Raw genomic sequence first — 60363 nt, forward strand, 5'->3', positions numbered from 1 at the left:
CTCTCTCTGCTTGTGTCCACACTATCTGTTTCTTCTCCGGCTACCCAGGTGGTCTCAAGTCGTGAGGAGAGGACTCGGTGTATTCAGGCAGAGAGCAGGTAACCTAAACCTTCACACCCCCTGCCTGCAGCTGCCTGATCTCCTCCCTCAGGAAACTGGGCTTCTTTAACATGCTCTGCGCTTTGTTCCCCACCCTGCAGAACATTAGCACTACAATGACCTCCGCAGGGAAACCTGAGTCCATAAGAACCTAATGGAACAGGACGAGGGAGGCACCGGCAGGCTGCAAGAAAAGGGGCAGCTGATCAAAAGTTTATATTCCGCTAAATTCTTGAAAAATGGGTGTTGATAGCGCTCGGTCGGACTGCGCGGGGGGTTTTGTTTTTGAGTAGTGACTGTGGCTTTTTCAATATGGGCTCGAGCATTTTTCAAAAGTATCCCCCTATCAGTGGCGAGGCAGGGGGAGAGCGGAGGGGACAGAAATGGCATGTAATAATGGCCTGTCATTTTTCATCAACATTCCCGACAATGCATGACCCAGACTGGAGCCAGAACACACACTTGCAGAGAAATACATCACTTGGGTCAGAGGGTCGAGCAGCGTCATGATTACTGGGACCAGGAGAGCCTCTGTGTGTGTGTGTGTGTGTGTGTGTGTGTGTGTGTGTGTGTGTGGAGTGGGGGGTATACTCCTAAACATTACGGCTGGGACTTTTAAATGGGGGACTCCTCTGTAGTTTGTAGGAAAAAGAACAGAGAGAGGACGTTGGTTGTCTCCCATTCATCTCCATTTCTGCATGTTCTTCTGCCACTTTGATTTGTTCCATCAGGATGTATTTCTTGAGAGAAAGTCAAGCACACAAGCCCTTGAGCTGAGAGCCCTCTGGGAGAGGATGGCTGCGCCACACAGGCCCCCACACCCCCGAACCCCACTCTTAGCCCCCTTCTCAAATTAGATCCCAGGTCTAATCAGAGACAGCTTGGCGTTGTGGGTGGAAACTAGCCACAAACCTCATCTTCAAATGACTCTTGGTTGCTGCGAGAGGCCCCCCTGTTCTGTTGACTGGGCAGGATGGAGCACTGTACGAGGCGCTCTCAATTCTCTTGACCACACAATGGAAAATGGGAGAGAGACCACACAACAATGAATGATTTCCAACACAGCGGCTGACCTAAACCCAGTTTCAAAGTAAAACCTTACCATAATAATACCCCGACAAGAACAATATCCAATACTGTACAGTGTAACATCTTTCTCTCCCTTGGATGGCAGGTCAAACAGCAAGGCTGGAGGAAAAAGTTGAGCCAGTAGATAGATAGATAGATAGATAGATAGATAGATAGATAGATAGATAGATAGATAGATAGATAGATAGATAGATAGATAGATAGATAGATAGATAGATAGATAGATAGATAGATAGATAGATAGATAGATAGATAGATAGATAGATCTTCTTGTCTTCTTGTGCCACCAAGTACGTATAAGCCACGCAACTTCCTCTTTTCCATGAATAGCTACAAAGAGGACAGGCCAGATAAACACACGAGGCAAAACTCAAGGGCACCGTTGACAGAGAGGGAGAGAATAGATAGATGGTTACAACAGGTAATTAAGTGCAAAAATAAAAGGAGCCGTCGGAAAACAAAACAAGTGTCTTGAATCTTACATTAAAAACTGCAAATATAGTAGCAGCCATTTGACCTTGGAAGACTCAGCAGTCGTCGACGTCAGCGCTGAATTAGACAGCAATCAGCCAGCTATGAGCCCTCCTAACCCACTGGGATAAAACACAGAAAAACAAAGCAGTAGTGGATTTCTGGCAGCGTTTCTTTTGGCAAGCCTTCATGATTATCACTTTGTGTGGAAGCATTCATTTTGCTCTCAATTGTAAGACAGAAAAAAGTCAGCTCCCCTTATTACACGGGTAATGATAGATTGCTCTGGCTGAGAGCACATGTCCGGCCAGCAAGCCTGCTGCGTTGTTACCTACACCACTGATGCCAAAGCAAATGGGTCCTTATTTAAATCTTGTCAAGGGTAAAATTGGGGCCGTAGCTAGTCATTACAAAGTGGCGCATAAAGTCTAATTTGGGGTAATGCTGTGGTAGCTCAAAACGGTGCGAGTAGTTTTTACTGCTCCCTATGTGTCTTTGTGAAAATGAAATAAATGTGCTTATTTCCATCAGTGACAAATGGAAATTTGTAATGGCAAGCACTCTCTCCCTAAGGATGTTTTTCTGTTCTCTGACCAATAAACATTAAGAAACGGAGAACTCCCACCAGCCAGATGACTCCTGCTGAATGTGGATATTTTCATAACAGCGAATGAATTCTGTGAACAATAGCTCCATGTAGACGTGACGCTCCACATTCAGCCGAGCATCCTGGAGATCCCCCATAAAAGAGGCATCTTCTGGGGTGTAAATTCAGGTGTAAGACATTTTGCCACAAAGAACAAGACAGAGAATCAACTGTACAAATATTACCATCTCAATTATTTTTCCATTAATGAAGACTCCATCTCCAGCCAATCTTCCTCTCTCCATGGTGAAGTTATTAATGTTGAGTGCTCATTACAGCTGTTTAAACACTGGATGGCCAAATGACCCATGCTCTAGGAAAACACCGCAATCTACTCTGGCAGCATGTGCTAAAATAATGTGAAAGGGAGCATAATAACGTTTGTCATAACTCATAGGACACGGAGGACCTGCCGAGGGGAGGCCTTCAAATCCAAACACAGTGTGCATGAATGTTTGTGTGTTTGACACAAACCAAAACAGGCAGCTGTTCACACCAGACCAGCAAACAGAGCAGTGGGTCCAGGGACTGAGGCCCTCCTCAAAGTGCGCGTTTCATCTGTTGAGGAGGTCCAGAGATCAGAAGGACTTAGAGGGGTAGGCACAGAAGGGAAAGTCTCTTATGGGGCCGATGTCAGGGGCCAAAAATAGCGGAGAGCGCCACTCTCTCGGTGTCTCTCCCTCTGTGACTCATTGGGGAGTGCGGTAATTAACGAGAGACGGTTCGCCACCATCGTGGCTGGAACCACACAGTGCACGGTGGTGACAAGGCCCAAAACAAACGCTCCTTAAAGAGGGACAGGGTGGCAGGGGATGGGGTGGGGTGGGGGGGTTAAAGAAGGGGAGGGTCGGAGAGTGGGGGCGCTGGGATATGTCACACTTGGAATTGGAATCGGTATTACCAAATTCTTCCAAGGAGCAGGAGGAAGCGAAGAAGGAGGGAGGAGGAAACCAGAACGACAAGAGGTCAGACAGAGAAAAAGAGGAGACGAACAAGAGCTGTCTCATTGCCTGGATGTTCACCCCTCTAGCCTTTTTCCCTCCCCTGAATTTTCCAGTTATAACTGAAATTACTTAAAAAGTGGAATTGCCTAATTTTTCCCTTACCTTTGGTGCACTTTCTCTCCATGACACGCAGTAATGGAGATCTGTTCAGGAGTCAACCAACAAGAAATCCCTAGTTGACTATAATAGGCTCAACAGGCCCCTGGACATTAAATTACACTGCCTGCACATCAATTAACTCACCTCCATTTTCTCTGCAAACATAATGGTCCATTCACATATCATCACAGACCATGCTGAGCAAATAAATGCCTTCATCATCTCTGTATGTTTTCGGTCAATGTTTTCTTTGCATTTTGAGTCATATTGATTTATGTCTAGACCTGGTAGCATGTGTGTGTGTGTGTGTGTGTGTGTGTGTGTGTACGTGTGTGTGATGGAAAAAAAAAAGAGATACAGAAAGAAGAGGGAGACAGGCAGACAGGGACATGTGTATGCGTGTCTGTGTACATTTGTGTGTTTACTGTAGACCTTTGAGATGCTACTGGAAATAAGCCATTAAACCTTACATAGCTCACCATATAAAAACCACATAATATGTTTTGTGGGAGGGATTGTTGGGGATCAAAGACAGAGCAGCAGATATGAGTTTCTGTTCCTGGCTAGTCAAGGAGGGGGGTTGTCATACCAGACATGGTGAGCACATACATTTCCTCGGGCCCTGGGCGTGTGCTGAGGTTCTGCTGGGTGGACTCATTACTCACTGTGAGCCCTGAGCCTGAGGTTGACGGAGAAGCCTGTGTCACACCCACTATGCACTGACCGTTGTGTAATCCCTCCTGGGGTTGTGGAATGAGCTTGTAATGATGACTGGTTTGATACGGTTTCACCCTCCGACACACATGCAGAGACGCTTGCGAGGCATTCATGCAAACGCAGGCTAAAAACCTGCTGCTGACGTAAATGATGCTACAACTACTCCTCAAGGGCTTCTGTCCAAAAACAGCGCGCGCTAGGGAAAAAAACAGACATTTTGGGGCTAAATCAATTATTTTCAATGGAAGAAAGTGATCAGTGAAATCAATCTGTGTGAAGGTTCAACTTTGGTGAACCATTGACAAGAGAACCAGTGGGAGGTCAGAGAGCCACAGAGTCCAAAATGGATGAAGCTAGCTAGCTACTTTCATTTAACCTCCTCTATCATTTAGCCTACACTGTCTTGTGAAAATGAATTGTGTGATAGCGACCAAGTTATTTTAGTGATGAGAAAAGTGTGACATTTATCACCTGACTCTTCACTTCAGCATCTTTGCAGCTACATCTTTTGGCTCATTGTCATGGATTTACTGCTCACATTGTCAAGCTCTGGCATTGTCCATACAGCAGTAGCTACATCTCTCTGGTCTGTCCAAAATGAATTTCTCCCAAGGGAGACAATAAAGACTAATCTTATCTTACATGGAAAAGGTTGGTGACTAGCTGATGTAGAAGGTCAACACCTAGCAGGTAAATAACCTCATACATTTCGCAGGAGTTAAATGTCTAAAGGTGAATATCATTTCTCCTATCAAAATCTCATTGAACCAAACTGATAACTTACTTACTAGAACACAGGATTTCACATCTTAATATTTCAAAGTTACGAACGATCATTCAACTTAAAAAAGAAAACATCATCAGTTATTATGAATCTTTGAATTACACTGGGAGCCTGAAGTATTCGGTAAGCCATGACTGTGTGTGACAGTGAGCCAACACGGCCAACGCCAAGTCCATGAAACAGAAGCAGCTCGATGGAGTGCAGCTATTATTAAATATATTATCATATCATATCATTTACACATTTGCTTTGCCTAGTGTGACTTGTGTAAATGTAATCTGTGTAAAAGCCCTATCAACAGTTCATGCATTCATAAATTCCTCATGAAGCACTTCACACGATCGGTTTCCCGAGAATGTTCCCGTTTCCAGAATGAGACATTCATAATCTTTAAAAAATGTGAGAATAAAAAATAATTTTGCAACATCAAGATGAACCAAGCCATCCCAAGTCAGAGAGAGAGAGAGAGAGAGAAGGAGAGAAGGAGAGAGAGAGGAGTGGTTTAGCTCTCTGACCTGTTCACACTCGGCCAGCATAATTAGGCTCGTCCCCATGATTTTGTCTCTTTATCAAGAATGTTCACAAATCCCTGTGAATGACATCATCTTGTTCTGGGGAGTTGTAGCCAAACAGACACAGAGAGAGAAGCAGCACCGAGCGTAGCATCCAGATCCAAGCCCTCAGCAGTCACTCTCTTGAGCCAGCAGACCTGGACACCAGCAGAGAAAAATATGCCAAATACGCCCCCCCTCCTCCTCCCCAACCACCACCCCACTCCAACCTTGCATCCCCCCCCCCCCCCACACACACACACACTTCTCCCGCCCCTATTATTTCTGCCCCTCTCCCTGTTCTTGAAAGCTTGGTTACATCATCCTCAGTGTCCACATTTCAATAATGCCTCTGAAATCTCCCACTGGCTATAAGACTCAGAGGTGGGGGGGGGGGGGCTGGAATGGAGAAAGAAAAATAACAGAATGTGTGTGATAAAGAATAACAACACGCACACACAGGAATCACTGAGCATTTGTTGAAAGACGGGAGTTTAAAACATTTGGAACATGCCAATCGGATGTAGCTTTCTGTCCGTCTTCTTCTTCCCTCGTAATCCCTCCCAGTAGATGTGTAGTGGTAAGCGTTTGAATTGACTCAGGCCGGTCAGCCGAGCTGTCTTTTCAAGCCCCCCACCCCCCCCCCCCACCCCACCCTCCAACTCCTCTCCTTCCCTCCCCACCATTCAGCCAGTGGGGGGGCTCTGAGCTCCATGCAGGGCCCAGCCATAGCAGACATTTTTGTGGTGAAATCATTAAACCCACGTGCAGCTCTCTCTCTGTGGTCACTGGGGGTCGTGCTCCTCTGCCTTTAGCTGAATAAATCATAAAGTTTGCCGGGGGACCACACAAGAAGCCAGCCCAGTGCAGCCAGCCCATCCAGCCTATGCAGCCAGCGCAAAACACATGCACACGCACAGCCCCAGACCTTGTTATTTTTCAGAAAAACACCAGCAGTGAGACAGAGACAGAGGGAACGAGAAAGAGAGAGAGAGGCAAAGGAGGCAAAACTGCAAAGGCACAAAAATACAAGAGAAAGATCATTGCATAGAAATTAATGTTAAAAGTGATTGTAACATAAATGAAACTTAAAAGTCTGCTTCTCAAACAGAAGAAGACATACAGGGACAGTGTGGTGGAAATAAACAGACAGAAAGGGAAAGACTGAAGCAGAGTACAGTGAAGGAAAAAGTGAAGCACAAAAAAAACATGCTGAGAATCTGAAAAAGATGTCAACAACATTTGCTAGTAACATCAGATCGGATGGGACTGAAAAAACAACATTTTTCAGACCAGGCTCAGGAGCATCATAAAGGAGAGAGATCCTCTCTCCCTCTCTGTCTGGATGACCTCGCCAGACTGATCCTTCAGACAAGACCTGACGACTAGAGGAAGCACTGTCCTGTCTGAGGATCACATACCGTCTGGGGAACACTTAAACAGGGCCGGCTGAGAATGTGTGTGTGTGTTTGTGTCAGTGTGTGTGTGTCTGAGTCCATTTTTGTGGGATCCACCAATTAATACCATAAATTACTGGAACAGATCGCTACTAAAACTGTCACTGAGAGTTTAGAGAGGGAAAAGCTTCTGTTTGTGGACACTTTGGAGTCACGTTTTCATTTTAATTTGTACTCCAGAAAACAGCACTGGATGTTGTTGAGGTGGGAGAAATAAACAGATATTTTACTTAAAGTTGCTCCAATCAATGACTTTATATATTTTTTAAAAAGTTGAGCAACAAAAGTGAGCTATAGCAGCAAATTGTGATATTTTCCTCAGCAACTGGTGGAGACCAAAACAGAGTTTAAAGGAGAGTAGGATTGGATTGGATTTATAGTACAATCACAAGCTTAAAAAAAAAACTCAACTTAAAATGAATGATAATGCTACTTAGAGTCTGTTGGATGTGAAAACAGGCAACAGTTTGATAACACATGGCCCTCAAGTGGTCAGATCAATTATTACAGGTTTAAGTAAACGTGGTACCCCAATACTAAAAATATTGAGATTTAAGTACATTTGTAAAAGTAGACATAGTACATATAATTCATGATGTGCATGATATCATTCATGATACACTAACATGTAGGAAGAATATGTGTGATATATGTAATTCCTTGATCTGCAAAGTAACAGGTAACGATAGATGTTATATCCAGTGACAGAGTAACTAATATAGACCTGTGTTTTTTTTTTTCCAAAAATATTGTTAAAGATATAAAACAGCATAAAGCAGAGGCTCTCAAAGTGGGGTCCTGAGAGCCCACAGGAAAAAAAGGAATTACATAATTTCATCCATTAGAAATCCGATGACAGAGTACATGTGACCAACACTTTCTGTAAAAGCAAGAATCTAAGAATGCAATCGAATGGAGCTCCTTGGTCTAATTAGGAGTTAAAAGTTTGCCACCGTCTTAACCATAAATATCTGAATCATTGCACTGAAATTCCACCACTGATTTGCTCCAAATGGGAACACAGTACAAAAGGTGTACCGTCATTTCCTTCCCCCGCTGCACCATCACCTTCTCCAAATCAGATCCAACTCATCAACAACAAATCTAAACCACTGAACCATTGCTATCTGATCCCGTTTTTTTGTTGTTGTTTTTTTTTTATCATCCCTGCTACCCTGCTCTGCTCTTTCTTCCCCTCCGTCGAGCCTCCGTCACCTGACTGAAAGGTGGGGGTCGTCACGCGTGTCATGGTGAGAGATGTAAGTGGCAGAGCAGCCTGGAGAAAGAGGAGAGGGTGAGGGTGGAGGTTGAAACTCTACCCTCACCGTTAACGGAGGCCATTGCACCTCTCGACCCCGGGCCACACATTTCTGAGTGAACTTTGGCCCTGTGACCACACCAGTGGTGCTGGATACCTCCTTGATTCAGACATGCACACACATACACACACACACACACACAATATATCCTCAGACACCCTCTGGCTTGCAGGCATGCAGCCATTACCTGGAGATTGTATCAGTGTCAGTTTGTGGGGGATTCTTGCTCCCTGGGGTAAAGCACAGAGGGCAGGCGCCTGATCTCTCTGTGAAATGTTAATGTGGAACAAAACAGGCTGAACTCTGAGTGTAGCAATATGTGGAGGCCTGCTCATTGGTTAAGAAACTCTATCCCCTTTAGCATCAATTGGCATGTGACCAAACCTGAAACAAATCAGACAGCTTTGAGTGCTTTGCAAAGCTTTTTAAGCACACATTGATGATTCCACAGTTGGATCAGTGAAGCATGCTTTTACAGTATATCTAGAGTGCTCTGCCATCATTAAACTGAGACAAAAATCTCCTAGTCAAGCTGCAGAGTCTTCATTAGCACTGGTATTTCAATTTTGAAGACAGTAAATTGGCCAAGGAATGCAGCTTGCTCCTTATCAAAGTCTAGAAGCCAGGGATCTGGAAATGCCTTGCTTTGTTGAGCGTTTAGTTTATCTGTCCCGTAATTGCACATTGTAAAACTGTCTCTCTGGGCTTCTTGCTATCCCCAGTGGCCAATGTAACCATCTGGCCCTTGCAAAGATCTGAGCAGGAAGTTATGTGAGACGTCAGAGGATAGGAACTCTGATAATGGATATTTAGCCTCACATGAAGTTTGGCTGATTCCTTGACATTCCCGTCATTGTCTGAAGTGCCTGTCACGGCGTGTTTGGCCATGTTGCCAAAGTCTTCAATCTTGACAATGCTAAAAAAAAAATAAAAAAAATTGGTGTACAGGTGGGATGCACGCAGACCACTATGTTACTCGACCTTGTATAAATGGTTCATTGAATCAGAAATTCTGGCATCTCTTTACATAAGTGCAGGTGGATGGAGCACACAGCCAAGTCTTTGTGCACACTAGCATTGCAGTTTCACTATGGCGAGCACCTGCTGTATTCCTGCACAAATGTGTCTCTATTAGGAGTTTACATGTCAAGCACATGACATGGTGAAAATGGTTTTTTTCTTCATTATTTTACTATTATATCGCTGATATCCTGTCATTTCAGGACTTGTAAGTTTATCAAGACACTGGTTCTGTGTCTATCTTCATCGGTGAGGTCCCAACCATTAACAATAAATCACTCTGTTAACACATATGAGCAGGTGGCTGGCAGCCTCTCATCAAACCAAGTCACACAGTCCAATTGTTTAGGATGAGAGTGTGTGTGTGTGTGTGTGTGTGACTACATCCTGCATCTCGGTCTACCCAGAGGGTCAAAGTATTTCAGAGAGCTAGAGACAGACCCGCTGATATTAAGACAAGGAGGTCTGAGCAGAGTCACCCCTTGCATGGAACCCCCTCTGCACAGATCCCTCTTTATGCTCCTGTTTATTATTCCCAAGTAATCCATGCCTTGTGCACTACACCAGAGCTGCCATATGTCAACATCTTGCTGGTGGTTTGCAGGGTTCCAAACAACAGATAGGGTGCACTGAACCTACCATGTAAACTTTATAAAACACATTCAGCAGAACTATAATTATTTACAAAACCAGAGCATGGGAATATTTTTAGTTGGGGAGGGGTGACTTTTTTTTTTTGACATAACAGGAATTTGTTGCACATGGCATCTGTGGTAAAACTTTATTAGAAATTATATTTTATGAGCAGCTTGTTATGATGGCACATTCAAAGCCATCAAACAGGTTGAAATCAAAGAAGCTCTCATTGGCCGAAATGGCAGAGAAAGCCGTATTGTACATGCGTTTAATTTGCCCAGTTTTTCCCCTTGCATGGCGAACACACAGGTTTGTGTATGTCAACATTTCACTTACAGTGTTTAGTGTCTTAACGGTCTAATGGAGGGTTCTACAAAATTTAGTCTACCTTTCTGTGGAGCAGGCGTGGCAAAAAAAAAAAAAAGCAGAAGAAAAAAAAACGGGTGGGGAGAGGGGTTGTTGGTGAGGAGGAGAGGGGGGTTATTTTTGTGAGCACCCCTACAATGCTCCACCTGTGCCTCAGCCATACCCCAGAGGACCACCCACTTAGGGAGAGAGAGGGCAGGCGAGAATCCCTGTAACCTCTTTGGGTGGGCAATAAGGCCTTGTGCTGAAGTAGAGTGTGTCAGACAACTGAAACACTCAGGAGGAACGACTCTCAGCAAACACTATCACACCACCAGCGAAGAATAGCAAGTGCTAGTGTGAACTGTGAATGTGTAGTAGCACAAATATATCAATATATATATGTGTGTGTTAAGTAAATCTAGAACTTGTGAATGCTCTAGGCCATTATACACTGTTGCCCATAAAGTTTTTTTTTTCTCATGAAATGACTGCGACAATGTGATTTACTCTTGATAGATAAAGTGTAGGCCAATGTCTTCTCAAAACTGGTAACTGGGACACCTTGTGAGGTGATTACTGGTGTGTATAACCAGAAATAAAAAGAGGAATGAGTTTGAAAAACAAAATTATTCCAACTTTATGGGCAACAGTATGATGAGTTTAAAAAAACAGTTAAGTCTGATGTCACTATGCTGCACATAATGCTATAAATAACAAACTTTTGCAAAATCTTTTCCTTTCTTCCTCACACTCATCTCATTGACGCTGTCAGAGTGAATTTCATGCTGATAACCATAAACATTAACAACTGTCAGTTATGATACCAACATGAAACAGCTAACACCAGATGAGTAGCAGGCCTCCACAGAAGACACAGTGAGGTCTTAAAGGTCAAAGACACATTTCACCATTACTGACATATGTAATGCTGAGCAGGTTTGGTGCAAAGGGAATCCGAACACCAGGGACAGATCCAATATTATACAGCCCAGATCGTTACTGTTTTATCCCTGGAGTCTGTTGTGTGCTATTCTGTTTGGTCCGGGTGTCTGCTCTGATTAACCTGTGATGAACAAGAAAAACACATACTATATTGGTGAATAGATTGGGAAGTAGACCTGGCTCTGAGCATGAAGTGTCTGATGTAGGAGACATAACCCTATCTGCAAGTAAAAATCCACAGGTCAGACATTATTAAGGTCTGATTTGACCCCGGGGCTCAGAGGTTCCAGTATACTTAAACAGCAGATATCAGTTAGTTGAGCAGTTTAATTCTTCACACAAATACTTGTGTCACCATTGAGTGCAGAGCTATGAATGCTTTAGTGAAAAAATGTGTGAAAGTTTGCACCATTTTTCCTAGAATGATTATAGCATCTCATCGCATCTCTATGATGGCAGGCTTTTCATGCTACCTTTTAGTGTAGAAACACATTTGCACTTGTTTCAATGTCACATCAGAAGTAATTAATTTTGATATATCCTGGATTTTAGGTTTTAGGGCTCATTCCTGGAAAATCTTGAGGGACTGGACAAAAAAATATACATCGGTCACTTACGAATAACATATACTGTATCAATCAGAGCTTAAGAACAACAGAAGTGGCATGAATAATATACAACATAGTGTAAATTACAACATTTTTCAATGTGGGTGATACTGCTTTAAAGTAAATCCAAATTATATATAATGGTGGAGGTGCAAGGATGAGCGTCTGGTTATGTTTGCTTGTATCTATCTTTGCTTATGTGTATGTACGTGATTGATGGCTGAGGAAAGAGGTGAAGGCCTCCTCCCCGGTGGTCTGACTGGGCTCTTAGCCACTGTGCAATGACCGCTGCTGCTGCTCTCCCTGACCCACATCACCACATCATTGACACTAAACCGACCGCCAATCTTCCGCTGGCCCATTGCCTTTGGCACCGTCTGCACTGGAGCTGTTTGGATTATCACCCGCTTCATAATGAAGACTGAACAATAATGAAGAGGAACACTGTATCCACAAACTACAAGATAAAGTTTGTTTGTCTATCATTATTATCAGACTGAATAATATTTTCCTCTTTTTTTTCTTTTTCTTTTTTGAAACGTGGTGCTCGGTGCTGTACAGGCCAATGCTGCGGTGCACGTGTTAAGTGGCAAACACAAGAAGGATAAAACAGCTCAGGAACACTATCCCATGTTCAAATAAACAGAGGTGTGTGGGGTCTGAAGAACAAACATACATTCATTAGGTGTCTCGGTGCCTCCGGACCCGTAGTGTTTGAGCAGTGATGCACACACACACACGCACACACGCACACAGGCAAACACACATCCTTGCTTACTATATTTGTGGGGACCTATCGTTGACTGGCCCCGTATCCCCTCATCCTAACCCTGACCATCTCAAGTGAATGCCGCAGCCTCACCCTGACTCCAAAGCCAAGTCCAAATCTTTGTGATTAAATACTTTAACATTTCAAACATGAGGGGTTCACCAACTTTGGTCCCCACAAAGCTATTGGACCACACAACTAAGTGTCCTGCCAGTTTTTGGATCTCACAAAAATAGAAAATACACACATGCTCATACGTACAAACACACAATTCCCTTACTCTCTCTTGTTTTATCTCTCATTCTCTGTTTTTCTCAGACACACACACTCACACAGAGTCCAACCCCCAATTAGACAATCAAACAGCTCCACTGACCCTTAGCTTCTCTGGGATTTGGAGTTTACACCCTGACATGGGCCGCCCATTCCTGTTTACCCGAGGAACCTGACTGATGGATTGTATTGTTTGGCCTTTCGCAGCTATAATTGGCTCTGTTGTATAGGTTAAAGCTTGGGATATATTCTGCAGACCCCAAACATGCCATGCATGGCCTCTGGGTCAATAACACTCATATCAGTCCATGGCCCCCTAAATGGTAAAAGGGTCAGGAGTGAACGTCACTGGTTCGCTAACGACATCAGTCGGTGGCAATGACTTCACCATCTTAACCCCCCGCCTCCATCTCTTTGCTCCTGAACCAGAGACACAAGCTTGGCCAAGTATGCCTTCTAATCCCACAGCCCCCCACCTGAGGGCCAGTAAATATTTAGCCAGGACTCCACACTGCGACACACATCCAGTCCAAACAACCTGCTAAACAATTATCATTGGCATCATCTGTATACTGCACTGCCTCCTTTATGTTATGTGTAATAGCTTGTTAACTTGAAATGTCAAATTGTATTGATAGTGCACTGACTGTCAGTTGGACACCACAGAACAAGGAAATATACATTTAAAGCTGTATAGTAAATGCTCTGAAAAATTTACCATGGCTTGGTGTTATGTGTTTCTGTTCTTAGCTGCAACATACCACAAACACAAAATTGTATGTGCACAACACAAAAATCAGTAACCAGGCCAGAAATATGGAGAAGGTGAGGGCAAATACAGGTATCCCAGGATATCAGAGTAGTGATGCAACATCTTGTGGCTCGCTGGGGATAAACAGTCAAACTGGAAGATAGGCATCAGTGATGCATCAGTGTTTTGAAGTTTTGCAATTTAAAACAATTCTTCATACAGTGTGTTGTGATGGAAAATAACTTAGTTGTGTGGATCTACAAGAGTCATAAATGACTAACCCGCTGGTTGCTAAGCATTCAACAAAGACAGGTATAAACACATGACACCTCTCTGTTTGGCCACTAAAGAAGTTGTCACACTTGTGTATGCAAACATTTGCTAAAATATGGCTTCCTCCCCTCAGCTGCTGGTTAATGAAGCTGCAGACACAGTGATTTAAGTTTGTCCAGTCTATTACAGTTGATCTTGGAGACCTTGCCAATTCCAATAAATGCAATAATTTTCCTCAGTTTTTTTAAGCTTTCACATTTGTGTTTCACTCTCAAGTTACATTTCCGTCTACACCGGAGGTCCACAGCAGTTGAATCAACACAGAGGTTACTGTAACTGAGCTGTGTTTTAACAATTATAGAAGTTTGTATGCTGCGACTATGGCTAATCATCCTGCCAAATACTATTTTAGTCAGAAGATAAAGCTGTACTATTTGTGGTAGCCAGCCAACGTTAGCTAGATAGACAAAACCTTGTGAGCACAAGGCAATAGTTGTTGTTTGATACATGTGCTAATGGAAAAAGTAGTTTCAATTACTTAAAAAAAGATCTTGCATTTTTCATAACAACTGGCACTGGAGTGCAACGTTTCATTGAATGCAAATTGTTTGTATCTTATGTTTTACCACAACTCTCATGTACATGTATACATATGCCATAAATATAGGGTATGTGCACATTGTTGACAATACAAGGGGCAGAAGAAAGGAAGTGGATGTAATTGATGCAGATTTTGAAAAATGCTTTGTGAGGCCAAGGGCTGAAGTTCTGTAGCTAGTAACATCCAATAATGCTCATATGGGTTTAGATTTTCTAGTCTTAACTTAACCAAACTCTGTGCACTTTACACTACGAGTCATCTTCATCTCACCACTCACTCATTCACCCAACGCTTGCTATGTGCATAGTCCATCTCTTTCACACACATACATACACCAGTTACACATTGGGGGCAAATTTGGGGTTCAGTATCTTTTCCAAGGATGTTTTAAGATGAGGACTGAACCACCCGTGGACAACCTGGACAGCCACAACCACCTTGTTTGGCCTGTATTTTATTGAAAAATGTCTGTAAAATATCAGTAAAATTTGGTTTGAGAGTCAGAGTTCATCATTAATTTTTGTACAGGACTACCACTGACCTCTAAACACACATTTAAAAAGTGTCTTTTGCCTCCATAAACCCATTGAGTAGCCCTTTGTGCCACTTGAATAACTGAAATGACAAAAAAAGCAAAGATCTCAAGATGTCAGCTAGTTAGTGATGCAAATTAAATAATTGTGTTACATACACTGCAAATTAAAAAGTGGCTTATGAAAGCTTCAAATTTCCACACCCTATGAACTCACACAATCGCTCGCTCAGTAGTTGATCAAACTGATCAGGACTTCCAATGACATAGACATTATTGTTGTCTTTGTGAAGCAATTGCACTCAAATTTATTGCTCATTCAAATGATACACTGTGTACCAAATGTTCATGCTGCTCACTTAAAACAGGACAACAGCAATCAACAGACAACAGAAAAGACATCTTCCTTGAGTGGCTGCCACATTTTATTCATCGAATAATAAAATAAATGCACAACACTTGAACAGCACAGTGTAAAACATGAAACAGGTTCAAGAGTGTTGAACATTACTGACGGGATCCAACCGCAACAGCACTGTCCAGTTGACCACACAAATATTTGGAGTACGCAGTGATACTTGGCAGTCTCCTTCTCCTTGAAACAGCATGCAAGCCACATGTTGTGAAAGACTGGTAGGAAAAAAAAAATCACTTTCCCAAGGAAAGACAAGTGTTGAAATGCATCAGAATGTTGCACTGTGGTGCACAAATGATTTATGATCAATCCATCCTCTAATTTGCTTGCTGGTTTATCTCACCAGTACTGTCGAGTTCAGTCAGCTCTCCCTTGGATATCAGAATTCACAGAGCTCTTTTGGTGGGCCCAGTGCACCACAAGAACATAAAGGCTCAGTTCATTTAGCATCCTAATAAAAAACATGCCATATGGCTTCTATGTCTTGGCCTGTAAAATCATAACAATCACACTAATCAAAGACATTGTGTCTAAGGAATACTGATTTAAGCTGTGGCCTGATGTTGGTGAGACACCGCATGTCTTTCTTTATCTTTCTTTGCCAAAGGCTGAATTAAAAAGTCAGCATTTTACAGCACACAACCACAATCTGTTCATTTACAAGTATCGACGTCAAACACCTGCTCGAACAGGCCCACTATTCATCTAAAAATACAGCTGTTCACAATTATGATGTATAGTATTTATACTAAATGTTATTGAAATCTCACATAACTCTGGTCGAATACAAGAAGATTTTTTTTCTTTACCCCTATAGGAGTCCTGTGTTGTTATAATAAACTTACTTACTTTCTTTCTTTCTTTCTTTCTTTCTTTCTTTCTTTCTTTCTTTCTTTCTTTCTTTCTTATGATTTCTTTCTTTCTTATGATCTTCTGATTTAAAGTGTAATTCACTGTGTGTGTGTTGGGTGTCGCTGTGCCGTCACCTTGGAGCTCAGGTGTATGTATATAGGAAGCAACGTCATTTTTGTTGTCAGGTGTTTGACTTGGGGGGGGGGGGGGGGGTGACGTTTGTCATGCAGGAACTTTGTTTGTTCAGATTATTGATGGGAAATGGCAAGAAATGGACAGCATGCAAAAAACTGTGTTTGGACTTTCACTGAACTCAACACAAAAAAACGGTAAAGCGTATGACCGCAGTGAACAATACCATGGCGTGTCAAGCAGGTTACTCATGGGTCAAATATCTCAGTAGCTTGAGGCAATAGACTTTGATCCTTCAACTCCTAAGACCATCACCTCAAACGTCCAGCCAATGACAACGTTAATGCAGTGGTGAAGCAGATATGGTGTCTCCCATGCTGACCGTCTTTGTTTAGCATGTTCGCATTTGCCAGTAAGCACTAAACACAAAGTACAGCTGAGGTCATTCATTTTAAAGGTATTTGGTAAAGGAATCGCTAATAATATGAATGTGGTGTTACCACATTTCATGATAAGTCAACTGCAGTTCATCCTCTGGGGTCCATGAATAAACCTTTACGGCAATCTATCCAGTAGGTTTTGAGATATTTCAGTCACTATTTCTGACGGCCCTAGCAAACATTTCTAGACAATACCTTAAAGCAGAAGTAAGTGATATATTTGTGTTAATATAAGTCTTAAATAGTTATATCTTCCGACAGCAATCACTTACATAGAGTGTTTGGACTGAAACACGGGTCTGTCAGTCACTCTGCTCTGCTCTGAGCCGAAGAGAAAACATTTATCGTATCCTACAGTTTTTATCCAATGAGGAGAGAGAACGGCATGCAGGGCTGTGTGTGCAGCCAAGGAACGCCGTGAATGTGGTGACGTAGCGACGAGGACTGTTATGGTGCATTCAAGGAAACTCGTATTTTTCCGACCGTGAAGTGGTACCAGTTCGATCTGGTATGAGTTCACCGGTCGGAAGTTACGAGTGGCCGTTATAGTGACTTTCACCGGTAAAACAGGTCGGAAAAACACGAGTGGGTTGCCTGGAACGCTACAAAGTCGTAAGTTGTGACTTGAAGCTGTAATTTACGATTTCAAAAGCCTGCCTGGAACGCAGCATTAGCGAAAACGACCGGACCACTTACTTCTGCTTTAAGCTATGCCTCTAGCAGCGATAAAAAAAAAAAAGGTTCAAAGTTAAATATAGTCAACAGAAATGTGTCTTTCCAGAGACATGGTACAAGTCTCATTCTGGACAGTTTTCATTAGAACTACTTTGTACTGAGTCTGTTATTCCCTGTAACCTTTGCTTTTAAAATTCAGGGTCTTTTGCATTTAAGATTTCAAATATCTGCTTATAGGCTTGTTAAGTTGAAAACACAGCCTTACAGACAAAAACATGTCTCTGACAAGGACATGATGGATAAGCAGCAGAGGGAAATATTTTATCAGTGTCTTTGTACATCTTAAGTCATGTAAGTATACTTAAAGTCCTTGGTGGTCCAATGCTGCTATCAGCATCTGGAATGCAACACAGTGGGGACTGTACCCAAAAAGTCCCATGCTGTATCTTTGCAATTAGCGGAAGATAAACTTGGGTTTTTACACTGTCCTGATTTATCCTTTGTTTTTTAAATTATTTACAAAATGATCTTTCCCACAAGAAAGTACAAACATGTAGTCTGTGTTTATGGTCACTGACTTTCGTTAATTTGTTGTGTGCTTTAAATGACTGTGAGGGGAGTATGAAGATAATGAGGCGGTGTTTATGTTTTTCAGTGCCTGGTGGTAGTAGGCCTGCAACTGTTTTAGTGTTTTATGTCCGTCCGCAGATTAGTCAAAGAACATGTATGGAGGACATCTGCATGTTTCAGACCGTGTGAGAGACAGCCTGTCTGTCCATGTGTGTGATGGAGGGTTTGAGGAATGGGATGGGGACATACAGTGGCAGACAGGGCAGTGACCCCTTTCATCTGTGATGAACCCTGCTGAGAAGAGGTCTGAGACCAGGAAAGCAACCGCTCAATCACACTCTGTGTTCTTCCAGACACTTCTCCTTAAGTTATGTTATTGTTAGACTTAGAATATATAGAATATAACTTCTTGACTCGTCCTGGGAGTCAAAAATATCACATATCGAGTAAAACGTTGCGTACCTCACAGCCTGTTCTCTTACTGTGATATAAATCCAGAAGTGCCCACAATAAATCAAAGAACAAAAACAAAAAAAAACTCATTATATAACTGAATGATAAGACTGAAAATATGCTTTTCTTTGTTCAAAAATATGTTGGAAGCCAGCAAAGGAACCTGATTAATGCCTGCAGCAAATACAGCAACCAGATTATTGTTGTTGATGTGGACCCATTCTGTGATTCTCTAATTGCACTTGATTTTTCCAGGTAACCTGTTTTGTTGTGTGTGCGTGTGTGTATGAAAATGTCATGACTGACTCAAACCTGCCGACATGGAGACCACCTTCCAACACAGCGCTCACTCTGCCGCTAATGAAAACCTTAAGGCCATGAGGAAGCAGAACACATCTGACTAGCATGCAGTTGTGCATGACCAATTCTGAGACTTTGTAGCTATTAAAGTGTGAGGTGATACATAAAGAATAATAACAGGGGCAAGGTGGAAATGCACCTGGACATAAATAATGAAACATTTTGGTGTCACACTGAGTTTCAAAGTGAGTGAGGCTAACAAACGCAGTAGCAAATCTGGCACATTACATGTTTCAAGCTGATGCATCAAAGGCACCACCAAATACCTTCCATGGCTAGTATGAACCAAAAACACAAAGGAGACCACAGTTTGAATTACATTTGGGGAGGCAATATGAAAATGTATACTGTAATAACTGGGCAGTGTTTTCTAGCAGACGTACCTTGGACTAACTGAAAGGGATTAGAACAAAAAACATCCTGACAGGAGAGGCTGGCACATTATGAAAATGACTCATGCTTGGTAATCAGATCCCAGACAAAAGGGAAGTTTTCACTTCAGCCTTTTGATATAAAAGAACTATGGCCAGACAAGAAATATTACTCTGAAATGAGACCTCAAAACAATTCCCTGGGACAATAAAACACGCTGGGTTCCCAAAGAGTGACCTTTGTATGGGGGGGATGAAAGGATTAAAAAAAAAACAAAAACTGATTCCACACCACACCTTACTGCTTTCTCTTGAGTGCCTGTTCCATTCGTGTTTTTCCTTTCGAGTGCAAAGAGACTGTGTAAACCGGGATTTCACAACTGACCACAAGCCCTGGGAAAACCATATAATGTCCACTTTTGAGAGAAGTTGTACAGCGCTGCAATACCAAACCAATCATCCCTCCAAACCAATGCTGAGGACCACCTTGAGAGCTACTTCTCCAAATAATGGAAGAAAAAATACTTTCCTTTTGCTTAATTTCAATAATAGTGGAGTTAATTAATCAGGTCAGGGTGTCTGCTATAGTCCTTTTTGTTAAAGAGTGACACTATTTTGAAACAGTGTCAAAGTAATCTATTAACTAGTATCACCTGTTCTTCTTAACTGTCTGTATTTGAGATTTAAATTAGATTACAATATATACTCGCTGTAGTTATTTTGACTTGAGCTGATTTGGTCAGAGTCAAGTTAATAGCCAGCTAATGACATTGGTGGGCCCTCATTTATCAAACGTTTTAGACAGTACATTGAAAAAAAAAAAGAAAACACAAAAAAACAGGCCAGCAGGTGCACATGTCCACACACACACACACACACACACACACACACACACACACACACACACATATAAACACTCCTCTGCCTGGCTTATTCAGATGCCATGAGAAGAGAGGAGCGCTCAATAGCTCGGGCCTACCTGATGGAGAGCCTGAGAGGCCAAGCAGGAACAGATGGGCTGAGGACGGTGGGGTACTGGGAATGAGGGAGTAAAGGGAGGGAATGAAGGGAGAGAGCATCGACAGTCAGGGACCACCATCATTGCTGCCCACACCAGACTACACTTACCACCACCCTCCCGCCCTCATCCCATCCCACCAAATTCATTTGCAGCACAGTAATTCTCAACTGTAATGAATCTGCAATTTGCACACATATGTACAGTGCCTAACATGGTACTACTTTAGGTTCTGTTTAACCCCGATGGAAACATTTACAAACAAGTGACCACAAAGAGTCATCAATCAGCACATTAACCTCTTATTTGCCTTCAGGGGATTGTGCTATTCTCTATTATAGGGTTCAGAAAGGACCAAAGAAACTGCAACAGGGAGGAAGTGGAAATAGTCCCTTTCAAAGCAGACTACAGAGGCAATTAGCCAAGTACTAACAGGACGGAGCTATGGTCACTTCAATTGCTGTCTTCTTTCTGCTTTAATAATAGAAAAAAAAAAAGACATGATCAAAGTGACGGGAAAGATTTGAGACTTGAAAGGTAGAATGACCACTTCTAAACCCTCTGAGTTGGGATTTAAATAGTCACAGCATAGAAACATCTGGAAAGCCAACTCTCTAAAGTGAACGACTGATCACTTTCCTACATTTCCTGTGTGGAGCAGTGCAAGCTAGTGTTTCTGTATCCATCTCCCTGGAGCTGTGTCATTGTATTGTGTGTATTTGTATGCATCAGGCATTGAGTATCACGTAAACAGTTGCAGGACACTTTGTCTTCCAAACTTGTGCAACCCAGTATGTGTCTCGTGCCATCACGCCAGGGAGCCCTGGGTGGCTTCAGTTACTCATGCCATGTGTATACTTTAGCCAAACAAGGCCTAAGGACACTCCAGGGTGGTACAGAGGAAGGAGGGGCGAGGAAGCTTAAGGCGAGGTAGTGTGGTCCGATGGTTGAAGCCAGTGATTTAGGGGCTGTTGATACCGGGCAGACAGCCCAGGCTCAGTCACTGACTCACTGTAGATGACGCTGCATAAGTCACTACACTTAAAATGTCCTCATGTGTTTATATCTGTTCAAGTGGAAATCAGGCGCACTCACACAGCTGTAAATCGCTACTGGATCTGATTTTCTGTTTTCCCTCTCGCTTTTCCCTGAAGCTTTCATAAACAGATGGCAGAGGCTCATTAAGCTGTTGTCAGGACTATTAATGACATTGTGAACACTTTCCGAGCTATGTATGCCTTAGGGCGTACGATTGCCAAATCTGGGCCATTAAAGAAGGTGTGAGAGTAACACAATGCTGCTGTGTGCTGCAAGGTGAGGGATGGATGCCATGAAAGAAAAGCGCACACGTGGTTGAACGGCTGTTAGCACTGGGCTGACATTAATGATTTCATGTCAGTCATGGAGCTGAGAAAAAGGGTATAAATGTGCTGTCATTTCTGCTCTGGAGAACTGGGGTGCGTATGCATTATTCTATATGTCTGTGGTAGAGAAAAGTCATATTGTCTGAAAAGTCGTTGCTGCTAGTATTATTTTCAAATGACACCTAGTGAATCTTATCTATGCCAGCTTACAAAAGGTTTTCAGAGTCACACTCCTAATAAATGTATAGACCCATTTGTGTTTTTGTGCCAAAGCCTCCATGTGCACATACTCAGAGTTTTCTCCAGTTCCATAAATCTGTAATCGTCACTCTGTATCACACAATACATGAAAGAATGTAAACACATCCTGCAGGCATGCGGCTAGCTACCAATGTCACCATGATACAGATGCAGATTGCCACGTCAGGTACCAAAAATTCAATGTCTAGATGCCGTCTAGTGCAGCATCAATTTGACATTAAACACTGACGAGGAGGGTTTTGTTGGTGTTGTGCTGTAAAACAACAAAAATATCTTTATATTTTGCTCTGGGTAATGCATACATGAAAATCTACCACTGGTGCTGTCAACTTATAGTCAAAAACCATATAATTGGACACCAAATGAAATTCAGAGTGATTATGAAAGTGATTGCGATTCAACCTGAGGACATGAATTTGTTTAAAAACATTTCACAGCAGTCAGTTGAGTAGTTATTGCGATTTATCAGTCCAAGCTGCAAATATAAACCGCATGGTAGCAATAGAGGAAAATCATTAGGGCCTAATTACTCTTCTGTATCAAAGGCAATGTTAGCAGTGAAATTTGTTGACAACATAAAGGGCGTTAATGAAAGACTGAATGAATGTAATCAGCGATTACATGACAGTAGTTGCCAATTAGTAAGTAACAAGACACTGGGGGTGTTATATCAATAGAAGTCTGACAGTCAACTAACCTACACCATATGGGATTCTCCTTAATTCCTTGCTTCAAGTGTGATTCCAGATTTAGGGTACGTCCTCAGAGGGTCATGAATGTCTGTAATTTCATGGCAATCTATGGCAGATCAACAGACAGAAGACAAACCAACATCATCCATGAAGTTAAGTGGCGAGCATGGCTTACAAGTTAATCATTTGAAAACAAGTGTCATAGGTGAATCATATTTGGAATATAATTCAAAATTGACCAGTTTCTAGTTTTAACAGCTATTTGGAAAAGACACCGTGTTTCGTTTATGTTTACAAATTATTACTGAATCAAATGATGGCCAAAAATCTTACAACACCTGGAAACAACTCTAGGTGGACTTATGAACTGTGAGGTGTGAGGCAGTGGTTTTCGCCTGGTTGGAATGGAAAAATTGAAAAGGCAGGAGTGGAGTTCTGTCATACGTCCTGCTGTGTATGATTAATATGCTGAGTTACGAAGCAAACAATGCAGAAACAGAATGAGAACAGAGTAAACTTTGAACATCCCCTCAGTCAGGGAAACAGTGGAGGCGGCAATGAGGGGCCCGCAGACCTCTAGACTCATGTTGTTGATCCTTATGTGGTCATACACAAACCTAACCATCATCCATGGGGATATCCTTCTCGCAGGGTCAGAAGCTGAGTGCGTAGGAATTCCCCTACTGACCCAGCAGGTGGGTTTCTTTTCTGGGAATTATGATGCTAATATTGTATAAGTCCAGTTACGAGCATGATCCTAAAGAGCCGAATTAAAGCAGAAGTAGCATCAGAATTTGCACCTGAAATATAACTAGAACAGTTATAAAACCAGAAATGCAGAGGCTAAATTCTGTTTTAATGACACACATGCAAGACAGACTCTTAATATGCGTGTTTGCTTATTTCTTCATGTGTATGTGTGTGTCTGCCCTGAGCCTGTGCCTCAGTAGGACTGTGTCAGCTTAGGTCTGTCGAACTGTGATTCTCTCTAATGGTCTATCTCTCCCTGCAGATGTACTCCTCTCTGCTCCACAGCTGCATCCCACATGTTTTCACGCTGTTTGACAATGCAGTTATATTCTTTCTCTCTGCTTGGAGCTCTAGTGTTGGTGGTGGCAGATTCCCTCTCTGCATATGGTCCTGCTCCTTCTCCCCCTCCACCCCCCCACCCCCACCCCCTTTACATTCAGAATACAGCAGTAGCACTTTGGCTATACTTGGTCCTGAAATGTCTCCAGTTGGGTAACGTAAAGAATGTAGAGGGTGGGGGGTCAGATCTGGCAGGGTCTGCCATGGCTTCATAGCACACACAGTCATTTCCATAATTGCCCACAATCAAACCAACCCCTCCTGGATTCCACCCGCTCCAGATTCCTGTAGATAAGCTGAGCTGGGGCTCTGCTGAGTGCCGGAGACCCCCAAGTAAGAACAGGTGCCGCTAATGTAACTGATTTCAGATTCTCTGAGTATCCCAAAAAAAAAAGAAGAAAAAAAGGGGGTGTTGTTTCTGAAGTAATTGCCATGGTTGGACATTCCCATTCGGATCGCTATCGTGTGACTTTTCTGAAGAGGGGAATGAAAGAGGAATTGTCCTACATTTGGTTTGGTATTGCTCAGAGCCAAATTAAGATGCCTGACAGTGTGTCCAACTGGAGGGCAACAAATTGCTGGGCATCAGGTCGCAGTGACTGATTCACATCGTAGCCAATTTTATACCCTGCCTGTAACACATGTCATTTTTTCATTCTGTGGCCACCAGAATAAACCTTTTAGACCATATTTAGAAACAAAAGTCAAACACCCGTGACTTGGTTTGTGATGTAACAAAATATTCCCCCTTTTCATCATGTTAGTGTCTTGCAGAAATATCACATTGCCTCGCCCCCCAAATGCCAGTTATTCAATATCACAGACAAATGCATGGATTGTTTTTCAGATAACATGTATTGGCTCTGGTACATGGCCATGAAGTAACTCTAATACATGGTGGAAAGTGATGTAAGAATGACTTTTGTTAAAATACTGCTCAAACACTTAAAAAAATAAAACTAATATGCACAAAAATAACCTGCTTCATGAATTATCACTATGCTTTACCTTGTTAGTAGCCTATGCACAGGTTGTCTGTAATCTCTAAATAGAGTAAAAGTATTAAGTACAATACTCCAAATATATTCTAAGTAACTCAGGTTTTTGTAAAAGTTGGAGAATAGCCTACTGTATGAGGTTGTTGTTGTTGTCTTGTTGTCATCATCATCAGTTGCCAATCAAAAGAAGTCATTATATTTTGTTTACATCATGAATATGAGACTGAGGAGGAGGAGAGTGAAAGTCCTTGTCTTTGTTTTTTCGGTCCATGAGCTCCACAGTGAGGCTGCCCACCGCCCCCGCTCTCCGTCCTCCGCTCTGCCAGGTAACCGTTTACCTCGACGTGGACGCGACTGCTGCGACCACACGCGCGCTCCCGCCAAGTCATACGTCACCGTGCTCGCTCCTCTTCTCGCGCGCTGGTTAAAAAGAAGGAGGAAAGAGCACGGGAAAACATGTGAGCGCTCTGAGGACTTTAGTGAGAGACAACTTTTATTTTCTTATATGTTTTTTTGACCCCGTGCATGCACAAACCGCCTTGCTGCGCTCAAAAGGAATTACATCTGAAAGGAACGTCACGGCTCTTTTACAGTACACGGTGTTTTGTGGGTTTGACTTTTTGTGTTCATCAGGATAAATTGTGTTATTATTTTTGCTTTTATTATTAATATTATTATTTTTTATTTTATTTCTGGGTTGTATTATATAAGCAGAAGCAACAATAATTTATTTCTAAACATCTTTCTTCATAGCATTGACTCAAATTTAGGACACCTGCTTTGACAAACAGCATATCTGCAATTTTCTTACTATAATTGGCTTCTTGTTGATTACATTACATATAGGGTATATATAAATATATATAGCATATATAGCTGTCTATATATAGCTACACACACATATATATATACATGTTGCATTGCAGGTTAACCTCACTCTCTTAAAAAAAAGAAGAAGAAGAAGAGGGACACACTTCGCGTTTTTTGTATTTTTTTTTCTTGGTTCATTATTTTTTCTTTTTCTTTTTTTCTTTTTTATGATTTTTTAAAGTATGAAGCATTTGCAATTTGTGCTCGTCCTGGCCATCGCGGTCAACGTGTGGGAATGTGGAGACGCAAAATTCGGCGAGAGGGGAGAAATTAGCCCCAGGAGGAGACGATGTTACGACGGAAGCTTGCCCAAGCGGCTGAAGAAAAGGGAGCGAAAAGTACTGCTTGACGGCAGCAGCAGCAGCGGAGAAGTTTGCCACAGGTTGTATCCCCGTGTGTCCTGCTGTCCCACCAGGAGAGCTGCCTATCAGATCCTGCACCGCAGGGATGCCAGGGTAAGTTAATGTCCATCATTCACCACGTTTTTTCTCTCCCTTCCTTTCTTTTGCCACTAAAACGCCTCAGGAGATGCATTTACAGCCCGCATGCGTTGTTATTCAGCCTCCTTTAGTCGACAGCTGAATTTGGGGATGGTCGGGGGGAGAAATTGCTCTGAGCTATAAGGCTACACTACTACTGCTTCTGGTTATACTGGTGAAAAAGTCTTAATATGAACATGCCTATAGGGACATGTGCGCAGTATGCTGTGGTTAGGTGATCTTACCATACGTTTGCGTTTTTGTAGATTGCCTCCATAGGTTTAGTCCCCATTTGAGACATATGAAGTAGAGCACCTTATATGAGCTACGTATGCTCTGTTAATTTACCGTGGTTTAAGTTTTTAGTGTGTTTTAATATCGCAACAATCGCTTGGAAATCTCCCTGCGGGGACTGGTTCATTATAATTCACGTGTTTATCCACATGTTTTGCTTACATGTTGTGGATTTAAGTATACTTACAGTGTTTTTGTGTTGTTGTTGATGTTTTTTTGTTTTTTTTTTACGTTGTGTTTACCAAGTGCCTCGTTTTCCCTCAATCTGGTGCAACTCTAATACAGCGTGTCCAATGCGCTTCGGCGTTACCATGGTAATCACTCGCCGATTTATTACGTTGCTTCTCGCCACTCTCTCCGCTACTACCGTACTACTACAACTTACACTATCAGGAGTGTGCGTGTGTGTGTGGGTAGGCTCCTAGCTAAACTGTTGAACCGTTTACTCAAAAAAGGTAGGTAGGACCTCGGTTGTACTTTTCTAAACAACAAGAAAACAAAAAAAAAACAACGAACCATCGACCTTTCTTTTTCTACCGCAGCTGGGATCTTGGTTGGTTAAACAGCAGTTGTGTTTGCGGACGAGTTACGTTAACGTCGAGGAAATTGTTTTTGGTAAACGCAGCGATGATGGGTGGGGGGAGTTAGTAGGCTAAATGCTCCAACAAATGTACCGTAACCTAGCTTTACACCTAACCTGACGCTCCCGGCCGTCAAGTGATGAAATAAGTGTGAAAATGTGGTGTAGGTTGTAAGTTTTAAACCTCTGCCCGGTCTCTGTGGGGGTAAGGGAAGGGGAAGGGGGGGAAAGGGCGACTGTATGGGCTGAAGTTGTAGCGGATTCATTCTCATGTAAACAACCACTCCTCGAATCATTCAGTGGCTGGGTGGTATCTCACTTTGTGTTGCGACAAAAAGCCATATTGCATCATTTAATTTGCTCAAGTCATGCAAATAAAAGGGGGGAAACTGAATAGGACGAACTCGACTTCTCCTCCTCCTCCTCCTTCTCCTCCTCCCCACTACACTACACTGCCCACACACGGAGCCCCCTTTCTGATTATGGCAAAAGAATAATAACAACACCATTGTGTTTGTTGCTTTCACTAATGGGAGAAGCTGGAGAACATCACTCTCCCCCAGTCATCAGCCCTGTCCAAGTGTTAATACCTTTGAGAGGGTGTGTGTCCTTCACTATATCCCCCTGCCAACAAACTTACACCTATTCCCTGAGGACAAGTGCTTTGTTAAAGCTCAGTGTTGCCTACATCAGTGCTCTCCCCCTCTCTCCCACTCCTTTGACCATATGAGGTTTGCAGAGCATCATAGATTTCTTTCAATTTAAAGAAAAGAAGAAAAAAAAAAACGTTTTTCCCCCCCAAGTGTGGCCTTGTGTATTAACATGTTTGTTCTGGCAATTTCACTGGTATTTCAGAGCCATTATGCAGACGCTGTCCTAGAAAGAGGTAATAATGTAACAGCTGTTCTTCCATGTGGAGCAATGCATCGCAGCGTAGTGTGAAGCCAAACAAGTTAACGAGAGTTTTATTTTCTAATGCCATCACAGCTCTATGTTTCTGATTATGGCTCAGTTCTTGCCTTGTTTCAGTGTGTCCTCAGCAAAAGTGCAACAACTGAGCCCTGCTGCTATTTTCTCCCTGTTTTGGAGGAGCATGCTCACCGAGATTCAGCAAAAGACAACAAACAAAGGTCTACTTGTTCTGGTTTGGATGATGGCAACATTGGAGCCCGTCCCAGCAACATATGGACACAGGGCATGGCTGAGAGAACACAAATGCTACTCTCCATGGACCTTGTGCCAGCCCATGGCACACAGAATCAATGGGCAATTTAGAGCAGGAGGGCAGGCATGCCCACAACACTACATGGCATGAGTGTAGAGGGCATGGAGGCAGAGGAACACACCACACATACAGGGTCATCATAGCCAACCTGGAGCTCCCTTTTTTTGAGTAAAATGTCAAACAGTTTGATAAAATGTAGAGTTTAGAGTTTAGTTTTTATGTGGAACCTCAGATAACTGAGACTTTCTTTCCATCTTCAATTAGTTATGTCTACTACATTTTGTGATGAGACCTTTACTGTGCGTAGGTCAGTATATTTTCAGACAGACCCTCAGGGTATTGCCAGAGGTTCCGCCACCTGTTGGGTAAACACAGCTCTGTACTACTTCTAAACAGAAAATCTTTTCCTCGGTTGCAGTTTGTTCTGCAATCAGAGCAAAGTGTAAGGCGTCCATATGTTGGCCTTGGGACCGCTGGTGTAATTGACTTCGACAGACTGCTAATTTGTTGATACCAGAGTGGGAATGATGTGTCTGTCTATCTCTAAATTGGTGTTTACACATGGACCTCACACAGAGCAAAGCACTACCAGCCTGCCTGCCTGACTGCCCAAGCAGCACAGCTCTTGACCTAAAACAGATTACATTGTGTTTTAATACAGCTAATTTGTTATGTAAATAATCCTGCTAATTTCTTTTGGATTAACTCTTTGTGTACTTTTGTGTAATGACCCCAAGTCAGGCTTTGAGGCTCTTGTTTGGCTTCATTCATTTCATGCTCTGAGATCTGTCAGACTTGGAAATTATAATTTTACTTTAACTGTTTGTGAACGTAGGTAAGTAGGCAGTGAAAGAGTGAATGAGATTTCTCTGTTTATTTCTCTAAACAGACAGGGTGTTCCAACCTCAGTGTTTAACCAACCAGTATCAAAGGATATAGAAGTGGATATTACAGATGTGCTATTATGATGTGATATTATGTTGTTCAAATGGTACAGTGATCAAAAAGAGAGAAAAAGACTCGCGACACTGAGCCTACCAGCTCTTCATCAGGTCACTCTGTCACTTGATCACGTTTTTTGAACTTAGCACCTGGTAACATGGATGTGCGTGTGTGTCTACCTCCCCTCAATTGGTACAGTTTTCAGTTACAAAATTAGGAAAGAGGTGAAACCAGTGTGGTGTATAATAGAGATGCTGCTGACTTTCACACTGTGCAAGTGACTCTTATTTCTTATCCCACAGATATTCACAGATATCCACGGATGTTCAGCAGCAAATCTGTAGATAATGTAGAAAATAAACACTCCATAATAGCATTGTCATTTAACATATGATGTGGCACATGAAGTAATGCTCTGGGCAGTAGAAAGCAATACGAACTAGGTTTTCTGACATCTAGTGTTGCTTCACACCTTGTTGCCAGCCAGAGACTATCTCACTTTACATGTGGCATATGGGAGCAGGGTGTTGTTCACATACAGTTTGTATCTGAATGTGCTGTTGTATTTTGAGAGTAATTTTGCTGGGCAGAGATCCTTGCCTTTCTGTGTGGTACCTGGGGTGGGATTAGCTAATTTAGAGCTGTTGAGTATAAAAAGTCTGGTGAGGGCTGGAAAGTGCTAAGGCATCTGTTTTTTATTGTTGGAAAAATCTAAACATTTAATTAAACACATTAATTAAGCACTAATTAGCATTACATTGCCCAATACTAACATGACAGCGAAAAAGTTAGGTACATACTTTAAAGGGCTAGTACGTGCCTATAAAAGGTAATTTGAACTCACTGGGATCATTTGTTATAGTCCTTGAAAATCTCAAATAGTGTCTTAAGTTGTGAGGAATTTAAGATAATGAAGATTTAAAAATGCATCCTCCAATCTAAACTTTGCATGCTTCATAATCAGATGTTTATCATGTGGATATCTCCAAATGTCCAGCTAATCCTAAACTACATGTTGGCTTGCCTGTGCAATGTGAAGAGAGAAGTAAAAGTTAACAGCCCACCATTTAATCAGGCATTGGTCCTTGTTGTGTGTGGTCTCCAGATTTTCTCCACCAACAACACTGAATGTGGACGTCTCCTGGAGGAGATCAAGTGTGCTCGCTGCTCCCCCAATGCCCAGGTGTTGTTCCACTCCTTGGACATGGATAAGATGCCACACAGGGAGCCAGACTTGCCGCGACTCTGCCAGGACTTCTGCCGCGAGTTCTACTACACCTGCAGGGGGCACATACCAGGTAATTACACCAATAATAATGACCATGAATGTGACTTGAATTACAGCTCCTGTGTGGTTACCTGGTGATAGCAAGCAAACATACACATGAATGGAGGAAGTAGGCACACACTATACTTTCTGATTACAGTTGAAATGAAACTGACACTTGTCATTGAGATAAATTAAAATTCACACCAGGCTTCATTTCTCATTGAGACTCAGCTTGCACATGTATAACTGGCAGATTTTTGGACTTATGCAAGAAGTGGTGCGTCAGTAGTCTGGTCTGTGAATATTTATTTATCCAGCTCTTACCTCATCTGACCTCACCTCCATTTGTTGCTGAGCTTGTCTCACCCGTTTGCTTTTGCTTGCTGCCTCGCTCCTTGCTTTACTGTTGCACTTTTAATGTATCAGTAAATTTTCCTGCCTTTACAGATGCAGCAGCAGTTTGCTGATTAGACTGCAGACTGATCCAGCATATTTGGTCTTGCAAATAGTGGAGCAGCATTTGTGCTTTTTGTCAGGCTAGCTGTGTTTATGGCACCTGGTGCAGAAAATTTAGTTCTCTTGTTTCTGATGGGTTTGTTTGGATCATGGAAGTTTATTTTAAGCAGCATAAACTTGCAAATATTTCACTTTTTGAAAACCTTGAGTGTAGTAACAATACACAGATTTGAGGCATTTCCTGACGTGTGAATGGAAAATATTAAATTTGCAAAGGTCAGTACGAGAACAAATTTCTCACATGCACTAACAAAAACATGCCCAGTCCTACCAGTGTACCAGAAAACTTGACTCGAACAGAATGGACTATTTTATGACTTGTTCCTGGATACCACTCACCAGACTCAACTCCTGGAGTTGATTCTGTATTTGGGATGCATACGCACCCTAGCTGTGGTCTACAGTAGACATGACTGCCCACTACTTGCCTTCTTCAAACATAACCTGTTACTTAAAAACCTGGGTCTCATACTCCGCTCTTTAACTAGTAGGTTAACTTGAATGTAAATGTAGTTCAAGTGTTTGTTCGCTGGCCCCTGTTGGCTCTGACAATGAGCTCTACTGTCAGATGGAGAATCCACAGAACAGGGAAAAAAGTTCATTGATGCAACTGTTTCCCTTGTGGATATGGTACTGTTAAATGATTGGAACCCTTCTTCCCCTTGAAAGCATTTGGTCTTCAGAACAATTTCCTTTGAAGGGATGCAAGATCACAGGTACCTGTGCCTTCAGAGTGCATACCAAACATGATCAAACACTTTTTGACTGTCTTTTCTCCTCCAGCCAAGTCTTCTTCCAATCTCTGTCGCCACAAACTGATTAGATCTGCCCAGATTTGCAAACAAAGAACAGTTTCAAACACATTTGTCTGCAACCCACCCACATGGTATGCTGCAGCTCTCGTCAAATATCAAACACATACATTCCATCCAAGTCCATCCGAGTCTGCATCTAATGGCCTGCTGGCATATCATGTACAACATTTGAACTACACTGATGGTGGCGGGAGTGACGCCACGGAGCACGGAAAGAGGAAAGCAGAAGAAAACTTGTCTGGAATGACATGGCTCTCTCATAAGCTGATAGACATATGGGCTCAGAGAGTCAAACCAAAAAAGCTCAAGAGAGGAATCCAGAGAAGAATCCCCCCTCCCTCTGTTCAGTGTCGTGCTCCTCCTGCTCAGACCCCCCTCCACCCTCCACAGATCAGCATATGTGGTGACGAATGACACATTTATTTTTCTACAAAGGTTGTGTGTATGTAAAACTGCTGAAGTGCATCAAGATGTCAAGTACTTAGGGTGGGCCACCCAGGTTGCCTTGGAAGATAACCAGATGGAAGTATAACTTTAGCGCTGGGGAGCCGGGAATATGGACAGAGTTCTGTCTCTCTCTCTTTCTCTCCACCTCTCTATCCTTTTTTACACTGTCTGTCTTTCTTGCTTATCTTTTTTCTTGTTCATGCTCTTCCTTCTCTCTTTTACCTCTCTTTTTCAATCGTTTTTACATAGACACCAACATTTCTGTTGGCATTTTTAAATACGCAGTAAGGCAGTAACACTGAAAATAACCACACACGTGAACAGACAGTATGACAAGTCCTTCACTTCTGCTAATTCGAAATGGCTGGCCAAAGGTTTTAAAATGAAACAGTAGCCTTTACAGCATCCATAACTGTCGTCCTGCTCCCATGAAACTTCCCACTGGCCCTTGATTAGGCTGTGCACTTAGCCCCTATTTCTCCGTAAAGACATTTACTGCCTTGACTCTCACTTCTGCATAGAGGCCTCCCACCTTCCCTGCACTCCCCTGCTCTTATGTCCTCCCCTCTTCACTCTTTCCCCCAGCCTGCACCCGAGGTCCCCAACCAGCATGGTTAAGATAACTGCAGACACAAGTGGGTGGGTGGTATAGCCAGGGATATGTGTGTGTGTTTCTGTGTGTGTTTGATCTTCATGTTGTGTTTAGATGTTTGAGGGGATATCCTATCACCTCTAGTATTTGGTGCGGTTAGCCCTTGTGGTCGGTGTGTGGCAGGAGATGGAGATGAAAGGAGGAACAGGGAGAGTCCTGTTTGTGTTTTTATCACTGGTGTATTTGCTCTCCTCTTTCCTCTGAGGGACTGACTAAAGGAAACAATATTGGTAAGATTGTTTTTAGGTCGCAAAGGGCCTCTGAGACCCACTGCACACTTTGCTTTTTGCCGGGAATAATGTTGTGACTGCACTGGCTGGAGGCGTAGCTGTGTGTGACTACCATGTTTACGCAGATCACTTTTGGCTCTGGATTTGAAACATTTTAGGTAAACAAACCAGCCAAAGGGAAAGAAGGAATGATGTGAGGGCAGAATTCACATGCTAAATTAGTAGAATACAGTCAGTCAGTATTTGAGCAACATCACGTCTTTGTCTGGCAACAAAAGCAAAGAATATCTTTCAGCCTGAAAACATTTTTTGTTTATTCGTAATTACATGCCATATTTAACAGGTTGATTATTTCATTTCTCGTGCTGTGCCCATGTGTTATTGAGTATTCAAGAACAGTTTGAATAAACTACACCTCACCTTGCATACAGCAAGAATTAAATTTATTTTCTTTGCCCATTTTAGCTGAATTCTTGGAGAAAAGTATGAACATATGATGATAAATTAAACTACTCTCATTTCAAATTCTGTTCTTGATGTGCAGTCTAGTTTCTGTTTGACTGGGTTGTGTTGAGTTGTGTTGAGCCTTTGTCAGCAGAGCTTCTACACCAACTAGATGTGAATGGACTATGACTTTGTGATATGCCATTGCATGTGTGGCCGTGCAAGGGTGGCATACAGTATGACCAGTCATAAGATGGGTCGTAAATTTTTAAACTTACACGTAACGTAATTTATCATACATATGACTCTCTGTGCTTTAAATCTCTGGCTCAGCCAGAGGAGCATGTACTGGGGTGAACGTAAACAGTATACTGTTTTTTGTAGGTATAATATCATTCTTAAGAACTCTTCTTCTGAAATGTCACTAAACAACAGGACTCCAAGCCAATCCTCATATGATCTTTGATTCAGCTAATATATACTAAGATGTATATGTTGAAGGAGCTTGGCAGCTGAGATGGCCATATCCAGAGCGTTGTGTGTCTTTCGGCCACCTCAGCCACTTGTGTTGCTATCCATTTCCAGTAGGCTTTCAATTTCTTGTTTGCCCATCAGCAGTTACAGTACTGACAGCTCAAGTCCACCAACACCTCCATGCTTTAAGCAACCAAAACTAGCTAATACTTAAAGACGGACCATCCAGTTGGAGCGAATCCAACCTAATCACTGTCTGTTACGTTGTCGAACAGATTTCAAAGAAAGCCTGAGTTTTTCCATAGGATTTCATTAGGATGAATCAGGGATCATTTTATAAATCAGTATGACAGTGTAAACTAAAATTGAGAATGCAATCTTTTTGCTCTCTGGAAGAGGCATAGTTCACTGCAGAACCCAGTTTAATCTGTGATTCATTTGGTTTGGCCCGTTTTCTCTTCACTTGTTCATTTCAGCCCAGTCTAGCCAGAATTTGGTTTGGCTCATCAAGCATAACTCCAGCCCTCCCCAACGCACAAGCACATCACATCACATCCTTTCTCTCTTCCTCTGACTCTCATTTACTCTTTCATTCTCTCTACACATACCCATGCACACACAGAGACACACACACACACACAAATTTAGTGCAGCCATGATACGCTACATAAAGTACCATAAAAACAACATTAGGAGAATTTTCATTTAATTTTCTGGGTTTAGCTGACTACATGAGTTTATGAAGTAATTTAACCATGCAGAATCTACAGTAAGTGTAAGAGCCTCTGTCTATGTCTGTATCTGTTGTGTTTGCTAGAACTGTTCCAAGCTGATGTGGATGAGTTCTGCCAGTACTATGGGAGGAGGGATGCCAGTCTATGCTTTCCAGATTTTCAACGAAAGCAACCACAAGGGCAAGATTCCAACTACTTGGGAGATGAGAAAATAGAAGATATCAGCAGGTTTGTAGTCTGACTTTTACCATGTTTTATTCCATTTGAGGATTTAGTTACACCATGGAAGATGTGCACATTACTATTTCGTATTATTTTTGGCTAGTTTTTAAATGTTTTTCAGCCAACTCAAGTTTGCAGGTTTCATTAGTACTTATGAGTTCAAATTCATGACATTCAGCTGAGCTTTATGTTATTGTTGAAACAGACGTAGCCTCTCTGTCCCATTACTAGTCAATTTTGACGCGGCCCATACTTTCAGGCAGAAAAGCCATACCATACTAATCCAAAAGTTTGCCCAGACTGCTTTTGTCAAGCTTTGCACACATAATGAAAATGCTTATCCTATGTCATTTAGTCTGCCTCCCTCACTGCAAAGGTCTGTACATCACAGAGAGCTTTGTCCTTTGGTCCATGGGGAGATGCCTTTCATCTCTCTTTTTCCTTGAGGCAAGAGGGCCAAGCAACATGTGCACCTGAATAGCAGCAACCAACATTCAATCAAATAACAGTCAAAGAACCAGGGGTTCATTTGTTGCTTTTGCACCTTGTCCTCTGAGAGGTCTACCAAATGACATAAAGCAGGACTCCCGAATGTTGGAGGCTCGGGGAAAATGCCAAAATTCAGTTATACTCATTGGCTAACATTATAGCCTTCTTTTTGGCGTGGAGCTCTAACACTCATGTGCTCCTTGTGCAATACGCAGGGAATAGCTGTGCACTTTTTGGTATTTTCACGGCTGGTAGTGTGTCACTCATTCTGGGAACACAATAGAAACAGGACAGGACAAGAAAGAATCCATCATTATCCATTACTAGTGTGTGTGTGTGTGTGTGTGTGTGTGTGTGTGTGTGTGTTAGTTATGGGCTGGTATGAAGTCCGTGAAGTTGCCTGGTTATAAAGTAAGAAAGCTGCAATTGTTTTTGGCCTTGTCTCTACAGGCTGGCCAGATACCTGCACAGTAGAGGGGAGACGTGGGTGGGTCAAAACATCCAGCACTACTTCTGCCAGATCTCTTAAAAAGACAGAGTTGACGCACACATATAATACACACACACAGCACTGAGCTGGTGTTTTTGAATGAAGATGGAAAGACGGAGAGGGAACAGGTGGTTGAGCGAGTCCAGTGATGCAGAGAGGAGAATGGGGCTTTTGTAGACCTATAATATTTCATGGCTCTTAATAAAATATGTGTGTCCAATGCATCCTTAAGATATCATAATCTGCCACACTGCTGATGACTTTCACAGCCTTAAGTCGCAACTGGCCAGACAGATACAACAATCTGGTTGAGGCCGTGCACGATTTTTTATAGTGAACCAGTTGTTTTTAAATAGGGAACCAGTGGATCCCGGCTACAGAGTGAGACTTTGTTGTCCAGATAAACTACAGATGGAAATGATTGTGTACTTGTTGTGCCCTCAGATGGGCGTAGAGGGAGTCAAATCAGGAGAAATTAAAAATTCCAATTAAAACCACGAAGAACAATGGTGTGCAGTGGGGCTGTTAGTGGTTTGATCCGGTGCATAGAAAATGGTGCAAAACACTGTCCAAGTCACCAATTGAGCAAGGGCGAGGAAAACCTCACAGTGCACATTTGACTACATGCATTGGAATGAAGGAGCAATGTAATTGGGTTGTTGTTGAATTTATTTTGACAGCTTTTTTTTCAGCACTTAAAGCAAATTATTAATGGAAAATAATGGTGTTGTATTGTAATTTCAAGTGTAATTGTTGTTATATCTTTATATATCTGATTATTTAATGCTAGCTTCCAAACACTACAACTTCACATTCTCTAATGACCCTTCGATCTTATAACTGTTTCTTTCTTACCATCACTATCAGTCTCTGATCTTCTGTACCTTCTTTGTCACCCAGGAAACAAAAACACAACTGCTACTGTGCCCAGGAGGTGTTGAGTGGTCTGAGGCAGCCGGTGGCTGTGGTTCACTGTGGGGATGGATCTCAGCGGCTATTTGTCCTTGAGAGGGAGGGTATTGTCAGAATACTCGACCATGATCTTGAGCTCATCAAGGAGCCCTTTCTGGACATTCACAAGCTGGTGCAGAGCGGTCTCAAGGTAGGAATGAACTTACGGAATGACAGGTGTAGCATGTAAATCAAGCCTGGATGTAAACAAGAACGAGAAAACCAAAGGCTGATGAATGAAATATTTTTGTGATATATTTCCAGAGTAGAGGAGTGAGGTGGTGGAGCCCTAACCCTAGTCTTTACAATGCAACTGTTTGCACCTATGTAAACGTGGGAGGAAACATTTCCAGCCAAGACAAATCCCTTGGAAGTGGTGCCTGGTCACTATTAGCATTCAATTATATAATTATACCAAGCAAGCAGTCATTCATCAAATCGGGTTGCGCCTAATCATCACACTATTATCTGCTAATTAACTGTACGTACAGCACACATCGTGCTCACTGCTAATTTTCTGCTAATTCTCACAAGATGGGTTAATGGCTTTCTTAATCTCTCCCATATATTTCCTTTAAGGGTTCTAATATCATGGTCACTTACTCAATATACCCCACATGATGACTGCAACGACTGGCTCGCAGGTTCGTTTTTTTGTCAACAGGACTGTCTTTTTCCGACGTCTATGATAACTTTTTACCATCTCTTGCTCTCTTAGTGGAAAATGATGAGGGGTTAGTTTTGTATATGGTGTGTTGAGCCAAAGCGATTGATATGTCTAAATTTCTGACAGGAAGTAGCACAGATACCTAGATGATTGGATGTCAGGGCAGGTAAACATGTGTTCTACTTCTGTTTGTTTTTGCACCCTATCTAAGAAAAACAAACACAGGCAAGGCAATAAAAAAAGCGCAAATGCAGTTTTTTATCATTTATATCTTTTGAGTGTGTTGCGGATGTTTCAAGATTGCTATGTCAGATGTTTTGTAGATGTTTGTCAACAAATCACGTGCTGTGGTGTGGTGCAGGTTCTTGAAATTTCTTCTTGTGATGGTGGAAATATGGCACGATTTTGTCATACATTGTTTTTAATATGACATACACTTTAGCTCCTTTGACATCTCAGGTTTTTATCCATAATCATGGCTGCATCTCAGATTTTGAATCTAAAAATTGTTCTGGAATTGTTAAGATCGCACAAGGAGATGGTGTAGCTGGGATGTTTGGGGGCACACTCCCAGACAGGAAGTTTATCTATCACGCATGCCTCCTGCTCCTCCACTGACAAGACCCTTTGTTTACAAGGAGTCAAACGGAGCACAGCATTTGAATATGCAACTGCTTCTTGCAGGATGTTCTCCCTGCTTTGCGCAGCTTTCTTATCATCGTGCAATCCAAAATGGTTGTGGATAAAGTCATCATTATGACAATTAGACGTGGCTCAATCCCTGCACAGGCCCCAGGAGTCCTATTCTGTGATGTTGGCTGCCAGAACGGGCTCCCAGCCACACGAGGTGGATGGGAGCAGGGGAGGGCTAAGGTGTTTACTGGCAGCATCAACAGGATGGAGCTGCCTTTATACAGAGAGAGGAACCCAGGCACCCAGGAGACAGGGCAGATAACAGGTCTATCATTGGCCCCATGCACATGCTTTGATTGTAATGTTCTGTGTTTCCTCCTCCATTTCTATCCCCCTCCTTGCATGGATCCCCCCGGTGCCAATTAAGCTGAACTGCACAGAAACAATGCTGTGCTGTGGTGGTGTGGGCTTTGCGCTGCGCTGTGGGTGTTCTCCTCCTGAAATTCAATCTCTGTACTCTAGTCCACCACACACACACCACACACACTATCCATGTCATCGTCCTAGTGGTCTGTCCAAACCTGATTGGACCAATTTTTCTATACAGCAGATTTGAATTGTTCCTACTCCAGTCATTTGAAATTTGATAACCAATATTTGTGTCTTCCACACAAACAAAAACATCCAACGTTCTGTCGTTCTGTTCAGTGATGAGATGTGGAAGTACTCGTTAGTTTGATGGTGTATTAAAAAAATGGAGTTGATTTCAGCCAATAGAGCTCTGCTACCAAATAAACAAAATATTATTAAAATAAATTTGTCATTTAGGCACAATTAAAATGATACAACTACAGTTACTCCTTCCTTGAACTTATTTGAAGCCAAAGAAGGTACTCTTTGACATATATGAGAATCTTCTCTTTATTCTGTGATGTATAGTGTTCTTGGTAGACTTGGATGTTAAGCTTCAGCCACTGTTCAAACAATGACAGCATCTTGCACTGTGCAGCTTCAGTGAAGACGCTCCAGAGCAGCATCTGTGATAGTTACAGTGAGTGTTGTAAATGAAGACATCTGCGAGCGGCACCCCAAAGCTGACAGTCCACTGACATGTATTAGCCCGTGTAACAGGGACGAAGAGGGGGGGGGGGGGCTCCAATAAAATTTTTCACTGCTTAAACAAATAAGTCACAGCATGTTATTATTCCTGTCTGCTGCTCTGCACTGTCAGCGGTCATCAGAGCCTCAGGGCTGCTCCCATACAGACTAAAATAAGTGGCCTTACTCATCCTCACTATTTACTCTGCCTAGAAGCAGGGGTGGGGTCAAACTCATGTTGATCTCACTATTATCCTCAGACAGTGGGATGTCTGCTTGTGAAAGCTGAAGTGCTGAATTGTAGCAGTAAAAAAAAAAAAAAAGGCTTTCTATGAACTTTATGGCTCAGATGATGGATCGCATCTTAGTCTTGGTTGGTGGGAGGATTATGGTATCATGGGATTGCTGCGTATCTCCCATAGAATTTATGTATTAACAGGTGGAGAGGTTGCAATGGATATTTGACTGTGATTCTCATTGCACAAGAGAAAAGCCGAGGATCCTACACAGGAGGTGTGTGTATTGTCTTGCGTTTGAGGGAGGTGTCAGCGTATGCTTCAGGTAGTCATTGAGTGAAGGGCGTATACATTGTTATGCTCCAATCAACTCATGTGGAATGTCTTTTGGTGTGAGGAATGCCCATGAGCCAGCGAGGAGGGATCAAAAGGTTGAGGGTAACAATGCGTGAGCCAACACATGCGTCACTAGGACTCAAAGACAGCTGCCCCTGCAGGATTGGAAATCGTGGCGTTGTGTGAGTGTCACCGCCTCGGCCACTCAGACAGGGTCAGCATTCCATGTAATGCACCGTGAGATGTGAGATAACAACCGCCCCTCATCCCTGCACCTCACTTTCTTTCCCAGCTTTCTGTGGAATGACGCCAACACTTTGACAGTGCCAAAGCCTGAGCCCCAGAGAACAGAATTGGAGGGAAAAGAGGAATGCAGAGGCAGGTGTTTGTGAAAAATGAAGAGATAATACCTCATGAGAGATTCAATCAGAACCCCTTGCCTGGCTGTAGAAGAATGATGGCAGTCATAAAAAAGACAAAGATGTTCGAGAGGAAAATGGACGGAATGTGTTTTAAGTTGACACTGTAGAGAAATTTGTATAGTTTGATAGAAGTTAGAAGATGTAAGGCACTATGGCAACATTAACATCTGCTGTGTAGGAATAATGTCCTAATGAAGTTACTATAATCTTTAGCCTACCCTTAAATCGTCTCTCGTCTTCATGCACAGAAGATCGATTCATTGACAAGTGCACACATTATGGTAGCTAATTAAATGTTCTATGACACAAGGCAGCGCAATGGGCAACCTCTAATTTAACGTCACAATGGACAATATGTAGAACCTGTAGTTTGTTCATTCTCATTCATGTGCTTGCTTATATACGGTGTATTAGTTTTTGAGCTGTGCCAAGAATATCTTACCTACTGCAGTTTTGGCAGTTGTTTTTGCCACAATCAGTGCTCAGGTTGGCACTTTGTCTTTTTTTAATCAAAGTATCTCCTTGGATTGGCTGTGCAGTGGAAGGCTCTCTGGTGCAGTGTTTGTTTCTTGTGGCTCTGGTGCCAGCTCTGCTGTTCGCCTGCTGCTGAAGGAGCTAGTCATTAGCAAGGAAGCTAATATTTCAGCTCATTTAACCACTGTGTATCTTGGTGGTCCCCCCTTCTGGCTCTAGATCTAGGCCTCTTTGGTATTGTGGTTTTCGACCCCCTCCCTATGGTGAGTTTATTTTGGGGATGTAGGTCACTGCATCCCCAAATCCACCATATGGATCCAGCATTTCAAGGTGAGGTGGATTATTTCTCTTCCCAAGATGAAACTTTTTGACATTCTTTGGCAAAGTGCAGTCACCTCTGCTCTGACTAACAACTAACATGCAGCTGTATAGTGTGCTGTATCCACTCCCACATAACTCCTTTTTTATTTGACTTCAATGATCTGACATTTAGTAGTACTCATAAATTTTTGCAGAGGAACTCTGCCTTTTGGGGTGGAGATTTATTTGTCAACTTTCACAACATTTCACTTTATATTCAGATTTATAGAACCCCTGTGGCTTATCATGTGGGCCTCTGTTGTTGCTCATTGGTACTTCAAGTACATTCCTTCGCAAAGAGTCATCTCTTTTGCATTCGCATGTGGCCTGTGTCACTGCTGCGTTTGACTGGGCAGGGCTTAATGCAGTCCATACAGAACTTGAAGATCCAGTGCACCAATTTATGATGTGTGTTCCTTGGCTTGTGACATAGACTACACCTATCCAGAGCCTGCCACTCTAGTCTCTTTCTGAACTCCTTTTGTTTTGCTCTTTTTAAGAGGGAATACATGAGGGATGACACAGCTGTGTTAATTGACATAGTGTGTCCTCGTTTGCCATGAGTGGGATAACTCTTTTGCATGATGCTCACTTTTGTTTCTTTTATTACTTTGCTAGTGAAAGTTAAAAAAAAAAACACACAAAAGAAATCAAGCTGTTTTGCGATACAATCACACAGGGACCACTTCATAAACATTCTTCACACCTTAGCCTAGCATTCTGTTCATGCTTTTGTCAAGAAGAAATAGTGAGGGAGAGTACAACATAAATAAAGGGCCGACCTGGCTTGCCTTGCCGAGGGAATGAAATGCTATAGCTGATTATTACAGCTAACTATGATGGGAGGACCACCAGGGTAGTGACAACTGATGTAGCTGCCTCCGGGGTAAGACAAAGGTTTACATATTACACAAGCAATTTAGATGTTTTCTAAACATGTTGCCAAGACAGTGGGAGTTGGCAGCTTCTTCCTTGTTTAGGTTTTCTTTTTTCCTCTTTTACTCTGCCCCTCTAACCTCCACCCCCAACCCCCCCACCCAAGCCTTGAATTTTGCATGGATTTTGTGTAAACCGGGAAAGAGCGAGGGGACGGGGAGCAAAAAGCATGGACTGAAGCACTCTGCACTTTTGTGCTCTCTATGAACTGTGAGTGAGCTAATAAATTCTTTCAGCCACTCAGCGTAGCATTCACGGATATCCCCCAAAGATTACACACACAAATCACTGCACAATGGAGGCCACCGGGAGGGCCTGGGCGTCACAGGGGCCCCCGACCCTGAGGACAAGCGCACATAACCAGGCTGCAGAGAAGACTGGGCAAAGGCGGGGGGTTGTAGAGGAGGTGCAGCTCTACTCAGAGTCAAATGCTTTATAATGGTTGGTAATGGTATATTCAAGGAGGTTGGTGAAGGTGTGAAGTGAAACAGGCGAGGGTAGAAAAAGAAAGAATGAGAGAATAGCAGGGGTGTGAAAGGGAATGTGATGGATAAATAAAAAAAGGGGATTAGAGAGGTTGAAGAATTAAAGGGGATGGGGGGAGGTGGGGGTGATGGGTGTGTAGGGGTTGCATGTAGTGGTCTTGGTGATGATGAAGATGGCCGAGGGGGGTGATTCCATCCCCACACAGGCGAGCAGAAGCCGAGGAGGGACATAATTAACTCCTGGATCTTTTGTGTTTCTCATCTGACTGCAGGGTGGAGATGAAAGGGGCCTGCTAAGCCTGGCATTCCACCCCAATTACAAGAAGAATGGCAAGCTCTACGTCTCCTACACCACCAACCAAGAGCGCTGGGCCATCGGACCACACGACCACATTCTCCGTGTGGTTGAATACACCGTTTCAAGGTAATGGGAGAAGTGTGTGCCAAATCTACCTCAAATATGGGTATCTCAGTGCCTGAAAGGACACCAATGCCTCAGCTGCATCACAGCCTACAACATCTGATTTTTTCACTGGATTATTAAAGACCGGACATTTCTTTATGCAAGTTGCACTTATTTAACTAAAATTGCTTAAAGGTTCCTATATGACCAGGTTTCCTTGATGCATTCATTTCTGAATAGGGCGTGAAAGGAAGCATTTACAGTAATGTAATAATAGAGACACCATGCTAATCAAAGTAAGTGTAGTTTCCTTATTAATGAAGTCTTAGCTTGTAATCCACATCAAATGAAAAAATAATAATCCACAAGATCATTTCGATTAACTAACCCTAACGGTTTACTTCAGTCTAAGTAATAAAAACAATAAGTAACAGTTGTCAAAAAATGAGAAAAGGAGCGAGGGAGAGAGAGAGGTGAAAAAACTGTGTGGCACCACTCCACGTCTGAATGTCTGACCAGGTGTTCGCACCCACACAGATACTTGCATATAAAAAGGCAGTTAAAGTTGCACAGTTACTACAAAGCCACAACATACTCCCAAATATTACAAATGTAATACACTCACATTTTTTTTTGAAGATTTCAAATTATGCAATTATCCACACACGCAATGAATCAAAATATGCACTTGCTGTAAATATGAGCTGTTAATACTTAACTCTCTAAACACTGTAAATATTCATTTTCTTAGAAAACAAACATAATCACCATATAACATATGAACTTAAATTATTGTCCAAATATTGAATAACTAAAATTATATGCATTTAGGCTCCTACAGTAGACATACAAAGTTTCAAGGGCATGCAGAGTACTCTTTCTAAAGATGCAATGAAATGTTTTTTTCTCTTATGGGGATTAAGATGTAGGTCAAACTAACGTTCACTGTTTGCTAAATATGCAATGGCCCTTCATTTGCAAGACTGAGCTTGATGACAGCTGCGTTTCGCCTTTTGCTGTGTAGATACTTCACACTCCCTTCACAATGACCCGTGATTAAGAAAACAGCCTGTTCTCACAAGCGTGTTTAAGTGTTACATTTTTAATTTGCATAATCACAGTTGTATGTTTGACTTAATGACCTAATCTTAATTACAGTCTTGGCATGCAGTCTCGGCGACTGCAGTGTATAGACCTTAATTTGGGGGGCCAATAGAGAAGTGACAGTTAAAGTATTTGATGGTAGTTTAAGAGACCACTTTTTTCTTTGGCAAGCTGCTTTTTTAAAATTGCAGGACTACCCAAAATAACACATCATGAAATATTTGTTACTGATACTGTGAAGCCAAATCCTCACTTTGCACTAGGAATTGTGCAACATTTTGAAGTCTGTGTTACATCTTCAGAGTTCCACCCACTGTCTTCGCCTTAATGGGCTAGTGCATTACATCCAAACTAAATGTCTCCAGACAACAGAGTTTTTAAATGTTTGATTTTGTTTGTTATGACATGTCAGCACCTCTTATCCATGCCATTGTGTTTTTCCACTCAACCACAAAATTATTTTTAAAGTAAGGGTGTATAGCTTTGGATATTCATATGAGACCACATTGAACCATCTAGGTACCGAAATGTTGTGGATTTCTCATAGATATCGGTCACTTAGCCATGTAGGAATCGTAACTTTTGAATCATGATGTCAAAAACCGAAAGGCAATGATGTTTTATATATTTCATCAGGAAAAACCCGAACCAAGTGGACACCAGGACTGTGCGGGTGCTAATGGAAGTAGCAGAGCTGCACAGGAAGCATCTAGGAGGCCAACTGCTTTTCAGCCCTGATGGTCTGTTGCATATCGTCCTGGGAGATGGCATGATCACCCTGGATGACATGGAGGAAATGGATGGACTCAGGTGAGATTACAAGTCAGATGATCTCGCACAAATGACTGAGTGCTTTTGGATTTCTTTTTGAGTTACAAAGGTTTTTAATGTGAATGTTTGAATGCAGTGATTTCACAGGGTCTGTCCTGAGGGTAGATGTGGACACGGACTGTTGCACGTCACCTTATTCCATACCGCGGAACAACCCATACTTCAACAGCACCAACCAGCCACCTGAAATTTTCGCCCATGGATTACATGACCCAGGCAGGTGAGTGAAACATGTGACGAGAAACTTCATCAACATCATCCACCCTTCCGAACTGGGCTACTACTACTTGCTGTCTTTTGCAAATCGTATCGTAAACTCAGGCTGTTGTTCTGCCAATTTGCTACCATGTAGTTGGTAAATGTCAAGACATGACCTGAGTTTCTCCTGTATTAATCTCTGGCATTCTGCACTGAAGGTGTGCAGTGGATCGTCTTCAGACGGACAATGGGAGTCTCCTAATCCTCTGCACAGATGCCAGTGGCAAAAACTCATCATCAGGAAGAATACTGGAGATTACCAAGGGGAAAGATTATGGTGAGTTACATTTTCCATGAAAATTGACAAGAAATGTCCATAAAAAATATATTAAGTTTTGAAAGAGATCATTAATTTTGCAATACCAATGTAGCTCGTGATAAATACAACTTGTGTGCAACCTTTCAGCTTTGTTTGATGGCATTACGTCCTAAGAAAGAAATGAAAATCCATTAACCTCTTGGATAACCTCTCATATTTATTCCGCTGAAAATGACATCTGTTTTTACAAATGCCTTTCATTTTGTAAGAACATCATGTTTTGGCAACAGGTTCAGAAAACACACCGGATTGAGTGCAGAGACAGTGAAGGTTAAATGTAAAAATGATGTGATCTAGAAAGATTTCCCCCTTGTGGAGCGAAGATTTGCCAAGAGAATGTGAGATTGTGTCCACAAGTAAGATTTAAAGCTGTCAGCAGCAATAACTGTCTAGATGATGGTTTAGCATTGCTGAAAGCGCAACTGAGAGAGGCTGCGTTCTTCTCACATTGAGAAGATGATCTATAACAGTGCCTTGACAATGCTTAGCCTACATCTCTTTACAAAAACAAATTGCTGCTATCTGATCCAGGTCACGCTGGGCTGGTTATCTTCTCTACAAAGAGCGTTGCTTTGGCAACCCAAATTAGTCCTTCAACCTTGATCTCTCAATCCAGTTTAACACTGCTTCTTGTCACAAACCAAACTCCCACTGAGCTAGATCCCTGACAGCCAGTTACCCAAACTCCAAAGTGATTACAGTTGGGAAATGAGCGCACCAAGTCTTGGATCATAAATTTTTAAAGGCAGCAAACCTCCATTCATATTTCCCTTTGCCAAGACAAGTGTAATAAAAAAAACAAAACATGCCATGTTGCCTCAACATCACTCTTACGCATAAAAGATTAATATTTTCTTCCACTTTTGATAAAGACATTCTGCAGTAGTTGGCTGCCAGGGAAGAAGTCTTAAATTATGCTGCTGTCCTATTTAAGACAAGATTCTCTCTCTCTTCCTTGCTCTTATGGAAGTCTCTTTAATTGGAAACACACAACCATTATGTCTAATGGACCAGACAAATGAAATAAACATTGTTTATCTTTTTGTTTCTAACACAAACAATACAGCAATTACTATAAACATAAATTGTAATGAAGGGTAGTATTAAATGCGCTCAAGTGACTTAGTTGATTACAACCACTGAATAATGCAGATTGATGACTATAGTGATTGCTTCTGCGATGAGGTTGTGTGCAGCGGTAGTAGTTTATATGGATGACAAGCAGTGTGATATGAAGAAGTGGCTAAATGAGAATGTTACATCCTTTTCCCTCAGAAAATGAGCCTTCTGTCTATGACCTGCAGTCCAGTGGAGGGGCACCACCTGTGGGAGGCTTCATATACAGGGGCTGCCAGTCTAGAAGACTGTATGGTAGCTATGTATTTGGAGATAAAAATGGGTGAGTAAGAAAAAAAAGGGTGAATGTCGAAACAGTGCTGATTATTAATGCAACTGTGTGTTGTGAAATCTTCATAGATTCCCTGTGTACTCGATCTAGGCCCTCCTTGATTTTGGCTCTGATATACTATACCAGCTTCATGTAGTTCAGTTTATTTGTGCGTTTCATTCTGTCTTCTTCCCTCTCTTCTCACACTGAAAAATGTTTGTATCGGCGTGTGCCAAAGCAAACACAAAGTTCTATGCACGTGGGGCGAAAAACAAGTTTGTTTTTAATGTGTGGTAGTTTAATTCTTTGCCTCGTTACAATTGGGGGGCATATTGTTGTGGCTAAGTGAAGGCTCCAGCATGATGTTTGTTTTGAAACCAAAAGCCAACGTCTTAAATACCACCATGTGGGACATGAAGATGAGATGATGGGTCAATGAACCATGTTACGAGAAGTTAAAAGTTGTCCTGGTTTTCAGATCTCGTCTATAACATGGCAAATCATCTGCAAATGAATTGTATTGTATTTCTCACTGGAAAATTTAAGACACATGCATGTCATGCACAGAATATATACCATAGGGTATTACGTGACAGTCTACATGAGATATACTAACACACAATGACTGCTGTAATTGACCTACTCTGTGTGTTTCGTTTGCCTCAGTAACTTGCGGATCCTTCAGAAGTCGACATTGTCAACATCAGCAAGTGGTGAACAGTGGCAGGAGAAAGCTCTGTGCCTGGGCTCTGCTGGTTCCTGCGGCTCTATGCTTGTGGGACACATCTTGGGTTTCGGAGAGGATGAACTGGGTTAGTAGGACATTGATAAGAAACCCTCTAAGTTCTTCACAGACTTTCTGTTTTCTGTCTCTTCCTGGATTCTCAGTCTCACTCTGCCTGCCTTTTCTTTCTTTTTTTTCTTCCTTTGTTTTGTTCTCCCTCCCAACAAAGAAGAAATGACAACTATGTGTTAGCATATTTTATAAAGTTTTACAACATGAACCCTTGATGGTTTGTTGACTTCAAATGATGGATGTCAAAACTATGGAAAAATCATGACTTTGAGTAATTTTGTTGTATATTTATCAGTGGTTTATATATTTACATTATAGTGTGGAATTTTCCAGTTGGTTATTTAACAAGACGTTTGTAAGCTTTTACTCTTAACAGATCATAGAACCACAACTGAAAATCGAAGAAAATTGCAACACCCAGCGAGCAGGAAGTGACATTCAAAACTACAGGGAAACTAATACCTGTTTGACTTTACCTTAATGGCACATTCCCAACAGGATATTAAGTAGTATATACTTACTTGTGGGTTAATTGTTATTTCCATAAGATAGCAATAACACTCCAATGGCCCACTCACTGTATCGGGCCACCTACAAAGCAGATGTGTTACTGTTTACATGGGGGGCTGCAGCATTAAGATAAGATAGGGTGAGCTGAGGTGAGCGGGTTAATATGATACAGAACATTTTTACCAGTTGGACCCCCACCAGACACTCTCAGAATTATTAACTGTCAGCTCTGGTGTTTCTGATTACAACGAACACATGATGTGGATCGCTCACGCAGCCATCAGACACATTTGATCACAATTCTTGCCAGGTCTTGGAGTCACTATTTGATGAAGTATTTAAAGATTCTGCATTTGATCATGATTTGCAAGTGGTGCAAAAATTGTGGAAGGGGGCAGGAGTGTGTCCCAAAGTACGGGCCCCACAGACACATGTTTACAATTTGTCCCCTTATGGAATTTTCTCGCGGGCTTGTTCCTCATTAAATTATCCGCCTGGTTCCCAGTCATGAGTATCCAATTGTCCCATTAAACTTTTTCTGAAAGTCCTTTGGCAAGTGCAGCGTTGCAGAAGCTTTAGCTATACTAATTCATTTCATCTTGTATCCTATGTCCTGTCCTTTTGTCTCTTATCCTCTTTCTTGCACATGATGTCTATATGTTATTGCACTTTCTGTGTCCTCAAGCATTGGGTAATCACTGGAAAGTATTTAGCACATTGTATGGAATGCAGATCATGCAGATGGATTCTTTCCATGTGACTTTTCTCTTTCTTTTTCAGGCGAAGTCTACATTCTGGCAAGCAGTAAAAGCATGGCACAGTCACATAGTGGGAAACTCTACAAGCTGGTGGATCCCAAAAGGTACAATCAAGAAGTAGTGTTTTTTATTTTTCTTGGGGGTTAGTCTGAACGTGTCACATCTTTTTATTCCATCATCATGTGTTTGTACAGTGTGGTCTTAGGTCCACAAGTAAGTGATCTCTCAGTATTTTTACATGCCGTCTAATGAGTTCTAATTTCATGTTGAAATCATTTTATGGTGAAACTCAGATAATCCCACACGTACTGCATGACGAGCTGACACTCATGCAACCGAGGATCTATAGTTACTAACATTTCACAGCAGTGACGTATTTTCAGTCCTCACTGCTTACACATGTCCCCTTCCCACACGCTTAGCACATCGCTGTGACCAGAACCTTTATGCCCTTCAACAAGTCATCACATCACCACCCGCCTCGGCCAAAACAAATGCAAAGCAGTAACTGGAGAATAACCATAGCATTTCAAAATGTTAGTGTAAAGTATTGCTAACAGCAACACCGACTAGCTGGCAGTCTTCACTTTAGTAACTATTGCATGCTGGTTATTTTCAGAACATTTGACAGCAGGGTTTATTCTGCTGAGAGTAAGGAAAACACAAAGGCACCTGTTGTCAAGCAAAGAGACCTCCACTTATTCTGTTTAAACACATGTCGAAACATATGCACATGTCCATACATGTAACATAGTGCACATTTTATACGTCATCGTGTGGACGAGTTCAACATCGCCGCCTGCAGCACAGGCATCAACTTTTCTTTGAATGGTGCGAGCCGGTCCGTTTCTGTGGAGTCTAATACTTAATTAGTTGATGTTTAACGACTGGAATGTGCAGGGAACACACGCGTGAGTGCGACTTCATAATTTAAACGTGTGTGTGTGTGTCTATGTGTCATTGTGTCATAATACTTACCATATGTATCACAGTATTAGAAATGAATCTGATAGTGATGGATCTATAAACTGTTTGTGCAAAGCCAAGTACATGTGAAAAACATTTGTCACTCAAGACCAGAAAATATGCAGACAGGGCATGAATTCGTCCCACATGATACAGGAGGGAAGTATACGCTTTTATGTCTGATATATTACCCTGGCAGTAAAGAAATCACTGCAAACATAAGCAGACTTTGTAATTCAAACCAATCGCTTCTTAGGTTTCAAGTTGAAACCCCCTTAAATTTCCTTATCAGGATTTTTGTTAGAAGTTGAGAGAGTAAGCTCCTGCAGGGTTAAGGGGCCTGTCTGCTCAGGTCAGCAAGTGGGTCATATCCAATTCTGAACGTGCTGAATGCACCGGAAAAGTCCCAAATAAATAGTATTTCTTTAGGCTAGATCAGATTTGATTAGGAGAGGCAGATAAAGTAAGAGAAGCAGACGCAGGGAAAGTTAATTTGCATACCTCAGAATCACAATAGAAATGTATCCGCAGCTGATTATTCCTGGGTGACGACAGTGCCACCCAGGCATTAGCACAATTAATTACACCACAGATGTTTCAAAGGGGCCCTGGTGGCTCGCTCCGTATTTATGTTTTCTGGCATGGCCACTGGACGCATTTCTCCCAAAGAACAATTCTTTCCACCATCAACTGGACTTGTTTAGTCTGTGCGGACCCTGTGGTGTTGGATTCTTGACTCCTAATACATTCTGGCTTCGTTATTAGGATCTTGTTACAGAGAGGATGGAGAGGGGGTGACAGAGGGGAGTAAATGGGGTAGCTAACGTGTCTGACCTCAACGCGTTATCAAGTCTGGTGGTCCTTCCCTTTTTTCTCTTCCATACTGCAGGGACATCTGGACCCTAAAGCCCTTTCAGAAAGAGGTTTGTTTTAGAGTATGGTGGTTTTTGTGGTTCGGTATAGCATCTAGCACTGTGTTTTGATCAACTGTGTGTTTGGGAACATAGAGGGTGGGGGGTGGAGGGGGGAGAAGAACTGTTAGGGAGAGCGGTAAAGGCTTACAGGGAAACATCAGCCATAAAATCCCTCAGCAGTGTTTGTGTAAACATGTCCTGGCCAGATGACTTCATTTCTAGGTATTTGTTTGTCAGTTGGAGTACCCCTCCAATAATAAATAGGCCACCATGCATTTTGAAACATGCTGAATGTGTGTGGTGTAAGAGTGTATGAGAGAGAGAGAGAGGCAGAGAGCAAGACAGGGCTTGTTTGTGGTATAGCAGTGGGATAGAAATATTTCCACTCATATTGTCTCTATATGATTACCTTAAGATGTCTGTAAAGGCTGTGAATAATTAAGAACTGGACGTTTGCATTAAGATTTTATTCCGCTGATCCCATAACCTTAAGAATGAGCAAGGCAAGTTTACTCAGATTACTTAAAATAAGGCATAAATCACCTTTAAGACATGATATTTTTGAAGAAGTGAAATATGTAAATAATGTCTATGTGACAAAATATAGACAAAATATTTTATTTTGCTTTTCAACAGTGTTGTTTCCTCCATGAGCCTTGAACATTAATTTTAGAAAGCAGTAGACCTCAAACTGAGTGAAACTCGAGTTTAATTTGTGATTTTCTCTGCTCACATACTGTAGACAGGTATTCATCAGCAAGTCTGGCTGCTTTTCAGCCCCACTGAGTCTGCATTTAATAACATAATTATTTGTATAGTGAGAGCATTATATTTTTGCCAAGAATAAATAATGTGAGGGGAGATGCCTTTCTTTTTTAGAAACATACTAACAAACAACATGATGACATTATAGTACAGCACAAGCCAGGGATTTTTCTGTCCCTCTGTGTATATACAATACACCATGGGAACCATTTAATAATGTTACATGTTTATCATATAATTCAAAAGGCACATGTTGCCCTCCTTCCATGCAGGGCCCGAATCTGCCTTGCTCTTACAGTTGGTCCTTGGCAATAGCTTAATTGTAACATATAGAGCCAGACCTCCTGCTGGTTTCTGGTGTAAAATGCAGTTTGCCTTTCTGTTTGTTACAGCCCCTCTCCGCAGAGAAGAAGGCAAAGCTGTATTACGGCGGACTTTTCACACAATCAGGTTTTGTCAGCTGCAGGCTGGACTGATTGAATTACAGTGAGCAGAGACCTTAAAAAGACACTGAACTTTGTATAGGGTCCTGGGACCTCTTTTTATGAACTACATTAGCCATGGAAGTCACAAATCACTAGATGTGCAGAGGGAAGGAGGCCGCGGGTGCTCGTTTGTGGATATATTTATCTGTATGTGTGCCTCTCTGTGTTACTGTGTGGGTGGTGGGTACACGCGAACATGCACATCTGTGAGCCTGTGTGAGCGTGTGGTGCGCTAGCTCCCAGCACGCTGCAGAAAAAAAAAAAAAGCCTTTTCTTTATTTTCCTATCCCTCCTAAATCTTCCTGCATCTCTGCTGTGGTCCTCCCCTTGACAAAGCTGCTTGCCAGTCCCACTGAATAGCCCTGGCTCCTACAATACACAGTAAATTTCTTGCACAATTAAAACAGGGAATGAAGCTACAAAAGAAGCCCCCAAACAATGGAGTCGGATGACAAAACAGCAAAAGAGACCACACTGGGCCGTTTGATTAAGCCATTGTTGGTGTGCACAATGTACACCACTCCACAGCCCTTTTCTCACATATACCTCATGTCAATCAAACAGGCCCTGCGAGCCAACAAGCTAAACACACACACACACACACAAACACACACACGCACACTAACACACACACACTGACAAACATAATAATCAAACAGTTCAGGAAGAAATTTGAGGTCTAGCATCCACACTGCTCCGATGGCACAGACCTGAAAGGATGTCAGTGTTAAGATGTTCAGCTGAAGGACAGAAGAGAGGGCAGATTTAACTTTTAACCCGCATCACTTTCTGTTTCTCTGTCCTATCTTTGCAGTCATTCAAAAGTGTTCTATGCGTCACTCACTCTTCCTTTCTATTTCCATCTCAATTATGACGCAATCTTTGATCTATTTATCTGATATTTGTCGTCGTCATCATCTTGCTCTCTGTCCATGTAACTACCTCATGTGTGAGCACTGTCGCCCTTCTCCCACTCCCTCGCTCTCACACATACACCACCCCTCCCAAAGTTGATAAATTCCCACAGTGGCTGTTGACCCAGCTGCCTTTGTCAAGTGGCGCTACCAGCAGGTGCTGTTTTCACAGCCACCCTGGCAGTCGTACAAACTGTTTAGTAGCGCTGCTGACCCCTGCCTGCTATTAACAGTGTTAGCTACAGACCCCCCAATCCTCCAGGGACTCTTACTCTTTCTCTCTCTCCCTCTTTTTCTGTTTGCTTCCCTCCTTCGCTCTTTTTTAACTACATGCAGCCTGCAACAACAAAAGCCAGTGTGGATGGAGTCTGGAGTTGGGTGCTGATGGGAGCATGGGAATCACCCCCTCCCTCCCCACCCTCCAAATTTAAAGCAACTTTAATGCACACACACACAGACACACACACACACAGTCACAGTATTGTCACTGCCATCAGTCAGTGGGTCTGTCACAGCATTTGCAACACATTTTTCAAACTGGGAAGTAAACACTTGCTTAGTTAAAATAAATGCTGCTATCCTCACACACAGCATCATAGAGTCATTTATTCACCAGCTGACAGATTTTTTTTTACTGGAAGCTGAAGTCTGTCCACACCGTTAAACCTGTACAGTAGGTAAAACAGAAATAATATTTACTGTAAGGTCAGAACAGATGAGACTCAGCTGAATAAAGACAGCATCTAGGAGTGAAATCCACAGTCAACTCAACTACCCAGATGGATGTAATACGGTTAATTTAAGACAGTGCTGATTTTAGTTGTAATAGTACCCTGGTTGGAGATCGTAAGCTCCACCTGGTTTTGGTTTCTACTGCTGATTGACCATTTGTTCTCCAGAGGAGAGCAGTGAGGCCTGTGACTGGGCATTAAATTTATAGTGTATAAATAATGCCCTGTCGGCTTTTTACCTCTGTACAACAGTTGTTTGCATATCTATATTTCTCCCTCTCTCTTTTCCACAAACACTGACAAAGACAAGTGCGTGTGTTTGTGTGTGGCCAGTGGGCAACAGGCAGTAACCCACGCTTCACATTTGAACTTGATTACACAGCCACTGTATTATTTCCAGATTTGTAGAGCGTGATATGAAATAATTCTGTTTCAGCCCATTTGCTGATGTGCGTGTCTGGATGTTTGTCTTAATATGGAACGATCACAATATGTCTCTTTGGTGTTCAGACTTTACGCATGTGGTGTGGAGATGTGTGTGTTTGTGTGTGTCTGCATTTTCCAAAATCATGTTTATATCTGCGGGAGCCCAGTGTTAACCCTATGCCTTGTTTTGTTCTTAAAGTAGGGAAAATTTAAGGAAAACATGAGTCAGTAAAAATGAAAATACCACACTTAGCACATAGCTGTATGGTTTAAATACATCTTTGACAATAGATACAATACACTGTATAGGAAAACCTTCAATACACTGTCTGATGACACATGAACGGAAAGAAATCTACAAATAAATTCATTTTAATTTGCTGTGCTTGCAGAGTTTTAAAAACCTACATTTTGCTATTTTTCTATTACCCATGTATCACATTTAATACGTAATAATAATAATTCTTATATAATTCCCATTTCCTGTTGTCAGTCCCTACATATCATCTGAGATCATAGTATGATAAAGTAATAAACAAATGCCTTAAACTGTTCCAACACAGATTTCCTCTTACTTTAAGTTATGAATGTGTGGAGAATGATGATCTGTCCAATAAGACCCAATGCTGGGTGTAACTTTTTACTTATGAAATATAGAGTATTAATTATCCAATACAAACAATCAAAGAACATGAACATTCATTCAAATACACACCCTTACTTTGCACTTTGCGTGACTTCCATAAATCACTGTGACCCTGTTTACATCTCTAATTATTTTCAGTGCAGACGTTGTCATTGGATGTAAGCTCAACATTTAACCTAATTTAAAATAATGAGCGGATGACTTAACCCTGTTGCCTTAGAGCCAAAGATTTGTTGTATTCCCCTCTCTACTAGACAGCTAGAATGACAGACAACAGGGTTGGGAGGAAATAATCACACTTAATAATCATTACAAATAATAAGCACTCCAATAATTATATGTTCTTTTCTCATTTCAAGGGAAAAGTCCATAGTGCAAAAAAAACATGAAAAATTTGCCTGAATCCATCCATCCCCTTTTCTTCATTTTTGTTGACTCACACCTCACATCTCAGCAGTCCCGACCATTTTTACTGTAAATATTTTAGCAATTGAAAAGCTTTAACCCACATATTCTCTCTCCATCCCCTATCCCTTTCCCCCGCTATCCCTGTGTGTATCTCACTCACTGACAGGAGTTACAGTGATTAGCTGTGGAGCATCACGTCATCACTGCTGTAAAGGCTAAAAAAGCTGTGCTGCTTAAAATAGAAACGCTCAGTAAAAATTTAATTATTCCTGGTAATTTATAGGTTGTGGGTCGGGGGGTTGGGTCTGGATCGGACGGCTTCTGGGCCCAGGCCCAGACCGTGATCCCTCTATTAGTGAACTCAGCATTTAGTGATAATATTAAATTAAAGCCTGGCCCCACTTTGTGTAATTTGTCACCATGGCATGTGATGCTTGTGTCCATCACATACTAAGTTTTCCAACTTCTTTTTAACAACTGTTGCAGGCCTCATGCCCCTAAGGAGTGCCAGCGTCAGGTGGAGCCTCCAGAGCTGCTGATGACAGCTTGTTCCAGGCACTGTAAGAACGGACACTGCACTCCCACTGGCAAGTGCTGCTGCAGCCCCGGCTGGGAGGGACCCTTCTGCCGAGTTGGTGAGTACGATTTAGGAGATGTGCATTTGCTGCTTTTAGAGTCGTATCATGTAGACAAACATTCATGTGTAACTGGAGTTTTAGTTTTCTTTTTACAACTCATCAAAAACCCATTTGACCAGTTGGGACTTTAATTCAAAATGAGTCAGAAGGCCAATTTGTGTTTCTTCTCATCTTTTTACTTCCCTTGTTGACCACCACTGTTTTCCTCTCTTCCCTCTCTGTGATGTAGCCAAATGTGAACCAGCCTGCCGCAACGGAGGAGTGTGTATGGAGCCCAACAAGTGCCTGTGTAAGAGCGGCTACTCCGGCGCTCAGTGCGAGAAGAGTGAGAGGGGTATGCCCAACGACCAGGAGAAAGACGGTATACTGGACCACATCATTGACATGACCTCGTACCTCCTGGATCTGACCAGCTATATCGTATAGGGGTGCGCAGAGGGGGGCAGCTCCCCGCCGTCATCCTCAAGTTGACACAAATCTACCTACCACCACCAGCAGACTCTAACGAGGTGTTTCTTAATATGGCCTCTTAACCTCCCTCACACCCACACAGGCATGTATACATTACATACAAACACACACACAGGATCCCCGTCAGACTGCTTTTTCATCCACATCACAGTACCAAACTCTTTGTTCTTTTTTCGCCTATAAGCTACTTGCTCTTGAGCACCAGGCCTGGCATCCAAGCCGTGTTCACATTTCAGACAGTCCTGCAGACAGCAGCGAGATGATTGACAAGCATGGCCACGTTACGGAAGTTCCACTAAGACATTTCCTCTCTCGTTCAGCAAACGCCCGCACACGGCTGACTCCGCAGGAACAGGAACTCCACAGGAATAGACCATTTTAACCCAAGACTTTGGATCTTCTAAGGGGGCTATCTGTTGCCTAACTTTAGACACACATCCCTGCCACCCCCCACCCAAAAAACACAAAAAAACACAAAAAAATGGAGGCATAGCAGCGGAGACAGATGATTGTTCAGGGGTTCTCTAAGGATTCGAATTGTGAGGAGTGGCATGGCTCAAAGATCCAATCTGTACTCATGGTCCCTTCAAAACACAGCAAACTATGTCTACACACAATACACAGACTCTGGAGGAACCTCATCGTCAGCTGTAAAAACCTGAGGTCGTGGGCCACAGAGAGTCCACAGTGCTTTGTGCTAAACTATTCTACAGGCACGAATACAAGAGGGATAAACCAAGTTGTCTCACTTTTGATGTTGTATTTAGTTTGTGGGCACATTGTCATAAAAAGCTATAACAGTATACAGTATGTATACTTTGTTTTGCAACACTCTTTTGCTATCAATGTACAGAATGGATCTACAATAGAAGACTGTTATGTAACACAGAAATAGAAACGACTGAGTGAGAACATTGTACTTTGTCAAAGCCAGTTTCATACAATCTGAATGGAGTTATTAGCTCCCATGCACTGTATTCATTTTTTTTTTTGTTTCATTCACTTTATTATTCAAAATGAATTTAAACATTTATTAAAAGCGCAATGAGAGTAGTTTCACATTCACTCGTATACACACAACAGTAGCACAGGTATGATTCAACAAACTCCTTTCATTGTGTCACACACTGAAACTGAACCCGGACTCAAAACTACAAAGGGAAGAGATAGTGCAGTGATGTATATTTCCAATAGAGCTTACCTAAGTACTACTTAGCATTGCAAAAACAACCTATAGCATTACTATTGTTATCATAGAGGAGGGTTTATTTTTTTAAGCGTAATAATATATGGGAGAGAATGGTGTTTATAGAAAGCAGTTTCACACTAAGCTTGTCAGTTCATGTTATTTCATGTTGTACTTATACATATGCAGCTTTTAAGAAATACACGTGAGGATACATTTCTTTCCATTTTTTTTATTCCATTGTAAAAGTAATGCATGTCTGTGCTTGCATAGTGTAATTCGGAGCAGTTGGCTGAGCCCATCTAATTTTTTTTATTTCCCCCCGTGACATTTGGTTGCATTACGAATGTCAGAAATGTGTCTCTGTTGTGAGATGATCAAAGAATCTGTCGGGCCACCAAGTCACTGTGGAAGCAGCTCTCAGTCAAAGGCAGACCTTATCTGTGAAGAGCAGCAGATGAGAGATTAATCTAAGGATCTGTCTAATGGAGATAAAAGACTGAACCCTACTCTCTAATTAGCATTAACAGAGAACAGTTAAACACAGACTGGGATTGTCTGGAGCCACGTTAAGGTGTTCACCTGAACTAATAACTTATCTAATGAAGAAGTCTACATTTGATCTTCTGCCATTTCAAATTCCAAACCATAAGCCTTGACAAAACCATCAGTCATTGTGTTTAACAGGTTTTTTTTTTTTTTTTTTATTTCTCACCAGCTTTTATTTTGAAAAACAAGCTTCAAAGCATCATGGTTAATTGAAGGTCATTGTCCATAAAATATGTATCTGTTGTTCATCTCCCGCCTTGCTTGTGTTTGCTGAAATAAATCAACTCTACCTGGTCTAAATGAGTCAAAATGGAATTCATGCTGTAAAATGGAAAATTATCTTTTTTTTAGCACTTAATGTGAAGTTGCATTGTAGCTGCTGAGACGGCGTGGTGTGAATAGAATAACCATTTTCATTATTTAAGTAGTTACACAAATAAAATAATTATTTAAGTTCTCTATGTTGTTTTTACCATTGTACTGTATGTGACTATTTTTTATTCCTGTATTGTAAATAAAACTAGGGATAACTTTGTTTCTCTTCAGAAATATCAATATGTCTATTAAAATTTATAGCATGTCTGAAATATGTATAGCATGTCTCTTTTGTTTCAGTAGTAACACTTTTAAATGAGATAAGATTTGGCAAACCTTTAGTTTATGTTTCGGGAATGAATTTTAAATCCAGTGAAATACCCACACATACATCTTTAGGCAAGTTTGTGAATGAACTAAAATACTAGGTTACATCAGAAGCTTAAGATTTAAAGGCATATGTCATGTGTCTGGTATTAAATTGTATCGTTCTTAAATCTTGAAATTCACAAAGCAATCTTCCCTCGTAGTTTTTCAATAGTTGTCCGGGAGCTTTCCTTCATATCGCCTGCTCTTCTTCCTCAGCAGATACTCAGTTGTCATGGAGTTACAGGTGACCACATTTTTATTTTCAACTTTAAACTTCAAGTATTTTTTTGACCACTTGGGGTCAACCAACAGTTGCCTACAGACACTGAACATTAGCATTCGTATCGCGTCATGATACAGCCACGTGGTTAATTTAAGTCCAGTTTAACTCCAGTTTTGGTCTCCACCATCTCTTACCACAGCTAGCTTCTAACTGTGTCTGCAGTGCAACAGTGGTTTTATCTGACAACAGTTGCCTTCTGCAGCCAGAATCAGTAAGGGTGGTGAGGCTAAACTTAACCAAGTAGTAAAATTACAGGCTGGAAAACCAAAAGGAAAAAGAAGAGGGGGAAAGAAACAAACCTGTAACACTGACCTGAGGGAAACTGCTCACTACAAATGCCTCTTTTTTTTTTTTGCCTGATCCATTTTCAAACGAACAGTATCCTTACTGAGACACCATGCAATCAGTCCCCAGTTTGAGTAAAGTCAATTTTATTCATCATGAATCACAAATTGTAAATTTGCCTCTGAGACCTTGGGCATAAGGAAAACCTTCAACAGAAAAGAGACACAGGAAGCCCAGGATGCACAGACCTGCAATAAATGACATGTACAGGATATTGCCACATGGCAGATTTACAATATGGACAGTCAGGTTTACAACATTGTTGACAGATTGTAAACACTGTAAATGCTAAAACAGAGTCTGACTAGGACAGTTTCAATTCAATCTCTAATAATGGCATGGTAATTAAATGTATAGGCACCCTGTACTGAAGTCATGGCTCCATACTGGGAATTGTCTCATTTCTGGTAAGTCAGCTGCAACATTTCCACTGATGGTTTTTCCTCCAGCCAGGTAAGAGGAGTAAAGAGAAAGATGTTGAGAAAATGTTTAAGTTAAACTTGGGCCAACATGGCTGCAGTCCCAGGGTTTTCCCTTCACCGCTGCCTGAATGGAAAAGCTGCCCGCAGATTTGACAGTGAGGGGAGAGCCGCGTGATGGCTGCTTATGTCGTCATGCAGCGTCATGGCATCACTCAAAAAAAAAAAAGAAAAAAAAAAGTTCATGCTGAAAATTCCTTGTTTGAAATGGAAATTCTCCACTTTGTTTTTCGGAAGTACGCAAAAATACGCATGCATGCATGGAGGCACACACGCAAGAGCCACTGCTGATGGCAATATTAATTTCCTTCTCAAAATACCAATGAGGCTTTGTGTTGTATAATGATAGTGAGTGGAGACCACCCACCTCACTCCAGTCTCGCTCTCTCTCACACACACACACAAGCACAGACAGACACACAAGTGCACACACTGCCATATTTAGAGTAATGCAATACTAAGTTGTCTATGCACTGTTCAGATCCAATCAAAATTGCATAAAGTGGAACTGTCCAATCGTGCTACGAGGTCCAGCGTATATTTGAGTTTATACACTATCTGCGGCATGAATCATTACTTTTCATTTGGAATAGTTTTCTTTTCCCCTCCCAAAGGGCCCTTGTCTGGCTATCTTTCCCAAACAGTGTAACCCAGTAC

The 60363-nt window shown here is 41.9% G+C and overlaps 1 protein-coding gene across 1 annotated transcript; it reads left to right on the forward strand.

The window, feature by feature from the left end:
* The first annotated feature begins 24938 nt into the window (after nucleotides 1–24938).
* Nucleotides 24939–58502, forward strand: hhip (hedgehog interacting protein). Its single transcript, XM_085781825.1, has 13 exons — nucleotides 24939–26004; nucleotides 30175–30367; nucleotides 34735–34879; nucleotides 36753–36954; nucleotides 42723–42874; nucleotides 44594–44767; nucleotides 44865–45008; nucleotides 45205–45323; nucleotides 46641–46764; nucleotides 47419–47564; nucleotides 48839–48920; nucleotides 55558–55706; nucleotides 55939–58502. Exons 1-13 carry the CDS (start codon nucleotides 25732–25734, stop codon nucleotides 56133–56135), a joined length of 2100 nt encoding a protein of 699 aa, XP_085637951.1. The 5' UTR covers nucleotides 24939–25731; the 3' UTR covers nucleotides 56136–58502.
* Nucleotides 58503–60363: the final 1861 nt, after the last annotated feature.

Source organism: Trachurus japonicus, chromosome 1 (assembly GCF_045865225.1).
Source record: "Trachurus japonicus isolate A0001 chromosome 1, Traja_1.0".
NCBI lineage: Eukaryota > Metazoa > Chordata > Actinopteri > Carangiformes > Carangidae > Trachurus > Trachurus japonicus.

Coding starts and splice junctions, on each gene's coding strand:
- hhip (XM_085781825.1), top strand. CDS start 25,732: ATGAAGCATTTGCAATTTGTGCTCGTCCTGGCCATCGCGGTCAACGTG. Junction 26,005..30,174: donor TGCACCGCAGGGATGCCAGG/GTAAGTTAATGT, acceptor TGTGGTCTCCAG/ATTTTCTCCACCAACAACAC. Junction 47,565..48,838: donor TTTCGGAGAGGATGAACTGG/GTTAGTAGGACA, acceptor TTTCTTTTTCAG/GCGAAGTCTACATTCTGGCA.